The 72,089-nt window shown below is 39.8% G+C and overlaps 3 protein-coding genes across 12 annotated transcripts in view; all 3 read right to left on the bottom strand.

Annotated features, from left to right (window-relative positions):
* The window catches only part of nfatc2a (nuclear factor of activated T cells 2a), a 19,124-nt gene extending 14,357 nt beyond the window's left edge, over positions 1-4,767 (bottom strand). For 2 of the 9 annotated variants that reach the window (XM_044211401.1, XM_044211398.1), the window contains exons 1-3: positions 2,530-3,214; positions 1,177-2,098; positions 871-1,039 (exon numbers count right to left, since the gene is read on the bottom strand). In XM_044211401.1, coding sequence (XP_044067336.1) covers positions 871-1,039; positions 1,177-2,098; positions 2,530-2,662 — 1,224 coding nt within the window. In that variant the 5' untranslated portion in view covers positions 2,663-3,214. Of the gene's footprint in view, positions 1-870; positions 1,040-1,176; positions 2,099-2,529; positions 3,215-4,191 lie in introns of those variants that run through there. The other 7 variants (XM_044211396.1, XM_044211405.1, XM_044211397.1 and 4 more) reach the window with 7 other exon arrangements.
* A 7,963-nt stretch (positions 4,768-12,730) lies between these two features.
* LOC122883087 (probable phospholipid-transporting ATPase IIA) lies at positions 12,731-49,283 on the bottom strand. The gene is made up of 28 exons (XM_044211267.1): positions 49,111-49,283; positions 45,045-45,189; positions 42,436-42,549; positions 42,095-42,203; positions 40,622-40,680; positions 39,636-39,687; positions 38,451-38,545; positions 36,910-36,990; positions 35,785-35,860; positions 35,230-35,306; positions 34,841-35,001; positions 34,596-34,738; positions 33,639-33,751; positions 31,877-32,086; positions 28,084-28,245; positions 27,408-27,500; positions 27,193-27,276; positions 26,073-26,243; positions 25,270-25,368; positions 23,385-23,474; positions 22,971-23,115; positions 22,219-22,283; positions 20,601-20,756; positions 19,064-19,128; positions 18,707-18,815; positions 18,542-18,599; positions 16,335-16,538; positions 12,731-14,642 (listed from the first exon to the last, which is right to left on the bottom strand). The coding sequence occupies exons 1-28, from the start codon at positions 49,176-49,178 to the stop codon at positions 14,506-14,508; spliced, it is 3,141 nt and encodes a 1,046-aa protein (XP_044067202.1). The 5' UTR covers positions 49,179-49,283; the 3' UTR covers positions 12,731-14,505.
* A 1,981-nt stretch (positions 49,284-51,264) lies between these two features.
* sall4 (spalt-like transcription factor 4) lies at positions 51,265-58,954 on the bottom strand. 2 transcript variants are annotated; one of them, XM_044211528.1, is made up of 4 exons: positions 58,704-58,954; positions 53,776-56,238; positions 53,387-53,691; positions 51,265-53,262 (listed from the first exon to the last, which is right to left on the bottom strand). In XM_044211528.1, exons 1-4 carry the CDS (start codon positions 58,768-58,770, stop codon positions 52,828-52,830), a joined length of 3,270 nt encoding a protein of 1,089 aa, XP_044067463.1. In that variant the 5' UTR covers positions 58,771-58,954; the 3' UTR covers positions 51,265-52,827. The 2 variants fall into 2 exon arrangements, with proteins under 2 accessions (XP_044067463.1, XP_044067464.1); XM_044211529.1 differs by lacking the exon at positions 58,704-58,954 and adding an exon at positions 58,427-58,560.
* Positions 58,955-72,089: the final 13,135 nt, after the last annotated feature.

Below are 72,089 nucleotides of genomic sequence, written 5' to 3'. Positions count from 1 at the left end.
AGAAAATGGAAAAGAAGCAAGAGTAGCTTTATTTCCAACAAGTCCCTACTATCACCAACAAAAACAGCTTTGAAATGTTGCCACGGCAACACAAAGAAGGGGAAGTTGAACCTATTCTTGGACAATAAAGCAACATAACTGTGTCACAGCTATTTTGGACATGCTGTGTTTGAATTCTATGTTGTGACTGTAAGAGGAATATTAAAAAAACTACAACTATCTTAACCACAGGCACTATTCTTTTGTTTGTTTGGGATTTTTTTAAACACGTCTAGAGAGGCTGAGTATTTCAACACTTCATGTCAGCTTCCTAATACGAGACCCACACCATCAACAAACAAGTGTGTAAGAGGAAGTCAGGGACAACATGAACACATCTTTTTGTGTGGTTTAAACCGTGGGGGTAATGGCACACAACAGCAGACTATTTCAAGCTAGAAGGCAGAAGAAAAAAAGACATGCATTGATTGACCTGAGTTCAGCTGAGGGTTGCCATGAGGCTACTGGGTGGTTACAGTATGTCGTATGTCTGGGGTTAGCGCACGCTTTATGATTTGTTTCAGAAAGTGAGAAACAGTAAATGTGCTATGAGAGTAACCAGAGTAACTCACATAGAGTCATTTTCATACAGATGGCCGTGGGCAATAACACCACCACCACTGAGTGCATAATGAGTAGGAAATACCATTAGACGCAAGCCCTCTCATCAGGCCTGCCAGAGGCTCCCAAACTGGAAGGCTAATTTAATGGACAAACCTGCCAACATGCCTTCATATGGTCATTCAGCACTTTGAATTGCAGTCTCATAATTTGGGACTGATTTAAATGATATCAAGTACTTTGTTCATTTAATCCGGTTTTTGTCCATACCTGCACAACAGGATGTCCTCCTGTGGTGGCTTTGACTGCACCCCTGCTTCCCTCTGTCTCATAGTGAGCTCTGTGGTGTGGCTTGGGCTGCACCTCAATGTGGAGTTCATACTGGTCTGTGCGACGGGGGATCGGCCATTCCAACGGGGGGAGAGAAGCCACGGGGATGCTACAAAACATGAAAGATACAGAAAAGGATAGAAATCATGGAAATCATTAACGTTATGCTCCTTAGGAGATGTAAATGTATCTTGTGTGGTATGTGTTAGCCATAAGCAATAAGTCCTGGCCTTCCTGCTAATTTACCTGCAGATGCTTGAAACCAGCGGCTTGGACCAGATTGGGGGGATAACAAAGAAAGGCTCTGCAGCAGGCTTGGTTTTTAAGTCCTGGTCGCAGGACACCAAGTAGTTCCCTTCTACGTGGTTCTCTGGGTACAGAGTGTAAATCTGGTTGGACGTCTTGACTATTTTAGTGGGCACCAGGCCTGGCTGGCCACTGCCAAAACCATTCATGGCATCAGCAAGGCTGCTGTGTGTATAGTGGGCACCTATGTTGTGATCTTCATGGCCGCTGAGGGGGGAGGGACTGCGGGAGCGGTGCCCAGGGACTAAGCCTGGATTCCTGTACATGTCGTAGGTGCGTTTGCCCTGTGGGGAGGTGTTGCGGGAGCCAGGTCTTGGGGAGGGCGAGCGGGGTCTCAGGCAGCCGTCCTCAGCTAGGCTGGTGCGAGGAGAGGTGCCCGGGGAACCAGTGTGGATGTTCTGTAACCTGGGGCAGAGGTCTCCGGGGTTCTGGCCGCTGCTGGGGGACACACAAGGAGACGCCCAGGGGGAGTAATTCTCTGAGTGCCAGCTGGTGGAGGAGTTGCTGCTGGCGGGACTCAGGCACTGGGGCTCACGGTAGGCAAGGTTTTCATGGCCAGGCACAGTGAGGGTGGGTCTGGGGCTAATGTTCAGGAGGTGGTTCTGCAGGGAGTCCCGACCATGGTTGTAGTGCTCACGGGAGGGGGTGATTTCGATCCGCGGGCTCAGGGCCAGGCCTGCAGGTCGGGTACCGTCCAGGTAGTTTCTGGGCTCCTGGTTCTCATATCCCGAGAGAACCTCAGTGTTGTGTTCACTGTAGGAGGGACTGCAGGACTTGATGCCGTAAGGGGAGGCCTCCTCCAGAGGGAAAGCCTGCTCAGACTCAGGGCTGAGGACTTTGTGAGATGCAAGGTTGGGGTCATCTGCAGGGGAGGAAAGATGAAAAAATCATCACAAAACACACATTTGAAGAACATAAGCTATGTGTTGCCACATAGAGATATTTCCCATTATTCCAATAATAACAGCAATTTCTCTCAATTCATCCCAAAAGTGAATGTGCACCTCTTAAAATGACACCAATAACTTCACCTGTAGACATATCTTGTTTTTCAAAAAAGTTCATTTTTAATTTTTTTTTTAATAGAACACACTTCATGTTGACATTTTCTCTCCCATGTTTACTACTTATTGGAACCTTCATCAAGAAGCCTTTCAACTTTACTTCCTGTTTTTCTTTTTCATTCACGTGGACAAAGCTTGCAAGCCATATATTTATTTTGAGCCTACAAAATAACCCAGAGAGAGAGAGAGAGATGAGTCAACTCAAGTCGCCAAAAAGCATCGGACAAACCTTGATCTCCTCCAGAAAAATCGCTGCAAGGCGGTTCATATTCAAACAAGTACTCAAACTCCAAATCGTCATCAGGGCAGTTGACTCGACTGAGCTCTTCCTCCAAATCTTTCTCGTCGTAAAAAGAGGTCATCTGTCTAATTGTTTCCTAACGACTCCTCCGAGTTCAGGCGAAGCGACGGGGACGCGGCTGAGGTGTTGCGGCGCTGGTGTGGATTTGGGGAACCTGTTCAAGTGTCAAATGTTTCATCGGTGAGCTGCAAGATCTGAAACCAACAAGTTTCCTGTTTCAGCTCGCCGCCGTTATTTTTAAATGAAGGCGGGTCTATTTTCACACTGAATGCAGACTTTTCGACTTTATCTCTGTGTCTGATCACACCTCCTCTAGTCGTCGATACCTCAAAGATTAGAAAAAGAAAAAAAAAAGCAAAAGTGCCGCTTAGAAGTGATTAATTAACTGCCCCATTCAAACTGATTACTGCGAGTCTTTTGACAGACCATGCAGCCTGCTGCTGCCCCCGGGTGTTTGACATGTTGCACTGACACAGCATGGTGATGTGCTCAAACCCTGTTCAACAACTGACTTACAAGTATCCATTAAAACCGGGTTGTAACGGCATCAGTTCAGTTTCGTGTGTACATACAGGTGGATGATGGATGGATGGATAGATGAATAAGACAAACACATCAAAATGCACTACCGCATCGTGTTCCCCCAGTGGATTGGATTTCATGAAATCAATCAGCCAATGTATACCTGTATCTTTCACAGTTCATATAAAACGCACACGTTGGGACTCCTGAGGGAATCCCCAGATTTACGCAGCACAGATACAAGGGCTTCCTTCCAGTTGTAGCCCACACCCACTGGGCCAGTAGCCTATATGCTCAGTCAGCAAAACAAACAGACGCACATCATGTACCCCATGGCAAACTTTCCATTTTTTCTAATCTTTTTGGTGGTGTGGTGTGCAAATCTCAACGTAGACTATAATATTGATAATGGGTTAATATGGGCATGCAACCTAAATGAACCAGAACCAGTGGCAAACAAATGTACCACATCTGACAGGATATAACCACCAACAACCAGAAAGTTCTTGAGGAAAAATATCATTTGTAACCATATTTGAATCTTTGTATGAGCCTTATTGGGTCAAAATCTTAATTGTAGTCACACCCAGTATACAGTAGGCAGGTAGGCTCAGGTGATGCGGAAGTATAAAATTAGCTCTTTGTTCCCATACTACACACTGATGTCATCGAATGTAACTCTGAAGTTTGATAGCATGTCATAACTTATATTTACTTATTTTGCATTACTATCCAAAGTATCTCATATCGCCGATAAAAAAATTGGAGTATTTTACTATTAATTACTACAATTATATGCTGCTATATGGTATTGGCTCCCCCCCCCCACCATATCTAGCTGTTTCCCTGTGATGCCAAGGCACGCGCTGTGCGCTGATCAACTAAAGCGCAGCGGCGTGTCTCTTCCCAAACATCAACATCCCTAACTATCTCTGAAGTGTTGGACAGACAAGTGACACATGACATTACAGCTCACATCATTACAGACTTAATCACTCCAGGGCTAACACTACTCTATCAATTAAAAAATGGTTTGATTACCAGATAATCACAACACTTCAGCAGTACCTTGATCCATCGACCTCATGGTGTGGTACTGTGCCAGTCTCCAAGTCTCTCTAAACATCTGGAGAAAAAGCGTAAAAAGAAAGAAAAAGAAAAATTACTTTCCGCTTTTAATCATAGCAGACGAAACTCTCTTCAGTTAAAAATGTTAAAAAGGAGACGAAACAGAGAAAAATGCTCTCTGTACACGTTTAAAAACTTCAAGCTGCGACACAGCAGTAGCGCGCAAACTCCCTTTCTTGCAGCCGCATCAGCTACAGCAGTGGTTCTGGTATGAAGTCCCCCTTCCTAGAGCTCTATAAGGATTACTTGAGTATCAAGAGCGGCTTCCTTCCCCGCTCTGGGTGTTTATAATGGTCCAATGCTGTAAAATAACGGGATTCCCTCAGTGTTTCCTCCTGTTTGTGCGCCTTTGCCATGGAAACCTGGAGCCGGTCCATGTCGGAGACTCAGGGCTTTCCTGCAAAGCCCCACACTCAGGAATCCATGACGTCTCCGGCTCCTGCGCCAAGGCATTTCTGCGGCTTCTCTCAGACAGTAGCACACAAGAACTTCATTGTAGGGATGAAGAAATACTGTAGGACGCTGCAGGACAGAGAATGAGAGAAAAAATAAATAAAATTCTGAAGGTTGATTACAGGATACGCTAGGCAACATGAAATGTACTTAACAGTATACTAGACTGCTCTGTTTAGCAGTTCAATCTATCTTGCAATTTGTGAATGATTGTAGACCAGATGGCTCTAAAATGTTTGTTTAGAGTGAATTTAAGTGGCCATGGTTAGTTGACGTTTTGAACATGGAACATAGAGAATTCCATTGTTCCCAGTGAGGAAAGAAGCTACTATCCATTTCCATTTCCTAATGGAAATCTGCAGCATCTTCTGAGTGGAAAAAAAAAAAAAAGTCTGAACAAGACCACTACATAGACTGACCCCAATAGACAGAGGACATATTCTCCATTGCAATAAAAGTGTTACATAAGGTATCCATCCAAGGGAAAAAACACTTTTGATATTTTGGATTCATCTGTGCTAAAGCCTTCTTATGCAAGTGTGTAGTTTCCTGTTGGACACCAAAAATACAGACTCACTTTTTCATTTCCACACGAAACTTCATTATTTGCTTGTGTTGTGGAGGGAGGTCAACACACGTGAGTGAGGTCACTGAAACATAAAAACGTCCAGACTGGAACTTCTTTGAATAAATCACATGAGCATCTCTTGTATAACAGTGATGATGATATTTCTTGCAGTAGCCTATAGCATTTCATGGTGAACTGTCTCATACTAGTTTAAATACCACACTGACCTCATTCCGGTGTTGCCAAACAATCCATGAGTAAATCTTATATACATGTTGGAGTCATGTTTCAGTTTAAGTGCTGGCAAGTATATATATCAGGTCATCAAGAGTTGGTGGGGGGGGGGGTCGACTCTCCTCTGTTGAGGTTCCCTTTTAATTTCTAAATATGAGTTTAAAGTTCGAACACCTTAAATCATCCGGCAACATAAACAGGCTTGCAAACAATGACTATCAGCAACTGAACTTTATGTACTTCATCTGAGCAGGCAAGCAAAGGTTTATAGATCACTGCTTTTGGTAAACTGCCACTGTTTTACAATCATAAATAATAAACTGAGGTGTTTTCAGGTAGTGGAGAACACACAGCTGAAACTGATCCTGACTGCATTTGCTTAAGTCAAGAAACAGGTAGCTGAAACGGTTTCAAGAGAAGCAGTTTTAACATTCAAATTCACATATTGCCCAGTAGAGGAAGCTGTAGAATAAGCCATCTAGAAGAGCCAAGTTAAACTATACATTACTGTTTCTGTGCCATGAATTGATGCCTGCTCTGGTGGGTTTAATGCAGTGGTGTGCTCATAGTATAGATTCCAAAATATAGTTTAAAAACAGAAAATCCGGAAAAGTATGATTGGATTCAGCAAAACCATTTCCCCTTTTGAACTTATCCAAGTTGAGAACTTTCAAGATTTCCAGTATGTGGATAATGCTGTCAGATCATGTTTAAAGGACATTTTAATACAATCCTTAGACAAATCAAAATGAGTACAAATACGCTTATTCTCTTTATTGCAGAGAGTTAGACAGAGCCAGGTTAGCTGTTTCCCCCTGCTTGCAGTCTTTATGCTAAGCTAAGCTAACCTGCTGCTGGCTGTAGCTTTGTATTTACCATATAAATGAGAGTGGTATTGATCTTCTCATCTAACTCTCAGCATGAAAGCAAACAAGCATATCTCCTAAAATGTCTAACTTTTATATAAATTATATCATACACTTCACACATGCAGTCTATACTCAACATAGTACATGGAGGTGGGAAGCAGGGGTGCTGAGGGGCCTGCAGCGCCCCCCAAAATCAAGAATTCTAAAAACCATCAATTATAAGCTTGTAATGTTTTTTCCTTTCTGACTGGGATATAGGCAATATGTGTAGCACACAAGTATTTGTGGCGTGAAAGAGGCTTTACTTTGTTTTTTACATATGTAGTCCATTATTCTATTCCTTGCAATGGGGACTCGCAGCAGTTCGGAGCTTTTCTATCGCGCGATCGCATTGAGGTGTTATAGAGGGTTTAGAGTTTTTCAAGTGTTCCACTGAATCAAAGTAACCAAAAATGTCAGGGCACTGATCTCCCGGTCAGACAGAGCCCTGGAGAGAGTTCAATCCAGTCAGGTATAGCTACAGAGTACACAGTGTAACTTAAGTAGCCTACTGCTGCTATACGGTGACACTTTTAGGCTATTTGTACAATGTGATTTGGTTATTGCGCTTGATTATAAAATAGATCAGGTAAAGTAAATGTTGCTCTAAAATTTGGAGATTTGGCAGAGTATTCATTTTAAAATGTTTAAACATACTCCGTGTTCTTGGTTGTGGCTGCTATGACATACAGTATGTCAGTCAATTTTATTTATATAGCCTAATATCACAAAATTTGCCTCAAGGTGCTTTACAGTCTGTACAGCATACGACACCCTCTGTCCTTAGACCCTCGATTCGGATGAGGAAAAACTCCCCAAAAAAACATTTTAATGGGGAAAAAATGTTGGTGTTCAAGTTTGGTGTCTGTAAAACTTTCTAAATTTGTTAGAAATTGTTGTTAATAACTATTAGATATAAATGATCCTGGCCATTTTAATTAATACAAATAACATGAATGTTGCTCATTTAATATGACATCATTATATAGGGTGAGTTTCTCTCGGCACCCCCAACTTTGACTGATTTCCTGCGACCCTGACATAGTATAGGCCTATACGGCGGAACACACACCATTCAGCAATTTGATACAAATCCAGTGAACACCAGGACAAACCTAAAAAGAACATTTATTTTGTCTCAGCCTTGAGTGAAACATCTTTTTCATGTGCTAAGCCTTCTGCACAGCCTCAGTGACTGATCTTGTGCTTACATCAGTCATGTCAGACCCAAGGCCATTCATAGGAAAATGTGTGTACTTGAGAGAGGGGAGGGGGGTAATCAGAGGATCTGTTTTGGATTGAGACATGGATTAGTCTGAGGGAGGGAGCCTGTGCTAGACTGTTGGGTGAACAAGGTGACTGCGATGAGTCTGTAAACTGCAGTGGCCAGAGCCTTCGTTTTGGTGGTTACCATCCAGCAGCCTTGTCTACCAGATGTAAATTCCTCCACTGTTACGGAACTCTTATACAACTCAAATTATGAATGAGTAAATTAATACGGCACACGCTTAAGAAAGGAAAACCGCCTGTGTCCAGACGGCCGAGTTTGCACTTCCGTCTTTTTTTTTTTTCTTAGAGAGCCCACTTTTTCCAAGTTCATGCAGTATTTTCCATCACTGTAAAAACAGCTCAATGAAGTAGAGTTGTCTGGGTTAGAGCATTGCCCTGTTTGAGTTTTCCAAGTGTAACATGTGTGATTGAGCTTTTAAATCCAAGCAGTGGAACTTTGATATGGAAATGGTTCATTGTATCGTGTCTCATGGAAATCTTTCCAAGGAAATTTCAGGGGGCAAAGGGAAGAATGGACTGTTGCCTCTGCTTGGGTCTTTTGATCTGCTCTCTTATATGCCAGGTACATTGTACTTTGTATCTCCTTTGCATTAACTCTGCTTAAACTCTGTAAGTCTTGATGATATGTGGAGTAAAGCACTCATCCATTCATCCATTTTCTATACCACTCATCCCATTCAGAGTTGAGGGGGGCTGGAGCCAATCCCAGCATGCACTGGGTGAGCAGCAGGGGACACCCTGGACAGTTTGCCAGTCCACTTTAAAGGAAAAGTTCTACATTATGGCTTTCTTGCAGAGAGTGAGATGAGAAGACTGATACCACTCTCCTGTCTGTATGCTAAATATGACACTGCAGCCGGCTAACTTAATAAGCACATTTCCCTAAATGTCAAACTTTTCCTAAAAATAATAAACTGTGTCTGATATATTTTTTTCATTAAAAAGGTTCAATTAACAAGTAAAACATTCTTAAAAGCTTCTCCCTCATTAGAGATCCAGAATCTATGAATATGCAAATATTTTTCATTTTAAAAGTTTAACTGCTGAAGATGTCTCCTACTTCACTGAAGTCCTTTCTGAGTGTATGTGCGCTGGAGGTTTCAAGTTTCCACATCGCACTTGTTGCGGCTGCAGCTGCAGCAACACATCCTCATACCTAAACGACAGACTAGGTCGATTGTCAACGACTCCCAAAACGACAGATACGACCGCTCCCCAAAACGCATATATGACTGTTGAAAGTACCAGCGACAGGCGTACCGTTTAAGTACGTTACGTAAGTCACATGGTCGCAGTTTGGTTAGGTCTAGACAACAAAACTACTTAGGTTAGGTTTAGGAAAAGATCGTGGTTTGGGTTAAAATAAGTTACGTAAGTCACGTGACTTTACTCATGCGAAGTAAGTCAACTATGTAACGTTATTTAACTTAAAACTTCAAATAAGTCAACGTTGATTTGGTTTCACAGGGGACACGAACCCCGGTCTCCTGGATGAAAGTCCTGTCGGCCTATACGGCCGTTTTTCTGGTGAGGACGGGCTGTGCAAATAGGACCGTGATTGGCAAGATGATGATTCTAGCTGCTTCTAGTGTCAAACTCTGCACATACATCATTCTGCACAGTGAAGGTCAAACATCCAAGTGAATAAACAATAAGCAAAGATATTTTCGATTGGACTTTAATATTAGCACCAGAGTGGATAGGTTTTAAAATAGGCTGCTTTAAAAGAGTGTAGCACACAATCCAGGAATTTGGGGATTATCTTTTAATGATGAAGCAGCATAATAAAATTTAGGTTGTGTTTCATAATTATCAAGAGATGTTAGACAAGCAGTGCTTTCGCTGCTGAGACCGCTACTGACAGGATTTCAGTTTGGGTGCAGTGCTGGCATGTCATTGTGCAATAAGGAATCTTATTTCCTTCCTGCCACAACTTGAGATCCCTGGAAAACATTTTCCTTCTTTTTCCGAATTGAACGAATGAACGAATATGTTCCATCAACATGGAAACTACATACATCCACGCTGGATGAAACTGCTTCATTATGTAATAGGATTCTGATCGATACTTGAATGTTTGTAGAAAGAATTCAAATGTCTTAAGTCCAGTGGAAAAGCGGTGGACGAGCTCATGGATTTTTCCCTTTTGAGCACAGCATTATGAAATTCCTTGAAACAATATCAACCCCCCACAACCCCCCCGTCAACGCTATTTTTCTGTCTTGTCCAGGTTTCCAATTCCATCCTACAGTATTTCATAACTTTAACATCTCTCTGTAACAATATGAATGCAAAAAAAGTCAATATTTGGTCGTCAAAACAAAGTGGAACAAATGTATTCAGGACTCACTCCTCCCAATGCATCTTCATTCATAACAACAACTGACTGTTCAGCCTCAACAATCACACTTAATCACTCGTTGCACCAGTTAAAAAATGTATTTAATCCAGTCTTAAAGTGATTTGGGCGGGTTCATCCAGTTGTTTTGGGAGGCATTAACCAGTGTCATTAGAGATCACAGGGAGAGGCAGAGAAATACATCTGTAGCCCTTCTTTAACAGTCATGGGTGCTAAGACAAATCAAAGCATTCCAGGCCCACAGAGCTATAAATAGTGCCAGAGGAGGGTGTGTGTTCATGCTTTGCAATGTTTCTGTTAGGGGCCTGTCCATTGGCAAAATCCAATGTTTACACAGAGCAATAACAGTGTAGTAAACAATTTATCTGCACTAGCTTGTTCATTATTTTGTGTCATTCCAAATCATCCATCAAGGGTTTCTGTTATTTCAAAACAGCTCGCTGCATCTAAGCAGACAAGACAAGCCAGACGTGGCATATAATCCTAGGAGCATGCAAATGAGAGTCATTGCGAGTCAGTCCATTAGGCCTTTAACCAATCAGATGCGATAAAGAAGCACAACTGACCTCGGGCCCAAACTGTGCAGCAGCAGTTCAGCGTTCTCTCCAGGAAACTGGCGAAGGCCCAGTGACCTCGTTGATGTGGTCGCCTTGGCCTGAAAGTCGGATAATGATCCCACATGGTTCCATGCCATCATTTGTATTAACCTCTCCAGTCAGGACCCTGTGACAGTTTGTGGTATATTCTGTAGCACATTCATGGTAGTCTCTCTCTCTCTCTCTCTCTTGCACTGTTCCATTGGGAGCAGCGTGTAAGATATTTCCAAGCTGGAAACAAATTCCTGTCTTGAAGTGCCAAAGATAAAATGCAATGACCTTGTGATAATTAATCCGATGTTATATAACAGCTATAAGCTTACCTCTTTTTAAAGCCTGAAAACCCAAACCTTGTAAAATGCAAAGTAAATTTCAAAATTTACTTTGACTCTGATTGGATTGTGGATTTGGCAATGGACCAGCAGGGGCTCCATAGCTGACTTCAAGAGAGGAGTAAAGACCACAAATGTTAAGGCTAGCAGGCAGCTCTGTTGATTCTGGAGTGGAATTTCACTTTTCATGGGACTGATTAAGTTAAATGGTTTCTTTTAATGGTATAACTTACGCATTTGGCCACTGGAACAAGAAAAAAAAAGTTGGACATACACTGTAGTTTTAATTTGAACATGCAGTACTGAGGTGCCTGACTGCATGTTAAAAAAAGGAAAAGATTTTAAGACTGAGAATCGAGTCCAACTAAAACCATCTCTGGGCTGAAACCCCATGTAAGCTTCAACACTTTTATAACTTGTAACCTACATGGATAATTAACAAAGTTCCTTCTAAAAGCTTAAACTCAAACTGAGTGTGGACATTGATTTCAAAGAAAGTTGAAGGAATGTTTTCTTTGGAGTTATTACTTTCATGAATAGGGATTTAATAGAGTTTATTAATGTCTAATGATGTTAAATACTATTTTGTGTTATTCTACTTTGCTTTTTGATTCTTGGATATGTTTAATTTAGACTGTTAATTTAGATTAGATTAGAAAGTTTTAGATTGTGGATTACCTGAGACATGTAGGACATGAACATGAGTGAAGGGGAGTGAAAACACAACAGCATCTCCAGGCATGAGGGACTCCCTCCTCTGGTGAGAGAGTGCCAAACACCCGGCGTCCTCAATCTGCCTGTATGTCCTGTGTTACTCACACCTCATCAGAAACCCTCAGGTTTTAGTTTAATTCTGACTTAGTTTGATGCCACTAAGCCACGTTAGACCACATTAAGCTGAAGTGGTTCCGCTTTTATCATTCATGAAATGGTCATTAAGCCACATTAAGCTCCATTTTTAAATTTTGTGGCTGTGTTTCGCAATTTATATTCATAAAACCTCAAAATGAAGTCAAAGCCCTTTAGACCATTGCAAACTCTCATTATACCCATCACGTGGGTCTATTTTAAAATTTGTTTTCCTGAGTTATTTTTGCCCTTTTAAAAGGATGAGTCTGGTGACATTCTGTTTTTCAACAAATCCCATAAAAAGGCCAAAACTAACAATGTATTTATCCTACTGACAAGTATTGTCTCTGTATCCAAAGTATGATAAATCTTATTGCTTACCATTGTTGTCCACAAACTAATAAAAACACATCAGTGAGCCACACCGTTGCACTGGGTGACATGATCCTTCTTTACCATGAACACACACACTGTAGTTTATTTTGAATCAACCCCACATACACCACCCTGCTGAGATTAAGCACAAACCGTGTATTAATCCGCAGCTGAAAATAGTCCCCAACAAATGCACTATTTACTCCTGTTTGAGTAACATTTGTTAGAAACTACAGTGCCCAGCTGCTTCAGGAAATTACTGAACCTTTTTTAAAGATACAATATATTTGTAACCTGCTCTTAAAGATATACTTCTTTAACGAATGGGCTCGGCTCTGAGTGCTACAGATATGGTAGGAAAATCGGAAAGTATTAAGACACAGAATAGCACATTTGGTCTTTTCCTTAGATTGGTTGACAATAAATAAAATATATAATAACACCAGCCTTATCCCTTAAGCTGTTTGGACATGAAGCCCTTATAAATTATCACATGGAAGAAACAATGGCACAAGAAAAGAAAACATGAGATTTATTAATCATCATCACAACATTGACATCAACACAATTCTCCCTTTTTGTTCTGCTCATTTGAGTGCAATCAACACCATTAAATAAAACATGTTAATAAATAAAAAATACAGGTTATTTACAAGCAACCAAATCATCTTAGCATCATTTATGTTTTGCAATTCTATTACAACATAAAAATATAATAATAAGTTGTACAAAACAAAATTCTGTGCAAACAACTTGCTGAATTCAGAGGGGATTAAAATTTTAGTTTTTAACATATGGAAATGATATGATTACTTATGGCACCCTGGATGCTCTGTTTGACACATTCACAAGATTCATCAAGTCACATGAGAAAAGTGAGAAATGTTTCTTTTTTTACAACTTAATTGAAATAATATTTTGAACTGATTTGAAATAAGTGACAGTGTGGTCATGTTATTCTGTTAGTTGCTAATTATTTACAGTATATCCACCATCACACTACTAGTGAAATGAAATACGAGGAGTGTAGTATCATGTGTCATCAGTGTGCAGTAGTAATACTCTCTACTCACATTGTGTCTGACTGAGGAGAGGTGATTTGATCTTTTTTCTTTCACAGCTGAACTGTGGAGGTTAGTAGAAGTGAGGGGGCCTTGGATTAGACGACATGAAAGGGGCAGCTGGACGCCGGTCACCGTGGTATTTTCAGTTATGGCTTTAGGTCACTGTTACAGTGAGTCATCATGCAATGCTGAAGTGTGGCCAGTGCTGGCCTGCCAAGCAGCCACATGACAGGCTGCACATTCCCCTGCAGACATACAGACTGTCGGGTGCCCCGGCGGAAGGTTTCGGGCTGCAAATAACCAACACTCCTTTGTGGCTGTTTTGACCGCGTTCCACAAACACTAACAACTCAGGGTCCATACAAAGAGACAAAGACAGATTTAACATCAGACACCACAGGTCATGCTAAAATAAACAACCACACCACCTCCGCCGTGTCGGGCTGTAGCATCGCGGTGACGCATAAACAAATACACAAACTTGCAGACGGGTGTTTTATGCAAAGTCTAGCCAGTAAACTTTTTTTTTAACCATATAATTCTCAAACTCCATTTCACTGTTTAAGGAGAGTGTGAATCAAGTCCTGAGTGAGAATGCTACGTCAATTTCAGTGTCTAACCAAAAAAAAAAAAAAAACGGCTTTACTATTTTAGATGGAACTGGAAATGAGAGAAAATGTGTTTCCAGCCCAAATGACACATCTACAGAACTGAGTGAGAGACATCCAACTTTTCCAGTTACTTTCCTTGATGTGATTTTTGACATTATAAAACAAACTGGACCTGCATAATTTACTGAACTGATTTCGTGCCTTAATTTATTACATACAGGCTAAATAGCCGCGTGTTGTTACATTACATATTTACATTTCTGTTCAGGACATTTTCATGTTCATGTTCAGAATTCTGAACAAATAAATAGGTTAAACTAACTCAACCTACAATTCACTGCAGTTGTTTTCCACATAGAGAAATCATCAGTTAGTCTTTGCATCAAACACATATAGCAAGTAACACTGCTTTTTAACACAAACTCTCTCTCTCAGCAAACCTGTCCCTGACAAAATTATCCGTCTTTCACATTTCCAAGTCGACCTTTTCAGAACAAAGTAAAGGGTATGAATCCATGTTTGATTCTCTGGTCTAAGCGCAGGCGCTGCTGGATGAAGATGGAGACACCTTTCTGTTATCCCGCAGTAAATCAGGCAGGAGGCTCCTCTCAGTCTTTAAGAGGTCAGCTTGGAGTAGCTAGGCGGGGAGAAACGTCTGCGTAGGTACTTGAGGATGTAAAGGGGCAGACAGCTCACGAGCGTGATGACAGTCACCTTCCACAGGAATGATACTGTGGTGATGAAGTATACGTCTGGCATAGACGAAGAGTCAAAGGTCAGAATGAGGTTGCAGGATACAGACATACATTTCTAAGCATCATTAAGAGTTCTGAATCGAAAAAGTTATTTTTTCATGTAACAAATTTCTTGTTAAATAATCAAGTCATGTAAAATGTTGGTACTGGCTTTATCTCATTTGGTATAGACCAGTGTGACACTGTGGGCCACCCCTCGCACAAAATTGAGACAACTGCCCCCCGTTCGATTTCGGGAATAATTACACTAAGTTTTGCAGGAAGTATAATGTTGCCATGGTGACAGTGAGTTAGCTGCGGGCTACAACTTGAGCTCAGTTTTTTTACATTTGTGTTTACATTTTGGGAAATGGGCAAAATTAAAAGTATGCCGAATTAGCTATTAGCAGTTCCTGTTTGCAATGTATCCATGGATACACAGACAACTATCACTGGAAAGTATAGGTCACACCAAATCTAAAAATATGAGTAACATGTCTGCGTGTTCAGATTTTACTGAGTTATGACTCCTAGGAGTACGAATTTTGACACAAATTGCGGCAATCTGTGTGAGTGACAGCCACTGCTGCAGTTCTAACTGTTGACGGTCCAAACAACAATACAATAACTAACTTCCCGTCGTTTTTAGAATGCCGACATACACCGATCTCTTTCACCCCACACGGTATCGCTGCCTCGCATCTCCCTCCACACCCCCCTTTCAACTCTCCCGCGGCCCCCTGGGGAGGCGCGCCTCACAGTACAGACTTCCCATGTTAAAATGAGTAATAAGTCAAATATAATTTCTCTCAGGAGTTCTTGACAAAATCTTTTTGAGTTGGAACCATATCAGTCCTTGAATGCAGAGACAGAAAATGAACTTATGACAGTTTCAAACAAATTTCCCTGGAAAATGTCCAATTAAGTGTGTAAACTGCACATGCAACAGAAGAATAGCCTTTAAAATCTATTCTAGTCTGACTTCAAGAGGGAGGAAAAGTGTCCAGAAAGGGTACACTTGACCACATGCCAGTCATGACCCTCAGTGGTCGAGATTGTAGGCTGAAAATGGAACTCCACACCCCAAATAAAGCTGAAAATAAAGGCTTGGAAGGCTCTCGGTTAGAGTATTGTACATGTCACAAGTCTTAATATGGCACAACCAAAATTGGCTTATTTTTTTGCCAGCTCAAGTAAATAAATGTCCAACAGCCTGGCAACATGGAGACTGTAATAGAGTAATACTAACACTAACAACACACCCTTCTTCTGCTATAAAAGTTGTTTATGTTTCAAACTTCTTAATGGCTATGAATCTGTTTCTATCTTTACTGTGATAAACACATGAACCTTGGCAGTCCACAGGAAACAGGACTGTTGGCATTTCCTCTTTGATACTACGGTATGCCTGAGCCTCATCCACCAGGACAATTTGTCAATGCACTCACCTTTAGCCTTCCTCATATCCAGCATACCACAGCTTATTGTACACCAGAGGCATAATATGAATAAGCAGATCCCCCTTACTGCTGAACGCTGACGTACTATTTCAAGGTCGGCAAAAGCACAATAACATCAATCGGGCTGCAGTGAAATGAATGCAGACTGCATTTGTTTTCGTGTATCAATGAAATACACTGCTACAGGCTCAGAGTCACCTTCTGTGTGGGGGAAATATGAGTTTATGTATGCGTGTTTGTGTTCACTCACCTATGAACTCGTGCAGGAAGACGAGTGAGGCGACGTAACAGGCCAAGCTCAGGAGCTCGCCGACTATCATGAGCCAGTGCCACGTCTGAATGGTCAGGGCCACCATCAGCAGCTCAGTCAGGATAAGAGAGGTGAAGGAAATGGCAACGATATGGACGAACTCTGACTCGAAGAGCAGCATCGCCCCGTACATGATGATGCTCCCTGTGGAGTTAAAAGGGCACAAACTGAGAGTGAGACCAAGACATTAATCCGGCATTACAGTCAGTCTATAGTCTCAAAAAGAGTGATTGAAGAGTGACCAAAATACTATCCTGCAGGATCAGAACCATGGAGGCCTGAAATGATGAAAGGCAGTTTATCTACCTCCTTTCGGGGGGAAAGGAGGTAGATAAATGATTAAATGTGCAGCATGGGGGATGCAACATTTCTCATTACCAAATCTCCTCTTGCTTATATGATAATGTGGTGGGCATGTCCATGCATGTCCAGAGCAGAGACTGGTCCAGGGTGTGAGTGTATGTCTAACATCAGTGGTGAGCACAGACCAGAGCAAATAAGAGGACTGTGTTGCTAGCTAGCTTACCTGAAAACACTAGTAGCTAAACACACTGAGCAGTAAGCACCAGACGTTTCAGCTAGCTACTTATCTTGATCCTATCTTATCAGCTAACATTCATCAGCTAACTTTTATCATAGCTAACTTTGTTAGCGTTATCTTGCCAGCTTAAAAGCTTTAGCTGCTGGTACAAGAGTTTATACAGTGATGCTACAGCAGTATGCAGTACAGTACATGGATGATTAACATTATATGCACTAGCTGGTGTAAGTTGATGAAATTTAGCTGCAGCTAGGTAGGTAGCTGAAAAGGCTGGTGCTCAGTGTGTTAAGCTACCAGTGTTTTTAAGTAAATTATGTAGGCACACTGTCCATTCAATTGCACTCCCACGCCCTGGATCAATCACTGGACATAGATGGACACGGCCATCTCATCATATAAGCATGAGGGAAAATGGGAAATGTTGTGTGGGGGAAAAAAGGGAATAGATAAATCATTAATTGTGTGCCAAGACCCAAAGAAAGAAAGAAAAAAAAAGAAAAGTAAGAAGCTGAAAAATAAAAAGTAGCTAGTGAAAGATACACAGAGGAAGTAAAACAAATAAAGTTTACACTTATTGTAGCACATTAGAGGTTGGAGAGAAAGGACAAAAATTAAAATGTTTGTTTTTATCTATTCTTTACCAACAGCTTAGAGGTTAAGCAGAAAGAATAAAGCATATTTCTTTTTACCCTCCATTTCAATAACTAACAATACTATTTATTGATGTCTTCAATCATATTTTTGACCTCTCTGATAACCATTTACTGCCTTCTTTTGGTTTCGGGGCTTCATAAAGATTCACTTCTTTGATTTTAAATGAACAAGATCCCCACCCGGGATCCTTCTCCCCCTTAGATGAAATTTTTGCTTATTTGCACCCCACCTCCACCTGTCACAGAAACAATCTTGTACCTGAAATTATTTCATCACCTTGAACATACAAAGAGAAGGTACAGTAGAAGAAACAGTGAGTACAGTGGTATCAACATACAGAGCAGTGGTTTGGAAACCAGGCCCCATTACTTAGAAATATACAGTAGCTTAAGATCAGTAGTAAAATGGAACATTAATGTTTTGACAGAAATAGATAAAAGGTTTCAAGGCGTAGCTTATGATGCCCCTGTAAACACCTTTTCACTGCAAATGGCCCATGTCGGAAAGTTACCTCAGGCTTTTGAACAAACAAAGTCGGCACACAGAGATAAACTCCTCTAGAAATGAAGAAGAAAGTGCGTGGGCTGTTAAAGAGTAATGTGTCACGAAGCAGAGCAAGATAACTTCTTTTATTTTTGTTTGTCAGGATTTGATTTGTCTGTCTGCCTAAATTGGACATCTGATCTTCATATTGGTGTGTGATCTGATGCCTTGTACATCTGCGAGTGACTAGACAAAATGTGGCCTACAATACTGTTTGAATGCTCCAAAATAATGACTGCTGACTCTGTGTATTGTGTATGAAACACTATGTTTGCACTGTATGTTGACCTTACAAAACGTGTTTGTGTGTACTGTTGTTTGTAATTTAGGTTATTATATATAGTACATCTCTCCTTCGGCAGGAGTTATGGACTCTGATTATCAGTAGTTTGTTTAAACTATTCCTTACCTTGATAGATACTTATCAAGACCCATATTAGAAATGTCTTGAAAGATAGCGGTCGACCCTGTGGAAAGAAAACAGACATCATATTCACAATTTTTCATACGTGTTTCTGTATATCATATTTTGGCTGCACTGTAACAGTCAAGTTTGTGAACATTAATTGAATACCTTCAAGAGATCTTTGTACAATTCTGGGTATAACATTGCAACCTCTGACTTAACATCTTTGTCCAGCACCAGGGAGAAGACCGGGAACATGGTGTAGATGGTTGAGTAGCTGAAACAGAGAAATTCATGTGACCTCAGAGGGGGGAATATGCTCCCGATAAAATGGCATATGGAAAAGAAGTTTCACACATGTCATTGTTCGATTCAGCAGTGAAATGCATCAGTCCAGTAGTCAATACTTTCATATTTTCCCCTTCTTGCATTTCAACAGTGCTTTAACAAAGAGGAAATGCCAGGGAAACAAGGCAGCCAAATGCTCTCTTGATAAGTCATCGCCATTCAGAGTTTGCATCTCACCCAATAGTCAGGAATCCTTGGTAGAGTGGGACTGAAGCAAAGAAGAAAACAGAGGAGAAGACTGCCTAAGGAAACAGAAAAAGAAGAACAGAGAAAGTCAGTGACCCATCATTTATTCTTCTTTTCATATCAATACTCAAATGGAAGAACAGATGATAATGGGAGAAATCAGGAGCATCACTTTCTAGATGCTACAAACTGAAATAAAGTCCATTTAAATCACAGAAACAGGAGGAAATTAAAGATACAGCATTAATCTGGCATCAATCTGGTAACCACACTTTGACTAATCAATTCGCTACATCCCACACATAAAATGCAACACCGCAATAATCCTCATTCTACCGCAGCGCTACTGCTGGAGAAAAATCTAATTTCACAGACTAATTCTAGCATGTCTCTTCATCATATGGATGATACCAGTAATGAGCTGTACTGAGCTGTCAACTGGTCAGCCTACCATCCAGGCGGCCCCAAACCAGACAGGTCACAGCTGTGGCTGTGGTTGGTGTTAATGTGAGACATGTGGAGGAGGGCCTCCCTAAAACCCCAAAGTCCATGATGCAGTGAGTCATGGGCTGTCCCTCCATGGCGGGGGCTGAGGTTGGACTGGGACATGGGAACTGGACTGGGGATGGTGTTCAGTGTGTGTGTGTGGGGGGGGGGACTCAGAAGGGCACCACGAGCCCACTCCTCTGAGTCATCGTTCACCCCACCCTTCCATGACCACCCCTGAAACTTCTCCCTGCCTCACCCCAATCATTTCCTCCTCACATTTAGATTTTAGGTGTTGTGGCTAACATAACCCATATCTCCTTGCCCAAACTTTAACATACATTCTTTTTCAGACATTTTACATTATTTTATGATTGCTTTGGCAATTCAATGTGCAAAGAGCCTAACTGACTTGCTGAATTCTTTAAACTGCTGTCCTTACATACAATGAGCAAAACACTGAATCACATGCTCAGTCTTCAGAATACAGCCACCTCATATTAGCACAAGTTTCAGTGTTTATTACTAAAAATAACTGAATTAATACATGTGTTTGCATGTCAAATACATATTTTATATATTCATAATAGTATAGCATATTCAATAATTCATTCTAACTTAAAATCATTTCAGTTACTGACTTCTGCATAAATTGTACTTTTTTATTATTTATAATCATGAGGAAATCGACCACTGCACTCTGTTTTGATGAGTTACAGTTAGTTACAGTTTGATAGCAATATTTGCTATTTTAAAATCGATTAAAATTCCTGGATTAACATATAAACTGTTTGCTGCTCTGATAACCTTAGTATGTGATGTATTATCTCATTTGTTATAGATGTTTCTATTTTGTGTGCTATGCGGGCCTTTGAGGCAAAAATTAGTACAGACTTTTGTGGTCAAAGTTTTGCAAATTGAAACTGTTGTGAAAAATGAGCCAAAGCAACTGTAGATTACTTGTAATTCAAAGGTTTACAGTTGTGTCAATGCGGCTGATGAACACAAACCTAAATGACACCATGTTTTAGTTGTACTCTACCTGCATGGTACTGATGCACAGGCTCCTGTGGATGACAAACTGGCTGAGGGCTGCAGACCTTTTGTAGCTGTTCCGACCGTGGACCATGAGGAGACGGCCTAAATGTTTGAACTGAGTCACCGAGAAGTCGGCAGCCAACGAGGCCTGCTTTCCTTCCTGTCAAACACACAGCACAGAGGGCAGTGAGGACAAGCTACAAGAAGACTTTGCTGACCTGAAAAGCAGGCTTTTGGGTGCTTATTATGAACTGATCGTACGGTGACAGATATATAGCTTGGTTATTTGGAAACACAAAAATCAGACTGAAGGTGGACAAATGCTCCCTACAAACATGTCATCCTGCCGGCATCAGATCTTCAGATTTTAATAGAAAAAAGCATGAAAATAAAAAAAAACTTTGAATATGCCATATTAATCCAGAATGACCAATACGGCTGCAACAGATGAGACTTTTCATTATCAATTATTCTGCCGATTATTTTCTCAATTAGTCGGTTAATCGTTTGGTCTGTAAAATGTCAGAAAATAGTGAAAACTACCCATCACAATTTCTCAAAGCCCAAGTTGACATATTCAGATTTCTTGTTTTGTCCAACCAACGGTCCAAAACCCAAAGAAATTCAGTTTGCTGTCATAGTAGACCAAAGAAATCTTAAAATATTTTCATTTGAGAACCAGTGAATTTGTGAAATTTTTGCTTTTAAAAAATGACTTAAGTTGCCCTCCAGACACATTTTAAAGTATGTAAAAATACTCTGTTATTATTAATATTTAGTTTAACATGGTTATCCCACATAAAAAGTTAAAAAAAAAAATGGATGTGGGTGAGAGACATACATCCGTGGTGAGAGAGCGGTGCTAGAGTTAGAGAAAGCATTGGAGAGATTCAGCTGTACATGTTTGAGCCTCAGTCAGACCCAGATGAGGAGTCTGTTGTGCACCAAAATCGGTGACTAGCAGATGTATCAGAATGGTAAGTGTAGTTATCATCTTTTATTTGTTTATGTCGTTTGTTAGCTTGTAACTGGCAGTGGCTGACACAGCGTTAGTGGTTGTCAAACATACAATAATATCTGCCGCGGTCCGGTTTACATTCAAAAACTGCACACTACCATTTTTGCTGTCAAAACTTCCACTACGGGAACTTAGTGCAAACTCTTGCTCTCTGTACTGACAAGTCCGCTCTGCGCTGGAGGTTTCAGGTTTCTTATATATAGGCGTTGTATTGATCTTCTCCTCCTAACTAACTCTTAGAGAAAGAAAGGAAATAAGCGAATTTCCAAAAAAGTCGAAACATTTCTCCAAGTAGTATCATTGCTGACACATGTATGAGGTCCATGTCTGAGCAAACTAGTCAACTAGACAGGGAATTTACAGAGAGAACCATGAAAAGAACAAAAGGCGGGCTGATGAGAGACTCTTACTTTTACTTAAGCACAAAAGCATCCTGTCATCTTTGTTTCCTCTACTCAGACAATAGACCCTCATAAAGAGGAATCATCTGTGTGCATGTCTCTCTACATGTCTCTGAACGTGAGAGAGATCTTGACAGGAAACAAAGCGAAAATCTGTGAGATCGGCACGTCAATGTGAGGCGATGAGATGGAGAGAGTCTTACTTTTCCCTCTACTCCCACGCCACAGTCGGCTTCCTGGATCATGCTGACATCGTTTCCTCCATCCCCTAAGAGAAAACAAAAGCCATGGAGGTGTCAGGATTCACATCAGTGACTCACCAATACAAACTGTTAGTAGAGTAGTAGTTGTGTGTGTGTATTTCACGAGACACTCCCTTAATGTGACCTGATTAAGAGATCAGAACTACAACCAAACAAAGGAAAATGACATGTCTGTTTGGAATTTGCCAGATAAAGGGTGAGATAAAAAGGGTCTGGGTGATATGGCTGAACGTCACAGAAAACCCCAATATTAATAAAAAAAATGTTTTACAATAAACACAATAAAATCACATATAATATGTTCAGGTTGATGTTCAATTCAGTGAGCTGTGTTCCACTGTTTCCTGTTTCCTGGAATCACTGACATCAGTCACATCATTTTGTAACCAAATAACATCATGAGACAATTCTATTGAAAGGCAATAACAATAATATGAATTATCATCCAGTCCTAGTTGTCATCATCATCAAGTGATACATAGTATTTTAGCATTAATGCACATTTAAATCAGCTCTGCTTAACTGTGGAATTTTATCAGTGCTCATATTGGAAGCGCTGGTGAGATGACTAGAAATGGGGTTTGCGGCTGAAACAGACAGTGAAAAAATAGGAAACTAAGATCAAGAAAAAAGCTGTACAGACGGAATCCGCACATGAAAAAGCTGTTGGACAGTTGCTATTTTCAACTCACCTACAGCGCAGGTGAGTTTGCCTGTGCGTTCTTGCAGCAGCCGGACTATCTGAGCCTTCTGAGTGGGGGTACATCGGCAGCAAACCACAGCGGGACACTGACATGCAAGCTCCATGAACTCATACTCATAGTATTTCAGACAAACCTGCAAGAAACCCACCAGACGGACAGGTGAGCAACTTAGGCCACCGCATATAACTGATCTCAACTGTGGATCTTTAACACTTCAACTTAACTTACAGTTTAACTCCTACTGCGGTTTAGAAAGTGACTCTAACCACAGATACCACTTCCAGAGATGCTTCAGTGGTAGCGATATTATCATGCATCACACAAAAACATGTCAGAGTTTCATAAGGAGAGACAAGTCAGTGGGAGGAGGGTTAGACGCACACAGATGCACTCAGAGTTTACCTCAAGCGAGTCCCCCGATATCACCAACGCGCAGTCGTGTTTTCTCCTGAAAGCGTTGAGCTCCAGGTGGGCTTCCCCTCGTGTTGTCACCTATGGAAATGGCAACCACATTTATAAATGTACTCATATGCAAGCGCACAAAACACACTCACAAGAAACAATTATCACGGATGACAATCTGTCAGCCTTTGCATCCTGATTGTTATCAGACCAATAGATTTAAGAAGGGCAGCTCATTTCCCACCAGCTGCAATGATGTTAGAGCAACCAAATACCTGCCAAAAACATCCAACTAACTAAATGACTAACTGATAAGGCTGGATGATATGACTAAGAAAGATAAATATTAGATACATTTTCCCATATTACGGTAATTGGGGATGCACCGATCAGACTCCCCCCCCCCCGATAGCTAAAATCTGGATAACACTACTCACTGAATTGAACTCATTCGGATCATTCTTATGTATTATCAGAAACAGAATCAGAAATACTTTATTGATCCCCGAAGGGAAACTCTTTATGTAAGTTAACACGAGGCTGTAACTTTAACTGTAAGACATACCATCTTAACTATAAAAAGAACACTCATACACCGCCATCCCTTAAAGCATGTGATATTTAAATATATTGTTCTAGCCTTGTTATAATGGATCAACCTCAGTTACAGTTTTTAGCTCAACGAAGCAGAACAGAATTAATGTATAATGTAATAATGGTAATATCTGACTGTTACCCAATCCGCTTAACAAATCGGATCAGTGAATCCTTATTATCATTATTATTGGGAAATGTAGGCAAAATCACAAATAAAATGATCTAATTGATGATCAATACAATGAACTGTGGTCCATTTTTATACACTACATCAGAAAAATATTCTCATGGGTAAAACAAAACACTTTAACTACACATCCTGTTAGTTGTTAATTACAATTTGCCTGGAAACATTACTTAAAATAACAGAATTTTGTAAAACTATATCATGAAATAATCATATCAGGACATGATTCCACTGAAAGTCAATATGATGATTGAATGAATTATAAATCTACAAAGTGAGGAATGCACCAATCAAGTGAGAAATATGTATATCAAGCAATTCTATTAAAATCTTGGTAAACACTTTAACACACTGCGCACAATTGTGTCAGGTTCAAATATAGACTTAAAAATTCTCCAAAAATGCAGCACGGACAAGGCATGGTGTTAATCCGTCAACAAGAGTTATGCTCTGGAATGAATATCCTTCAACCGCTGACTATTCATACGTCAATCCAGATCAGGCCATTGGTGGCCACCAGGAAACTAATCCAGATGTATGTGTTGCAGGCCCAGTCAGCACTCCCCCGTCCACTGGGACAGAGGTTTTCAAGTCGTGCCAACCATTGTTATTCTCTTCCAGTAACCGCAGTTGTACGCAAGTTGTAACCTTCCTATATGGCAGGCGTTCCTTCTGCTCTGGCGCGGCTCCAGAGGGGAAGGCAGAAGGGGACTGTTAAAGCGGCAAGAGAGCCCGAAACCTGCAAAACAAATTAGGAAGTGAGCCCTCTGCATGTTCCCTCTGGGAGTGGTTCAGCTGGTTTCTCCTCTCTGTTTGAGCGAAGGCCTGTTTGTTCTCTTTGACAGTGGCTTGGATGCTTTCACTGGTGTGGGTGATTTATTCAGCTGTGGATGCTGGCTTGGGCTGCATGCGTAGTTGTGTGGGGCTGTATGACCACTAGCTAATGGGCCTTGGTCACACAGAGGATGGATGCCCGTGGGTCGAGGGAGTCAGGAAACTGTCAGCACTGCATTGAACTGGGATGAACCCTGTGGTACTAAAATCAACTATTGCCCACTTCATATGCATATAAAAAGGAAAAGGTCCTTGTCCTGCACTTACTGGTCTGAAGATATGGATGTCCTGGTTGCGGGTGATCAGATGGGCATTCTTAGCGGTGCATGTGGCCGTTTCAAGCTTGTCTCCTGTCAGCATCCAAACCTACACAGAGAAACCAGAGAGTAACATGTAGCGAAGATCATTTCTGGATTCATAAGATGCACTGATGTTTGAAGAGAAATTCCACTCAAACTTGTGACTACATGAAACAGAATGTTTCCATAATGTCTCTGTTAAAATCAACAAAAGCTAAATTCCAGGGATCAAAGACTCTAATCAGTGACAACCTTTAAGTGCTCTGTCTGGGAGCCACAGTTAGTGAACTTATCTTATGACCAAACATGGTTTACATTATTGTAGTATTTGTCAAAACCGTAGCAGATAAAACTAAACCTATCTGCACGACCAGATACCACTGGAGTGGGAAAATTAGGTTTTTCTTCGGATTTTGGGTGAACCGACTCTTTAAATTAAAAAGAACAAATGGGACTATCAGCCCAACTTTTACCACAGTGACTAATCAGCTTTCTGGTTCCGTTGCACAAAACCAAATGCTCATTTCCATTAAAATGTGGTCAAATATTTTATATCAACCATCTGAAGTGTGCCAACCAACAACCACTAAAAACTTTCCTTATAATTCATTCAAATTCCCTATAGCCTTGGTTTTTATACTTAAAGGAGGCACTTGGATGAGGCTTGTTCATGTAGGTAGATATGAAAAACTTATGTACTTGTCTTGTTTCTATGTTTTGTTTTCTGAGTTTGTTGCTACTGTAAGCTATGAGGCCATCTGCCCCCCAGACCTTGATGCCTGCATTGCGGAGGATCTCCAGGGTGGGCCTGACATCGGTCTGGAGCTGGTCCTCCACCCCAGTCAGACACAGCAGCTCCATCTCCATCTCCAGACTCTCAATCACTGTAGCCACCTTCAGTGAGCGGTCATGGACGCTGAGCTTGGCCTGGACGTACCGTGCCTGGGGAGCAGGAGAGGGATGGGAATATTTTGAGTGGGAGGAGATTAAATTTGTATAAATAAGGTTGAATCATTACAAGACCAAAGAAGGAAAACAGCCAGGAATAGAAGGAGAAGATATTAATATGGCCACCAGCTGTGAAAGTCATGACCAACAGAGAGAAAAATATTTTAAATAACTGCCACAGGGATGCCTCCCACAGTGTGCTTACATGCGCAGAATCTGTGCAACCTACACAGAGATTAAACTCTGTGCAGCATGAACAGCACAAAACTTCCATATAGGATATCAGAGTTTCAGTTTAAACACAAACTACCAGGTATTTGCTCGCAAGCAGCCCTTAAAGCTACTATATTTTAGAAAGCTGGAAATATAGAACAGACATGATCAATTGGTTAACGCCTATCTTCAGCGCTCCAGCTCCAGGGCAATTTGCAAGTGAGATAAAGCAAAAACAATCTCAGTGTGACTCATACAGGAACACAAACTCTGTGTGTGACTCAGTTGGTGACTCACTGCTGCCCACCAGCTCTGCTCACACAATTATACACTTTAGTAATGGGCCTGGGGCTGAAGACTGCAGGGAAGAAAACCCTGCCCTGCTCAAACAATGAGTGGGGCCTGGGTGTGTGCATGGGAAGGTGGGGTGTATGGACTGGGCCCTCTAATTACCCAACAATGCACTTTGACATTTAGAATACTGAACATGTCTGCATAAAATATCATTCTGCATTTGTGTGTTTGTCAGTGTGAGTGTAATTTGAGATATCTAACACACTGTTGATATTTCTGCGGTTTACCAACTATAACAGCTTTATTAAACATAAGCCAGGCAAACTAAATGTGTAAGCTGTGTGTAAGTATTGTCTTGTTCTTAGATGAATCAGAGACCCAGTCTCTCAGCTAAGCCTCAGATCACTGTGGGCTAATCTCATGAGACAGCGCTTACCTCAAAATCTTGATACTGCTCTTCTGTCAGGGACTTCTTGGAGACCACAAGGACCCTCAGGCCTTCCCTCGCCATGTTCCCACACTAGAAAACAGAGTCGGCAACATCTGATTCAGCGGGTTACAAAGTCTATTAGTCTGTGAGTTATTTATTACAGGAATAAAATCACTGTTGTTACATCTTCATCATGTCTTGTGAAAAAGAAGGAATTTTACCTCCTCTTCCAGCCAGTCATTATACTGGACGATGCCTGCCATTACCACATCAGCACCCTTCATGTAGAAAGTGATTTCTCCTGTAGATTCATCCTAGAAAACAATTATTCCCAGTATATTCAGTGGGGGACATAAATAGGATATAAAAACATTGTACATTAAATACCCCAGTATGTTTCACTCAGAAGGGATTTCCAGTCCATGTGAGCCAAGGTGCGCGTGCACTATTTTATGATTTTGTGTTGCCTAGAAATGCATAACTTATTTTGGTATTCACAAGGGGTTTCAAAAAGCGTTTGAAAATATTATCACGAGGAAGTCAAGTTTCAGAATCCCAGGCTTCCTGAGTTATAGCCCAGCCAACAAAAATACAGTTAGTCATCAGACTTAGTCAGAGGTTATTAAAGGTGAGGTTTTTCTCAGATAATATGCTTTAATAGTAATCTGTTTTTCTTTTGTTTGTCTTGTTAAAGCCAGTGTCAAGTCCCAATCGCCCCCTAGCAACAAGCACTGACCTACAGTGTGATAGAAAGTAATATCTAAGCAATTGGGCAAACTAGGAAATCAATTCAGTTTCATTGAAGCACGTGAAAAAGCAAAATGCACAACAGCTACTGCAATTTAACTGACTGAAGAGAACATTAATCACAAGTAATACAATTATTTTGGCACTCACTCGCACTATGATGCCCATCCTTTTGCTCTCATAGGTGAAGGGGAATATCTGCAGGATGGTGAAGTTCAGTATTTGGCCAGTAGGGGTCCGCAGCTGCATGGAGGACTGGTCTCTTCCCACAAGTGTCAGACCAACGCTCTCAGTCCACTGCACCAGCGACACCTATCAACACCACATTGTAAAGGCTTTAGTGGGTGGTCATTCAAATATATAACAGAATATAGGTGAATATAATAGCTATTTGTAAGCTAACATGTTTTTACCAAAAAATAAAACATAATTATTGTTCAGGTACACACAAGAAGAAACAAAAGTAACCACTGCTTAGGGTTTTTATTATTCTCATGGTAAAGCCATTATGTCAATATGATGTTCCATTACTTGAATCACAAAGAAAAGAGTGAAGGGCACTTTGGACTGAGTAGGATGTCAGAGAGCACAGTGACCATTCAGCCTTAAATCAATAGTGCAAGCATTTTCAGCACTCAAGACTATTGATGGATAAACTCGGGAGATGTCCATTTCTGAACTGAAAATTTTTTTTTTTTTGCTCAATCCTTTCTGAAGGACACAACAGACGACATGCATTAATACAATGTCAACTTGTGCGTTTGTGGGTCTCTGTGGGGAGAAAAAGAGGGGGGGATGATATTGCCCAATAACTCCCAGACCAGAGGCCAGATCACATACCCAATTCATCATTCATCTTCTGACAGGGCTAATTGCAGAGCGGCCAAATGGACACAGATGAGAGAAAACAACATCGCCACGTTCCAACTCTAACTTTAAAAACCACAGATTTTGTGGTTCCAAAATTACTTATTTTGGAAATACATGACCATGTAGTCTGACAATGCCCGGCCAGGAGCACTTTAACGTCAGAAAAGCTCTGACTACTGTAATGTTTGTCATCCAGGTTGGGTCATATAAAGATTGTGCTTAGTCACAGTCTAGAAATAGTCACTGTGGAGGCATTCTTGGATCTGGTGTTGGCCACAACAGCACCACCTTGTAATAGCAGCATCTGGTATGGCTGCAGACTTCTAACTGGACTGAATAATGCTGTATCCAATTGGCTTGACTCAGAATTACCACATGGCTGACATTATAAGCTGAAAAGCAAAGTGATTCAGATATCAACTCTCCTTGGTGAATCACACATAATATAAGTCACCCTTTTGATTATTATTACTTATGTCTACAATGATTCTGACATTAATATATGAGCAAAAAAATCATTTGCATGTAGATATCATTAAAACGTGACAAGTATGTAGCAAAATGTCAGTTTTGACTGCACTGGTAAAACCATGCATTCAACAGTCACTGACATTGTGTCCATAGTGCTCACAGCCAAAACCAGATCTATATTAAGACTTCCTGAAAGCTGTAGGAAAGCAAACTGAATCTTGCTCTAGATTGTATCAAACTGATACAATGCACCTTTCAGGGCTCAACAACTCAAAGAAAAAAGTAAAAAATGTTATCAAGTGTGGCCTAAAAGAATAAAACGGCTCAATTTCCTTCCCACAATATAAACCACAGATCTTTAATCACTACAGATGTACTGGGCTCTATTAAATTTGCTATCAAAGAGGAAATTCAAAAGGGGATAAATGCAATGGGCTGGGGAGCACATTAAGGAAATCCTTATTTACACCGCAGGAAATGGATCAAGTCGAATTCCGCAGCCCTCTTCCTGATGTTCAAAGAATTTATACTGATCAAGGTCATTTGCTTGTGAATGTTTCCCTTCAAGTAAGAAAGCAGTGAAGACACAGATAATGGAGTTTACTGACAAACTCTCCATCTTGAGATCGGAAGTCTGTTCTCAAGTCAGGCCTTCCGTGTTTGTCCTTGAGAAAATTATGTTAAAGTAGATTAAGTGTACATTTCCCAACCATAGGCTGTATATAAAAAGATGGACGACATGGCAGCTCCCCAAAAGTGAAGCCAAAACATCTCACTCGCCCCCTGGTGGCTGGCTGCAGTATATGTCACAAACCCCGCCCCCCCATGTTAGCAGATGGGACGTGAGCCAAACTAAAAACTCAAAGTACACGTAAAATAAATTTTTCCTAAAGATGGTTTCTGTCATTTTAAGTAGTTCTTATCATGTTCAAGTGTTCGTTTTTCTGATAAGTTTGGTTCTAATTAGTTATTTAATGCTATAAATAGAGGGTTACATGATTGACAGGTAAGGCCGGCTTGTGACTGAGTTGGCCAGGTGTATGGACGGGATCTCTATACCGCGGCTCCAACCCCAATCACGCTGGCTCCGAATGACATCACCAGCGCAAAATGGCATCACCAGCACAAAATGGCAGCTCCCGTATCCGGGATATTTTGGCTTAATTTTTGTACAGTGGGAGGAAGTGGAGACGTGTCGTCCATCTTTGTATACAGTCTATGTCAACAGGTCAAGTTGAAGTATATCAACATATAGGTATTTTAATATATTAACTGTTTAAATTGTCAGATTTTTTTCCCCCTTTTTTGTTTTGTGAAGTACTTTGAGCTGTATTTCTTGTATGAAGGGTTCTACCGATATATAAAAGTTTATTATTAGTACTGTTCAAGTAGCATATGACCTGCACAAACATATTTTTGAAACATCTAGAACAATAAATGATTCTCTGAAATTAGAGGTTATATGATAATTAGATGTTAGATGATAAAAATGTTAAGATCCCGTTCCAGATATGTCTTAACACACACAAAAATACTCTGCTATGAATAGTAATTTGTGTCTGGTTGGTATGGGTATAAACAGTTCAATTACCTTGATAAAATCTCTTAAAATGACATCTACATGTTCCCCCTCATTGAAAAATCCAGAATCTATGAATATGCAAATATTAATATTAACATAATATATTATAAATAAACATCACACAATCTCTCTGGGTGGAGTCTGCATGTCCTCCCCGTGTTACCGTGGGTTCTCTCCGGGTTCTCCGGCTTCCTCCCACCGTCCAAAGACATGCATGTGTAGGTTAATTGATAACTCTAAATTGCCCGTATTGAATGAATGTGAGAGTGAATGGTTGTCTGTCCTTGTCTGTGTCTGTGTTAGCCCTGCGACGAGTTGGCCACTGTCCAGGGTGTACCCTGCCTAAGGCCCAAAGTCACTGGGATAGGCTCCAGTCACCCGCGACCCCTAACGGGACCAAGCGGTAGAAAATGGATGGATGGATGGATGGATATTATAAATAGTATATTAAGCAAAGAATATAAATGGAGAAGTCCATTCTCAGTTGATGTGACCTGTAGGCTCCAAGTTTCCACATCACATTTGTGTAAGTTGCATATTGGACCACGACTGGCTTCTAAACTAGTTGTGATCACAAATCACAACTCGTTACACAACTAGTCATGCTCTTATGTACATGTTTTAAATTCAGATTTAAGGTGAGTTTAGAGAAACTTTCTCTCTCAGATGAATGTGCAACCTTCTAGTGTCACATATATCATTCTGCACAGCGAAGCTCAAATATCCAAGTGAAATAACAATAAGCAAAGCATATTTTGGACTGGAGGGGGAGCATTAAATCACCTTCTTCTTTATGATACATTTGAGGATTAAAAAGTTAATAGAATTTTGTTTGAATTCAAACCAAGATAATTGGTACTATTACATTTTCATCTCAGCACATGTTCTGTGGGTTTTGAAGAACAGAATTTTCTCAGTCTACTAAGGAGCATTTAATCCTTCTGTTGATAAAAATAATAATATGAATGTCACTAAAACTGGAGAAACATGTATATGTTTCTGTGTGGCTGGCCATCATACCTCATCTGGGCTGGAAGCCTGGTAGACTCTGCATGTGTCTTCATAATGCTGCTCCGCCTCGGCCTGGTCTGTCACACCGTTGGCCTCGTATACGGGTGTCACGTTGTGCACCAGGGCGATGGCCTTCACAGCCTCATGAACTCTACTACTGATGGTCTTGCGGACCTTAGTAGCTGCTGGAGCCCTGGAGGCTGGAAGGTCATGGGTGGGCTGAAGAGAATTACAGAAGGTACTGTGATCAAAAGAAGGGCATATAGTTATAACACCATTTTCTAATGGGAGTCTTTCATTGTGGTCAAGGTTTTTCTAAGAGAGGGCAGCTATTACAGTCAATAGAAATAATAAGATGTTTGAGTGACTGAAATTTTGTGTCGTTTAATTGAAAAATAAATAAGCTGTTTGAACACTTGAACTCTTATATACACACACAATACACATGGACACATTCAAAAAGCTAATTAGGGGTTCAAGCCCCAAAGGGGCTGAAACCCTATTGTGTTTGTCGCGGTTCAAATTGCCGTGAGCTGGAATGAGCTAGAAACATGAAACTTGGCCAAATAACTGGAAATAATGTGCATGTGCTTCCACAGAAATATGAGCCCAATCAGCTACATGTTGGCGCTGTAATTTTGAACAGGCCACGCCCCTCACACCGTAAGTCTGAATGAAAAGACTTGAAATTCCTCTCACAAGTCCAGCTCAATGTGCTTTACAAAAAAGCCTCTTGGGCCACTAAAGTCCGCCTAACTAGATTTTCCGCCATTTTGAATTTTTTGAAAAACCCATTTTTGACATCTCCTCCTAAACCGTACGTCTGATTGCTACCAAATGTTCAGTGGATCATCATTGGACGAAGCTTATCAAAACTTGTATAAAGCTTGTTGATATCTTATTTAGTTTTCAAGATATTGACCAATGAACTTCAAAAGGGGCGTTGCTCAGCACATAATTAGACCAAAGTCAGCAACAGGTGGGCCAATCATCACAAAACTTACAGGATATGTCCACATAAGAACCTGAAACATGTCGTGAAAGTTTCCTTCAAATTGACCGCTAGGGAGCGCAATAAGGGCAAGAAATGTGCATGGCATAACACGAATCAGACTATGAATTAGAAATTGTTTGTTTTCTTCATTCTTTTTGTGAAAATGCAAAAAAGGGAGATTTCACTGCTTTTGTCACGCCTAGGCCACAAAAACGTTAAACTTCTAACGGTCTGTGTTGGCTTGAATCCCAAAATTGCTGCTTGTGGCTATATTTTGAAAATAGAGATTACTGACTGGAGATGTGTAGTTTTTAGTCTGAGAAACTAGCTGCTTCATTAACTCCAGTTTCAATCATTGCTGTGATAGTGGTCTGTAAACATAACCAGATGTGTAAAGTAAATATGAACAATTTGCTTTTGCATCGCAGCCTTGCTATTTTTAGAAGGCTGTGCGTTCCAGGGGTTAATGGTAGCGTCATTAAAATAAGTCCGGTCAGTGCTTTGCTTGTGGGCTAATCCTGTTTCCTGCTTCACTAACCTCTGGTGTCAAGGGGGACAAAGAGTGTCATCTGAGGTCAGGAAGCATTCAACCAAACAATAATCACAAACTGATATGTTTCTTAAAACAATGCTCATGTCTGTTTGTTTTACCCTATCCCGGGATTCTGGAATCTCAATATTTTCTTTTGTGTTTGTTTTCTAAATGTTGTGAGAGAATTTTCAGTAATTTCTTAATAGACACGGAGCAGTGCATGGACTCATGCATGTGTTTTTTACCTGTGTGTAGGCGCTGAACACATGGCTCTGTACTTCATCCATTGAGTCCATCCCATATGCCACAGTTCCAAGATGGAGCCGCCTGAACACCATTTCATTTTGAGTAAGAGTCCCTGATAAAGATTACATTACAGGCATTCAAATAGTGAAATTCCTCCAAAATAATAAACAGAAATTCATTTCAAGATTAATTTCAGCATCATGTGCTACATGTGACACTTTTGCATAATGATTGACAGCACAAAATATGAAATGGTGTTTTAGATTTTGGTTGCTAAATGAGTATCATTTTGGAAACTAACTCTTCTAGCATCAATATCTGTAAAAGTATTTCTACACCTTTCATGGGTTGGGGTTTACAAACAATCAGTTACTTAAAACAGAGTTTGCATGTTACACATGGTGATTGGGAAAAAAAATGGTAAGAAAGCCAGAAGCCTTCCCTTCAACACTACACACAACCTCTGTATCCTTACACTCACTTTAAAAGCATTTTCCGCCATTATCAAAAAGACCTCAGGGGCCTAGCACGTACATTAGTCTGACCTGCAGACACCAGCAGCCTTATCACGCTCTGGATGGGGAAATGGCTGATCATTTTATTGGGCATGAGGGCTATAAATCTGATGTGTAACACCTCGTGCCTGAGGAAGTGCACTGGTGGAGGTGTTGTGCTCTAAAAGTGTGTATGGATGAGAGGCTTTGGGCTTTTTTATGATTTAAGGTTCCAATAAGTAGCAGGTCTCCAGGAGCAGAAACCCCACCACAGAGCAAAACCCCCCAGGGAAGGAAACGACTTAACTCTGTCCTACTGGATAGTTCCTTGGCAAATCCCCAGCACTATAACCTCTTATTTTAGTACTCCACACGTTGGCCTCGGTGATTTTTTTGGACACACAACCAAGGGTATTTTAATATAAAGTATGCTGTTTTCACAGTCATTTTCTGCAGTCTAACCTGTTTTGTCAGTCAGCAGGTAGGAGATGCGTCCAAGCTGTTCAGGTATGGTGCTAGCCCTCACCATCGTCCCCGGGATCTTGGAGTCTTTCTTAATCATCCAACTGAAAACCATCTTTCCCATATCCAGATTGACACGCAAACTGCATCAAATAAAAATAGTAAATGAGTGCTTTTTAACTCCTTACATGTAAATACAATGCAACACTGCAGATGACTTTGAAGTAGAGAATCTTAAGTCGCACCTAATGGGTACAATGTGAGAGAAGAGTAGTAGGAAGCGAAAGATCTGGAGGTACCAACGGCCAGCGAAGTGCTGAAGGGCCACCATGACCAGTGACAACACCACTAGGGCCCCAAACAGGATCTTAGTCAAACAGTTCACCTCCAAGTCAAACAAACCCACCTACCATGAGCAACAGAGGCAAACATTATGAGTCAAATGAACATAAACAGAAATGGTCTGTGTATGTACAATATGTAGGTCTAAGTAAATTAACAAAGCAATTAAAAGTTAAACAAATTACACAATTAATCCATTATGGACAAATTCAATCAAAATCCTCCAAATAAATACATCTTCAAACTAAGTAATCAAATGTTGGTCTTCAGGCTCTGGTTCCCACTACTGTACCTTGTGCCTTGGGTTGGAGGTGTTCATGACACTGCGCAGCTCCCTGCCTGTGTAAATCACAACCCCCACCACTGTGCCTGGAGTGAGGGAGAGAAAAAGACCTAAAAAAAACTGCCTCAGGTCAATATAATAAAAAGGAACAACATAAAATATAGTATGTCAAGAAGATGTTTCCCAGACTTATAATCTTGACATGAATAGACTTGATAGACTGAAGAATGTCATTTGGAATATAGGATGCAGATTTCACATTGCTTGATGGATAACATATGTTAGCGTGGTTTAAAGGGGATGAAGTCTCCTGTGGAAGAAGCACACTTTCTTTATCATTATAGTTAGCTGCCTGTGAGCTATTTATAAATTAGCAAAATGTCTGACTGCCTCATTATTTTTTCTGTGTGTGTGTGTTTGGTTAGACAAGTCATCAGATCAACAGTTGTTAAGGAAGCAACGCTTCAGCGCAGCTCTGTGCACTAAGAGCAAAGGCTGGTCCTGGTTACTTCCTGTGTATTAGCTGCCTCATCGGCAGAGCTGCACCACCAGTCAGATTTTTACCAGAGGCAACAACAGTGCTGGCCCAAAGGGTGTTCTCAATGCTCAGACTTTCGTTGACTGGAGGGTCCCCATCTTCCTGTAACAGTTGAGATGACAAATATGCAAAATGATGAGGGAAGACAGAAACCGGTCAAATAATTGCTATCTTTGTTAAATAGAGGTTTTGTAAACAGAAAGCAGTTTCCAATGACACTAAAGCCCTTTTCAGACATGGAATACTTAACATTGCTGGCTTCATCTATCTGTTAAAGTGATGGCTTTCGTCACTCAGACATACAGTAGGTGTCTTTAACGTTAATGTTCCTTTCGGCTTTATTCAGACATGACAGAACATTTATGCAATGAGCCACAATGCTCTCACCACATCGCGCTATATTTTGCACCTGGTGCGCGGGAGGGAGGGAGAGAGACGCTCACTCCGCTTCTAAGAAATCTAATAATATATTTCGAATCCATTTCATCATTTAACGTCATTTGAGAGTGAATTCTGCTGCCTGTTTTATAATATCCAAAGCACTGAATGACAGGACGTTAAGTTGGGACTCTTGTTTTATTCCTATTAGCTCACATGCTGTATGTAAAGTGTTTTGCTGGATATTCATTTATTCATCCATAAAGTTGAAATGAAAATATAGGGAGAGACTCTTGCACAAATTATTACTGTGGAAGTAAGAGGGGTTTTTTTTATCCTCTTTTACCCCCGTCGCACCGGGAGAGGAAAAATTGTTTTATAGGCTGATCTGATATGAGAAGAATTTCATAGTTTATTAAATTAATAACTTTTATTTATCTTTATGCATAAGAGTTGAAGATTGAGATAATACATTTATTACAGTGATGTTAGAAGGCGGTATGCATTTCTCTCTCTCTCTGTGCATGGTTTACCTTGTGCTGCTGTGGTCCTTATCCGACAGCAATCAATTTAGACTTTTGCCATGTTAAAAGTGATACAGAAATGTTACTAGGTCCAACCTAGCAAGATTGCCTTCATGGCTGTTAAGTAAAAGTGACTCAGACGCTTATTCAGACATGACACGGACATGTTAAATTGCCATCAGATTAACATAAAGGGTGCATGTCTGAAAGGGTCTTAGGGTTCAATAGAATAGTAATATAAGCGCTCACCCTGGTGAAAGTTCCAATAAAGTTATGGATATCAATGTTTGGTTCTTCTGCGTACACATATGATCTGATCTGTAGAAGGTCCTGTGAGAAATCAAAATCGTGGTTTAGGATCACTGACACAGGAAAACATGACATGAATAATCATAAACAATTATGATAAACAAAGAACACAAGAACAAGCAAAGCTTTGCTTAACTTGCTAATCAGACATTATGTAACTATCTCAGATAATAGATCACTTATTTGGACATCGGATTAATTTATGTTATCATTTAGAGTTTATGCAGCAGCAGTGTTTGCTCTATTGGTTTTGCATTTCACACTGCTACAATGAGTAGACAAACTGCTACAATGAGTAGACAAACTGCTATGACACATTCAAAAAATAAATATTCCAAGACAAATTTTTACTATCTGGTGGATCCTGAGGCACAGGATGTTTTTTGAGAGAAAACAATATGTCACCAGGGGGCTCAGAGAGCAGGAGATGACAGAAGCAGCACAGGTAGGAAAAGTAGCAGTTCAGGGTAAAAGTTATACCCAGGGCTGCAACTAGCAATTATTTTTTTATAATCAATGAATCTGCTGATTATTATCTCGATTAATCAATTAATCATTTGGTCAATAAAATGTCACAATTTCCCAGAGGCCAAATTAACATCTTCAGTGTCTTGTTTTGTCCGACCAATGGTCCAAAACCAAAAGATATTCAATTTATTATCATAGAAGATTAAGAAAACCTGCAATATTCACATTTGAGAAGTCAGAATCTGTGATTGATTTTTTTGGCACTTTCACTTAAAAACAGACTTTAACAAGTAATCGATTATCAAAAAAGTTGCCAATTTATTTTCTGTCAATGGACTAATTGATTAATCGGTTAATCGTTTCAGCTCTAGACCAATATGTCTTGCCAAGAGCAGCCAATATTAGCCTTTTACTTCATATCAAATAACAGCAAGGACGGAGGTTTCTTCCTGACACCAGCTACAGCTTGTAAAATCTAGAATTAAATGTCACAGTTCTTATCACATTTTATTTATTAATTTATTGGTCAGGATTATTAGAAATTAATTCTTAATTTTAAGGTCCACACTGCTCAACCCTCACCAAAATGTCAATAGAGTAGATTACAGCCAGATGTAGGTTGAAAATAAATAAATAAATAAATAAAATAACACTATTTTTATTTGTATAATATTGGATTTAATTGTATCATACTGAAAATTGTTACAATTTATTGACTTACTAACAATTTGAAATCTAAAAAATATCAGCATGAATATTTGCCTTTAAAAACCCTCATTGAAATGTACAGGCCTGAGGTGAACCACTGACCTTTGGCCTGCACTCTAGTTAATTGATTACTCTGTCCTAATGAAAGACTTGCCTCTCTGAGACCATAGTCAGCATTTGCAATTACTCATATATTCATCAGTTCTTCACAAAATATGAGGCACAGCAATGGCATAAACGCAGTGTTCAACATACAATTTTCTCCTGCATCCCAACTACCTCTCCATCTTTATTCTAGGACTCACGGCAGCAGTTGGCAGTCTCTGTGTGCAGGCCACTGGGAGGCGTAGTTTCCAGTCCGTCTCTCCATCCAGCTGGTCAGTCCGCAGGAAACAGGAGCCTGGGAAGGAGAGGACAAGAGCTGCCACTGATGCCATATGGAAACACATTCACCTCTAGGGGGCAACAATAGATAGGCTTTTAGTTAAAGGGGGGGGCATCACAATCTCTATTCTTGATGATGGCACTGATTGTACAAATCTTCACATTTATATTTCAATAGATACTAAAGGCTGCTGTCAACTGTTGCTGGTTTCTGATTTTATTTGTTCTAATACACATCCATTTCCATCAAAAAGGGCAATAAAACAATTCAGCATGGAGTCACAAATGATTAGCAGCAACTTCGGCGAATGGGACTAAGCTGCATAGTGGGATAGAAGTGGAGTCATCCATCAAAGCCCATCCCCCCCCTGGCCTGCATGCGTCATCCTGCCCAAAACTTCCATTCCTGGCCTAGGTTCTTCATAATTGACCTAATGGCCTCCACATGGAAGAGAGATAACTAAGCACTATTTCCAGTAAAACAAAGCTGATGTTTTTCTTCCCCCAACAGGAAGACACAACAACAACATGCATCTCATCCAGCTTCTCTTACAGAGTCACATTCGGGTTTCAAGAAGCTGAAAATAAAACATCTCCTTGTGATGAGATTTGTGATGTGCTGTGCCTTAGAGGTTATTATTTTGAATGGACTTGTGAGTATTTTGTATATGTGCAAATAAACAATGCAATTCGCTAAGTTTGTGTTATCACTGACAAATCTTGTCCTCATCCATATTTGATTATTCAGATGAGGCATCCTCCTCTCATGTCTCCTGTTTTCTCTGCGCATTTGATTTTTGTGTGTCCTTCGATTTTCCTTTTCATTATCTTCTCATTTGAAAGACAAAATTAGTCATAGACAAAGATGAAAAGAGAACAATGTTTTGTCTACAGTGCTCATCTCAGCGTAGGAACTATCCACCACAACACACTTTGAGTGATAGTTTAGCACTGGACCCAATTACAATTTAGACATTGTAGGACTTCCTGTCTTGGCTCAGGGTTAATCCCTGCACCTCAGCGCCTTTTTAAACAAGTAATTTCCCTAGCCAGCCAGGCAGCCAGTCTGTTGTGGAGATCTGGATGAATGACCAGCAGATGTTTACCATTTCTTTCAGAGGTCCTTAAAAAGATCATGTCAGCAGGAACACGCTGGTTCTACAAAGAAAGGCAGAAAGAAAACATGACTTCAACATCACTTCCTGATCCTGCACTTTCCCCCCCTCCCTCCTCTGCTCTTTAACTGTAGAAAAGTAAGACGTTTAGCTTTTCATGTGCCACATTACCAACAGCCAGTCAGTCAAAATAATAAGCCCTCCAGCAAATCATCCTGTCATGGCCTGAACTGGACCCTGACCAGGTTTTACACTCTGCCTGACCTGGTCCCTCCACTACACTAGACTAATTCTCCATTCAATTCATCTGGACAGCTTCCCAAAAACTGAACTGTGCCTGGATTATTGCTAAGGGGTCAATAGTCTAATAAAGATGTATTATGTATTCAAATGCAGGTTAATTTAAACATTCCAAAGCTTTCTTTTTGTTAGCTACTGGTTTCACCTCTGCTAAGGAGTTCACATGTCTGCATTGTAACCCACATAACTCTAAATCACTCAGTCATATTAGTGAAATGTGTAGGACAACACGTGGGACCTTTCTTTCAGCTGCGTTGAAATGAGTTGGAAACTGAAGACCGGACTCACTTCTCATATTTCATGTACAAAGACCTCAGAGAATCCACTCTGCCCACGAGAAGAAACTAACTTAGATATTTTAAACAACTACAAAATATAAATGGGACTTCAAGATGAAAAAAAATATATGAATAAATACTACATAATTGAATTTGTGTTTAAGATCTAATTAAAGGCACTTTAGGCTCACGTCTGTTGTGTATGCATTGAGTTTGACAGGCTGATGCTCAGCATTGATCACGAGATTACAAAATCTTTACTAACTCCTTTCACCTCAGCCACCAGTGGAGCAAAGAAGATTAACAACCCCCTCATTTTTCGCTGTCATATAAATGGTAACTTGACAGTCCTAAAAAGCAAAACTATTCACAGGTGTGGAAGAAACTATCTTAACAAACCTTTTCCACGATTATAAGATCTCCAACTTGAATACCGCTGCTTTTAACCTTCACTGTGCCTGAAACACAGAACAGAATTTTACTTTTTGTATATCATTTGATGGGTTGCATATGCTAAAAATATATGAAATTCAAATTCACCAATCATGTAGTTAACAATTTCAATAAATATGGACTTAATGGAGTTTTGACCATTTATGCAACTGATCCTTCAAAGATCATGTCTAAAAACACACTGAGTTCTCCTGTGTTTTTTTAAATCAAATATGACTTAAAAACACTAATGTATTCTTGTCCCGCATGCCTCACCAGTCACCCCAGTGAATTTGGGAAAGCAATTTTCCTTGCAGATTTGAAAGAATGCAGGGGGAGTTGAGCCTTTTCTCTCATTTCATTTGGAATGAACAGGCAAAATTGTTTGGAAGAGATCACTGACCCTTGACCTCTGTCATGACCTCTGGGCTTTGCATATGTAAGACATTAAAGCACATTAATATTGCTATGCATTAGGTTTCAAGAGACTTCACATTAGTGCTCTACTCCACTAAAAAGATTTTGCGTTAGATTACTTCACAGAAGAACACAATTCAGGACACAGCAGGTTCATGTAACACCTTCCAGAAACAAAATGTGGCAAAATATCTTACCTCAAATGAAAGATGGAGCTTTTTTAATATAGATTAATATGATGAAGTGTTTTTATGTCAAAATCTCATGCGCATTTGTTCATGTTCACATTTGTTGATCGACAGAAAATTAGTCCGCAGCTATTTTCATAATCGATTAATCGCTTTAGTCATTTTTCAAGCAAAAAAAAAAAAAAAAAAAAAAAAAACATTCACTGGTACTAGCTTCTCAACTGTGAAGATTTGTTGTTTTTCTTTGACATAAATGGCAGTAATTTGAATATCTTTGCTTTTTGGACTGCTGGTCGAATAAAAAAGCAATTTGAATACATCTCATTGAGCAGTAGGAAATTATAATAGGCATTTTTCACTATTTTGTGATATTTTATAGACAAAATTATTAATTGATTAATCGAGAAAATAAAACATTTTCATGTGACTTAACAAAACTTAGACAAAACAACTTCAACCAGTTTCTTTCTATGCTAGAAAACAACACACCAAGTTCTGACATAAAGTTTCTATAAACCACAAGATATGCACGGGGGCTGCTATCATCGAGCCAACCAGTCATTGTGTTTATGGGTAAAACAAGCTGCCACATCAAAGGGGCAAAGTGATGGAAACCACAAGAGGTCTCCTGCTTTTTATTGCTGGTAGCACTTTATACCAAGGCCTCTTGTGTACACTTTTACATCTCTGCTTTGAATTACCCACCATTTCCCCCAGCCCCAATAAGTTTTAATAGGACCAGTTAATAGACACTGATGCTGAGAAATAAGCAACATGGCTCAGATATCAACACAGACAAAACATAACCAATGTTGTCCAGGCTTCTGATCCTTACCTCTTGTTGAAAGCTTGCTGTAAATCTGAGAGTTCACTTCTTTGTCTCGAAGATAGCATCTTATTTCTTCAACTGCCTCTCTCATGATGGTAATAATCAAAACAAGACCCTAGAGAGTGAAATGTCAAAATTTCGAAAGTAATTTCCCCCAAAGTAGAGAACAACAAAACAAACTCTATATACTGTATGTGAGTGCTGTAGCAACTATGTTTGTGGGATATACCTGAATATTTCCATCACAAAATATCAAGATGCACTGAACACAAAATAAGTATGAAAACTGCAATTGATTGACCATCATAATAAACAATTATGGGGAACAAAGCTTTGCGAACACATACCAAAGGGACCCAGTAGGTGTAGAGCGCACCTAAGCGTAGCTCCTTGATAAATTGAGAGCAGGCCAAAAGCAAAAAGTACAAGTTGAGGAAGTACTTGAACTGATTGAACAACACCTGTAAACATAAAAAAAGAAGCACAGAGTGAAATATTTTCTGTGTGGCAAGTTATTGTGCACGACTGTATCTGACATTTACTGCTAGACTTTATTATTTTAAGGCCATGACTGATGTATCTGACACCATTGGTCTCCATGTGCCTTGTTTAAACACTGTTTTGGTGACCTCTATGTGAAAAGTCATCCAAGCATATAATACATATCATTACATACACATAAAGTGAGAAAATGACAAATGACTTCAGGTATACATAAAACATTTGTTTCAGCACAATTTCAATATTTTGTGTGTGACAAGTTTAACAATGTTTTCTGTTAAAGGTCCAGTGTGTAACATTTAGGAGGAGCTATTGGCAGAAATGGAATATAATATTCATAAGTATGATTTCATTGCTGTATAATCCCCTGAAAATAAGAATGGTTGTGTTTTCATTACCTTAGAATGAGCCAGTTTTTTCTACATAGGGAGCGGGTCCCCTTCCACGGAGGTCGCCATGTTGCACCGCCATGTTTCTACAGTAGCCCAGACAAACCAATCCCTGGCTCCAGATAGGGCCGTTCGCATTTTTCGCGAGTTTCGTCGCCACCGTAGTTTCTCCTACACGGTTTGACGATGCGCGCGGTCAAATGGTTGCAAACTGCACCGCTAGATGCCACTAAATCCTACACACTGGACCTTTAAAATAAAACTGCCGTTTTAGGGAATATAATGGATGAAATCCTCTTTCACTATATATATAATTCTCTATCACAATATAGATATATAGCATAATTAGAGCTGAAATAATTAGTCAGTTAATCAATTAGTTGATGGACAGAAATGTAAACTATTTTGAGAATCCATTAGTTGTTTTTAGGAAAAAGAATAGCAAACATTCATGCGTTGCCACATTGGCCTTGTACACCCAGACATTTTAGAAGGGATAACTGAATATAAACAGTGTGGCAAAATCTCTGACCAATGTATACAATCTCATGGTACAAATTGACATACCACCCACCCCTACTAAAAAGTAAAACATTTTCAACCGTATATAGCCCAGGTATAACCTAGCAAACTTTTCACCAACCTAAGAGATATGAAACAATATCCAAACATATGGTAGCTTTTCTTCCACTAGTGTCATCCTTAAAATTAACACTCATGCAACAACTTTCATTATCACCAGTGTGCAAGATTACTACCAATGGAAAACTTGTGTCTTCACATTGCTACTGTATGTCATTTCCAAAATCATTGCCACATGGAGAGTAGAAAACATGAAAACATACACAGAAACATCAAGACTACAATATGTTCTAGTGAGAGGAACTTCTTGACATGAACCAAAGTATATAAATAACAATTTGCAATGCAAAAAGGCTTTGCTCTTGTCTCCTGCTTGCCAAACAAATTTGAGCTACTTTCAATGCCTGACTACATATACAGAAAAAGTCATAAGATCTTAAGACAACTGTATGTCTGGAAAACAAATACATATGTAAATCAGGTGGGTGGAAATGCGAGGGTCTAAAAAACACACAGCATAACTGCCGTCCATGTAAGAAATCTCCAACCTATGTCACATCTGACACAACCATATTCTTCTAAGAATGTGAATGTGATCATAAAGACCTGGTGCTATGAGTCCATGTAGCTGTTTGTCCAAATGTGGCTGAAACTAGCCTATCTATCATGCTTCTCTTGTCACCATTTAAAGATCTTAATTTTAACATGAAACATTCCACTATTTTTGAATGACTAATGATCTTCTGATGCTGCCGATATGTGAACTGAAGACAGTAATCAATATTTTAAACAAAGGCTCAGCAGCATATCAGACCAGTACATGACGGACATAAAATGCCCTCTAAAACACACAAGACTACAGTATTCTTAGATTAAACAAAATAAATGTAAGCCAAAAAACACAAATAATATTCACATTTGAGGCATGTTTCTGATCTAGAGCTGAGACAATTAGTCGATTTATTGATTAGTCGATCGACAGAAAGTTAATCGATTAATTATTTAAGTCCCTTTTCAAACCACAATGCCAAACATATGCTGGTACCATCCTCTTCGATGTGAGTGTTTTCTGCTTTTCTCTGTTTTATATTATTGTAAACTGAATATCTTTGAACTGTTGAACGGAGAAAAAGAGTGATTTACAGACACCAACTAGAGCTCTGGGAAGTTCCAATGGGCATTGTTATTTTCTGACAATTTATAGACTAAAATTAGTAATAGATTAAACTGGAAAATAACTGTCAGATTAATCAATGAATATAAATAAATAACAATAATAATAATAGCTGCACATTACTATCAACCAACAGTGAAGAGTACCAGATGACAGCCAAGACGACCAGAGTCCTAAGACTATGATTGTCTTAATGGGAAAATGTGTCCAACAAGTGACAGTGAATCAGGGCCAGGCTGAGAGAGGTGGGTGGTGGTTTTGGGGGCTAAAGGGAGGGGGTGTGGAGGGGTGACCTTTGACTGACACTAACCGCAGGCAGGAAGGTGAAGAAGTTGTACTTCTGGTTGTTAATGACATTCCTGGGGTACCTCTGCTCCCTCTTTTCTGGGTGGCCGAGCCACACGGTGCGGGGACGGAAGTCACCCATGCCACAGCATCTCGACCACGGGCAGCACCTGAGAGGAAGAGGCCAGGAAGGATAAGGAATTTCACATTTAATCTCACCATTTGGTTCAATAGCAGACGTGCTGAGAAATAGACAGTTACATAAAAAAATGAACAAAATATTTAGTTAGATTTAGTTGATTCATTTAGGCTATTTCACTTTAAAATGAAGATTCTGTAGTTTGACTCATAAACCTGTGTTGTATTGTGTGATGCTGTTGAGATAACAGCACCACTTTTAATGATTTTCTTGTCACATCCCTTAGTTAATGTATTGCTTACTGCAGCAACAAACCCACAGAACAGACAAGGCTGAGCTAAAGGTTCATGACCATGGAGTCTGGAGAGAGTATGCCTCACAAAATAAATATTAACTTCATCTGGAATGGGTGGCCACTCCCTTCGCTCTACCCCAAGGGTCCAGACTAACTTTTTCCACTAGCAGCACTGGTGCTCCCTACACAAAATTTATGAGCACCACTTAAATCGACATGCAGCACAACACATTCATATTTTTTTTCCATCTTAACTGTATTACTGATAAATTCTTTGGTATTAAATACAGAAATAACAATGTGCTGTGCTCAGCCACACTGACAAGCAGTAAATACAATACATGGCGTTTCTTTCTTTGCAATAGCCCATCTAATATTGCCCCCCGCCGATACACCACCAACCCACGCCACAGTTTCTGTAAACAAGATTACTGAACAATATTTATAACAATAACTTTAGCAAAACAGATGTAAAATAGAACAAGGGGAACGTGTTGCTCTGAGGAGAGGGCTGGCTAGAAGGAGCACATATTGGCACAATGGCACTGGCATCCCGGCTCTGGCTAATACATCTGTCCACTGCAGATGCACTATTAACAACCTGGATGAGGAACTAGTATAAATTAGGGTAAAGTATATATATATTTCTTAAATAAATATATAATGTTAATATAATAGTATAATGTTAGTATAATGTTAACATTTTAATTATATAAAGTTACTATATTCATTATAATTTTGTATAATAGTATACTACATAGCCTACCACTAGTATAATATTAACTCTAGTAGGACAATACAGCAGTTTAAGAAATACACAGCCAACATTTATAATTTTTGTAGGTTTTGTTCCTTCATTAAATCCTTGCGTAAATGGTTCATATTGTTGGTTAGTCTCTAATTTGTTAATGCTAATTACTGACTTGTCAATTATTATAACCATTCATGCATAACAATGAGTTCAACATTTGAAAGTTTACTGTAGCACATCAACCTTTTTTTAATGTCCCGCCCCATCCAGGCTGTGACTGGTTGGTTCACAAAAAGTGACACTGACGAGCGCATCAACTTTATGAAAAGTTGCAAAAGTGACGATATAGCTAAATAGCCAGCCTGCCAAACCCAAACCTTGCTTATATATCCCTATTGTCTTCTGTCTTACCGCTTCAGCTGCAAAACCTTGACTAACAGCTGAACTGGTATTGAGGATCTTGAGGAGGAGGATGTGGCCTGTGCATAATCAAACTGGGCAAGCAGTCCATAGAGTGACAGGCCCACCGGGATTTCCCCCGGTGCTCCCGATGGCCAGTCCGACAATGGGAGGATCTGAATGAACTTTTCCTTAGAAAAATGAATCGATAGTTCGTTTCATTGTCACCAAAGGGCCAAGCGAGAGCAGGAAGGCGAGTCCTCACAATGTGACTGTGTAAACAGATTTATGTCCCCACAACGTTAGTAATACACGCTCACACTCTCTCCCTCACACACACACACACACACTCACCAATTACCGCTCCCTCCTGTTGTTTCACATGATATACGATAATGATTTAAAAAATAAATAAAATAAAACGGGAAGCATATTTGCAAGTCGTACTGGTGCTTCTAGTTATAACATTTAGGAGCACTGTCTCCAAAGATGGTCGCAAAATGTGACTAAATGGTCGCAGTCTGGAGCCCTGTACCCAAACAAAACATTCCATATCAATCAACTAAGAGCCCAGTGACCTGGTGATTAATAATTGAACGACTTCATAAGTTATAAAACACTGATTATAAACAAAATATAGGCATGACAAATATACAGCCTCTATTAGCTGCAGACAAAATGGTTTCCATTCAGAGAAAGGGTATTAAGGAAACAATACTTTTATGACAGATGACTCATCACAATATTTAATGTTCAAAAGCTTTTCTACTGCAGATCATTTTTTAAGAGTATACTGTGTGATAACCCAGCAGCAGAAGGTTCCTCTGCCTACTTATACGCTACAGCTGGGGTTCATGTATAGCTCATATTCAGGGAGAAACCAAACATATGCTTATATCAGGCCCACTGAGAGAAAATAACAAAAACAAGAATGAGCTCTGTCGTTGTAAAGCAACTCCTGGTTTCTGTAATCTTGAGTAAAATAATCCTCATGTTGCTCTTTTCCTACTATGACAAGGCAAATTGTCTGCTGTGAAAAATGCCCTTTATTTTTGATTTTGTGTAGAGTATAAAATACCAGCCCAACATAGTGAGGGATCAACCTGCTAACCATTGTTTTGTTTCTATAAAATATCAAAAAGAATAATGAAAAATGCACACTCAAATTTCCCAGAACCCAAGTTTGCATTTTCAAATGTCTCCTTTTGTCCAAACAACAGATCGAAAGCTGCAAATCCTCAATTTTAAGAAGCCAGAGGCAGTACATTTTTGTCCTTTATGCTTAAATAAATGATCATTACCAATTAAGTTCCTGTCAATCAATGAATCAACTTTTCAACTTTACTGTAGATCTTAATGCTTTACAGCTAAAATAGACCAAAGTATGTTTACTTATTGATATATGGGATACTTCATTGCAATCTTTAGTTGGTTTTGTAGTACACTCAGTTGCCAGTTTATTTATTAGGTACAACTAGGTAAAATCAATTCAGTCAAATACAACAGTCCTGCAATAAATCCTGAAGGTTATAATGTTCATTTTTTTGTTGAAACTGCTTAAGAGAGGTGTTGATTCAACTTTATGATCATTTTGGAGGATGTCATTTGTGGTGCTGTTCAACTATATTGCATTATACAGAGAGGTGTTCCTATAATTTAGCCTCCCCTCACTGATATTAAACTGAATATTATAATCTTTATGAAGATAGAATTTATTGCTGTGCATTTGTATTAGACTGCATTAGCTTTAGCTAGGTGTACCTAATAAACTGGCAACTGAGTGTATAACTGCCATGTCAGAGGGTGGACAGGTGAATTGGATGCATCAGGCTTGACTACAAATTATACTGCAAACTGCAGAAAATACTGTACATTGAGCACCTAGCTACAATATTTCTGCATTCTGACAATTTTCAGAGTCTTTGTTCAGTGTGTTTATTACAGGAGGTGACATCACCATGATAGCAGCCCGATCAGACTATTGGCTGCATTTCAGCACTGTGTCTGCCCTGTACGTGTTTCTTCATCACCATTAATGAGGCCTGCCCCTTCATGTGCTGCTGAAAATAAACATACAACGCATTCATTCAGCCAGCATGTGAATTTAGGATACAGTTCTCTTAAGTCAGGGCCTACATGTCTGCTCTTTGACAGACGGAGCTCCAGTCAACCGAGCAAATATTGACATGGGCGTCAAATGCACTTGCTCCAACTGCACCCCGGAACAAGGATGTCTCCTGAAGCTCTAGCTAGCTTAATAAAAGCTACAATGAAATGCCACATAATTATTATTAGCATGTATGTATCTGTTAGCCGTTGTTTTCCCCCTAACTGCTATTTTTTTTCCCTAAAAACCGCCACCGCTTAGCTAGTTATTGAGACAATGTCGACGCGCTCCTGTAAACAATTTAAGGGCTAACGTTAACTGACATCAGCAGAAGCCGATGAGCGAAATACGTTAACAAATGGCTTCATATTAATATGTTTGTGCTGTATAACGCCCTTACCCATTTCTGTGTTTACTGTCTTGTCTTTTCGGCCGTCTCACGGGCTGTAGGGGGATATTGTCGGTCATTCCTGCAGCTCCTGGTAGCGGCTAGAAGCTGTAGGCAGTCCGCCTGGTTGTACTAGCGGTTCTGGGCGGAGGCTTCCCTGATGTCACTCACACAGGACGGCTCTACAGTCAGCAGGTTAGCGCTGCTGGGACAGATAGCCTACCAAGCAGACTTATCTGAGCATGAGCCACTGACCCATTTAAAAAACATTATTACCCATTATTATAATTTTTTGATTTTCGATTTTTTTTTGCTGTCAATGTTTGTTACAGGACTGAATAACTCTTTATTTGTATACTGCTTGGGGGATGATCAGAATCAGCTTTATTGGCCAATTACTGTATGTGCCAACACACAATTTGACTCTAAATGTACTTACACACAGAACAATTTACAGGGAGATAGAAATAGACATACGAGCAAAAACAGGACAACAAAGCTGAGCAAAGATAGGTAAACATAAACAAAGAGCTATTATAAGTAGGTGAAAAAATAGATACATATATAAATATATATAAAAATCAACAATGACCAACAACATACAATGTTTATATACAAGTAGTGCAAAGAAAGAAATATTGAAGTGGGTGGTAATGTACAGTATATGCATGTATACATGTCTATATACAGTATATACAGCATGCAGGATTTATATTTGACAGTGATAGTTGATATGTACAGTTAAAGCACAGCAAATGTAAATATATAATTTATAATTTGTATGTAAGTGGATGTTTTAGTGTTACATTATAATTATAAGTAGGAAGATGCATTTCGTGTCAGATACTCTCTTTGTCACTATATGATATTAACATCAAGTTATAGTCAGTTATGGTTTACCTCTGTATTATTTCTGGTGATAGGTGACATCAGAAGCAACAGGGGAGGATGTGTTTATCTAAATACCTGTCTACCTGTCTCTGTATAATGCTGTTTTGGGGAAACTACTGAGCAGCGGTGGAAAGTAACTAATTACATTTACTAAAGTACTGCACTTACGAGCTGCTACTTTACAGTTCTACCCTACAACGTTTCAGAGGGAATTTGTTTATTGTACTTCCACTGCATTTATTAACAGCTATAGCTACTCGTCACTGATTTTACATTACAAATTATCAACATTTGGAATATGACACATTATAAGAGGTTAAATACAGATGTTTTCAGCTATTGTAGCTGAATAGATCTGCTCAGATTGGACCTGTTCAAAAATATGCTGGGATTAGATGTCCTAATGAAAATGACTTATCTTCTCATAGTCAAGAATTTAATCAGAATTCATAGATATGGCTCTTTGGAACAGCTTAACAGATTACACAAGCGTCTAATAACGGGTGTAAAAAAATTATTAAAGGAAAAGAGGAGATATGAGTGAATTTATACTTCTGTTGCTAAAATGTACTATTTGTATAATGCATGCCACAACTTTGACTTCAGTCTGTAATGTAGAAGAGGAACAGTAGTCTTTGTTAAAATTCGGGGCAGCCACCCACAATAAAAATAAAATACATTACCATTTAGTGTTTCTATCCTGTGCCATGATTCAATTTTATGCATGAAACCTTGGTAGTTAATATCATTTGAAATTTTTTGCGAATGTTTGAAGTGTGTTGTGTCATCTATTGTATTGCAGTGCATGTGTTCTGCATTCCTGCTAGTAGTTTGAATGCCCTAGAATGACAATAAGGCAGAGTACTGTATCATGTCACAATTGTAAAGGAAAAGGCCATGGCATAGTTGACCTGAAATGGATTGTGGACAAATGATTGAAGAGCACCTTTCAGTTGTGGATGCAAATGTTTTTTCGTCGCAGATGCAAAATTGCAAGGGATTAAGGGCTACTGGCGGGTCATGAGAATAGAAAGTAATACTTTACTTGAGTCATCTGAAGGTGAATTGATGTAAATAAGGGATATTGCGTGCATTCAAACTTGCCTGTGCTGGCATCGAGGTAGGGTACATTTCAGTGGTTAGAGCAACACTATCAAATAAATTTCCAGCTTGCTTAATGCGGTCGGAGACAGTTTTTGTCCGTGGGTATCTGCTGAAATAAGTTTCAATGTCTTGTCTGTGTTATAATAACAGGGAGAAAAAAAAAAAAAAAAGTTGAAAAAGTCACCCTGATTTTATTTTTCAAAAATCAGAAAACATTAGGCAAAGGAAACATTTGAAAAACAAAACACACATTTACATTGTAAACAGGCCAAATTGGCTCAACATCACTTGAATTGTAGAGACAAGTTGAAAGCAGTTTTGACATGGTTTGCTAAAGAAAGGCACAACTTGGCAAATGCATATCAATTAGGAATGTACAGCAGGGGGCTACAAAGTACTCTGACCATTCTGAGTTGTGTAAAGTGTCCAGTGATACATTCATTACTGTTCAACTCAGCAGGTTGAGAATGAAAAATCTTATCGCATACTCAAGAATGTATCGGAAAAATGTACAGAGTATTGCGTTGAGTAGGGAGCGTGGAGGCCAACTGAAATCTAAACGAGGTAGAACTTACCCCCTAAACTCAAGCATTTGGTGAATTATAAATAAATAGATGCTACAAGTTGATAAGATAACCTAGAGAAAAGTTGTGTCTGACAATTAATCTAAATGGTTGTTTCAAACAAAAATCTGACAGGAAGGAAAAGTTAACAAAATCGTTGATTTGCCCTTTCCCTGTTCAGCCATCACAATAAAAGCAGTGAAATGTAACTATAAAATGTAAATGTAACTACAACCTGAAATAAAGTGCAGGCGTGAGAACATTAAGCATACAATAGCCTTCAGACCTCAGCCAACTATTTTTGAAACTGCAGATTTACAAGTGGAGTATGTTGGGGGAGGGGGTTGACTTTTGTAAACCGATGAAAATATGAAATACCTGTAATGCTACACGGTACAACATACTAATTCATCAGTCCAAGAGAGCCTTCATGACAACCTTATGGTGCAGTGAAAGACAACAGCAACATGTACAATTCAGGTTAGGCACTTGGCAAAAGGTTTGGAGTCATTAACTACTGTATCTTAGCACCGATGCAACAAAAGATGAAAGCTTATTTTATAATTTACATTATCCGTAACTGAAGACTGAACTGTTGCATGTTGACTGAATAGACAAGACACTGGAATAATCTGTGATCAAAAGCCCCTTCAAAATGAGACATGCTAATGATATTTACCACTACAAAAATGTACAATGTCATAAAACCTATGGCACACAATAGGAGGGAAAGTAGTCATTACAGATACATACGGTTAACTACACCATTATTTCTGAATACCGAGACATGGTGTCCTTAAAAGTCATGGCCTGCAACTTTCCCCTATTAAAGTCAAAATCCTTCAAATGTATCAGGGAGACAGTCTGAATTAAAGCAGTTTCAAGTTATACATTCAAACTTCTGGATAGACAGCAAAACAAAAACAAAAGTCACAGGAAAAAAAATACCCGCATATGTATTTATATAAAATACAACTACAGTAGTTATATCAAGTTCAAACTAAAAATAACACTTGAGAATCGTTCAGATCAGGAGGGAAGAGAGCTGCAATGAAGTTACTGGAAAAATTCAAACATCTAAGCAGAATGCTACAAAGTTTTCTCTGAATATTGATTGTACCTCATTCAAAAAAAGGAGACATTCAAAAACTGTGTTTGGGTGATAAATTGACTAATTAACTGCAATTTTACCCTCCTCCATGAAATGTGGAAACTGCGATTTTGGCACACTGTCGGAGCTGTTTTTCTCAATTTCGGCCATTGAGGCAGGCAAGCCGGAGTGGGATCCATCCATCTTCATGAGGCCTCCAGTGGATCCAATCAGAGGTCCACCGGCAGGGCTCCCAGGGAGTGGGATGCCACCACCCTGGATGACAGAAATTTCATTGGTCTTCATGGTCAGGCCACCACTGAAGGCAGCAGCATACTGGTTCCACAGAGACGTGTCAAAGTTCATTTGTGGAGCACCCAGTTCTTTGGGGGCCTGCATAATTTCTGGCAACATCTTAGCCTCTGAGCTAATTGCCATCAGCGCCATGGGATTATCCAGAGACAGACGCTGGCCACGCCGTGACGAGTTGTTCCACATGTGAGTGCCGATATGCACCTAAAGACAAGGCACACAGTTAATTACAATCTGTCAATCCCATCAAAACGCTTGATATTACACTATTCCCATGTACACACTTAAAATGGCCTATTCGACCCTTTGTCAGGCAAGGATGACTGACCTTTAGATTTCCCTTGGTGGTGAAAGCCCTGCCACAGATGTTGCAGGCAAAAGGCTTCTCCCCTGTATGAGTACGCTCATGGATCTGCAAGGCGCTGGCAGATGAGAAGTTCTTGCCACAGGCATTACACACGTGCTGTTTGGTTGATCGTCGCGGTGCGGTGGAGATGGTGGAGGGCATGGCTGTTCCCTGAGGCATATGGGAGCTGAACAAACCATGGGGGCCCAAAGAATTCTCTGGAGGAATCTTCATCTCCAGACTTGCCAGACTTGATGGTATCCTTATGAAAGGCATGTTACTAGGAACTGTTGGTACAAGGAGGTGGAAAATTAGATTTAAGCATCCAACATGACAGCCTCTAAAATGTTTTTCTCAACTAATAGACTCACCATAGTCTCCATTTGTGAATTGAATGCCAGGTTCTTCTTTGATCGCTTTGGGGATGAAGCTGCTGGATGCTGTAAGGTCAAGGGCTCCACTTGACTCAGTGCCACCTTGAGCACCACCATCAGATTCTGGTTTTGACACACTGCAGGCAAATTCATCAACAGCAGATTCAGGAGACTTGCAACTACTCATATTGTTGTTTACTGGGGAAGATGAGTGAAACGACATGGCAGAGTCAGAAACGGCAGGACTACGGCCATTATGATATTCCTGCTCTCTAGGAGCTGATGGGGATTCTTTGGGTGTCCCCTCGCTTTCCGAAGCGGTGCTACTCTGTCGTTTCAGTGCAAGAGCAGAGGTGAGATTCTTCAAAACATCCAGGCTGGAAAATATGGCAGGGGCAGCATGCTGCTGTGGTTGTTCCTCAGGCGCAGATGGGAGGGAATCTGAGGTGTCGTTTGGCTTGTGGGAGTGCAGCTCTGGCTCGTGGTCCTCCATGCTTGCTTCAAAACCATTGGCATCCATAGGTGTCTCCTCTGGTAGGGATGGCTCCATTGCTTCTGCTGCTTCAAACTGGTTTTCTGGCATTGGGGTGTTGGGGATCTGCCCACCCATGTGCATACGAATGTGCTGCTGCAGAACCACAGCGTTTGTGAACTTCTTCTGGCAGATGGGACATGAGTGCTGCATTTTAAGAGGCGTGTTAGCCCTGTGCACTCCATAGTGGGCTTTGAGGTTGCCCTTGGTGGAGAATGCGCGGCCACAGATTTTGCACTTGTAAGGCCTCTCGCCGGTGTGTGTACGGTAATGCATTTTGAGGGAGCTCTGGCAACTGAGCACCCTATGGCAGATTACACACTCGTTGGGGTCACTGGTTCTCTTTTCCAGGCCATCCACCATCTGCTGAAGTTTTGCAGTTCCAGAGCTTTGTTCTCCTGGGAGGGCACTACCATTCATATGATGCAGCGCTCCAAGCAGTTCTTTAGCATCCTTCTGAGCCGGCTCCAGTCCTGTCTCATGGCCAAACACATTTGAGGAAACGGATGGGGAGCCATCACTTGTTGATGGCGAGGGTCTCTGGGAAAACGGGTCCCCTGCAAAGCTGTCAAATGTTGTCTTCAAACCTGGTATGGATGATGGGTGGAACCCAGCAGCAGGATGGCCTATCAGAGGCTTCATTTCAGTCAAATTTGACTCATCCATGGGCACAGACATGCCAAAGGGAATGCCACTGCTGGTGGGAATATTGTCAAGGTGCTCTGGCACAGGATGTGGGTTCATGCTGATAGTAGGATACTTGTCTTTATGCCTCTGGAAATGCACTTTGAGGTTTCCTTTTGTTGTGAAGCGGTTTCCGCAAATGTTACACTTGAAGGGCCTCTCGCCGGTGTGAGAGCGCAAGTGAATCTGGAGAGCACTGTCATTGCCAAAGGTCTTTCCGCAGTACTTACACTTGTGCTTGTATAATGAATCACCGTTCTTCGATTCTGGTGGGAGGTTCAGCATCTTCGTCTTCACTTTTTTCGAGGACTCAATCCCTGCTTGGATTCCATTGAAGGTGCTAGGGAAACCCATGACACCTGGTGACTGTGGCAGTAGTGCTGGTAAACGGCTAGCCAGATCTGGAATGCCCTTCAAAATGTCTGTTTTAGATGTCATTGAACCCGGTCCTCCAGGTAGAGAGGTAGGGATGTCAGTTGGGAGAGGTAGTTTACTTTGCTTCATTGTCTCCATAGAAAGGCTCTGACTGCCGGTCCTTTTTCCTATCAGAGCTGCTGCGGCAGACAGCTGTTGAGAGAGATGTGCACCAAGGGCTTTCAGTGGGTCCATTACTGCCCCTACTGATGACTGGAGACCCTGTGGAGTCATCATAGCTACTTGGATTCGAATCTGTTCTGTGAGCTGGATTTGCTGTAGTTGCTGTTGCTGGAGGCACACTAACTGTTCCAAGATCATCGGGATGGCCTGCACAGCTTCCTGTGATGAGGTCAGAGATTTATTAATTGAAGAATGTTGGGAGACAGCCACTTTAGTGTCTGCCATGGTTTCAAGAGTGACATTTGAATCTTGCCGTTTGGATAAGGGCTGATGGAAAGTCATCTCAGGGCTAGCAGCCATGTCTGCCTGATCCTGTTGTTCCGAGTCCTCTGCATTCATGCTGGAGTCTTCCTCTGTTCTTTCCAGGTGGTCTGTATTGACATTTGATAGGGAATGACTGCTGGACTGGCTATCATCATGGTCACTCGTAAGGCCTTCGGGGGAGCCTTGTGAATATTCCTCAGGCACTTCATTGCCATCTTTCATGATGACCACTTGCTGACTTTTAGTGCAGTTTTTCTCGTGCTCAAGAAATTCTTCTTCATCAAAGAATTCAGCACAGCACTTGTTGCAGACCCTGGTCTCGTCCATTCTGAACCTCTTCACTTCATTTCCAGTCCCCTCAGCTTGATCATCACGAAGAATACCTAAAACAAGAGGATACAGGATTTGAATTAATGATCTTCATACAATAAGGACAATAACTGACCAATAAAAAAAAAATAAATGTTATCAAAAAATTAAACAAAAAAAAAGTATAAAAATAAATCATTTGCAAGAGTAGAAAACAATTTTAATCACTGATGTGTCAAGGTAAGACAAATTGTGGTAACAGATACAACAAGACACTGCACAACAGCCTTGCAATATATTTTAACTCTTTGGTGCTTATGTTACATTTCTGTTGTGAAAAGGTGTTGATTTGATCCCATGGTATTTAAGGCTTTTTACTTTGCTGTGTTCACTGGATACTCTTGTAAGCTGCTCCTCTTATTTTGTCCACTCCTTGTAGGTCACGGCACTGGGTTGTTTGAATTTAGCTATTGTCCAGCAGAGGGCAATCATCTACTTTTGACATATTCCAGAACAATGTCCAGAAAGACAAAGAGCCATGGGCATTAAATGACATGAAATGAAATAGGCCACCAAGCACTTGCTAAAAATCAGATCTGCTTCCAGTCCCACATGTGGGGCAAAACTTGTGACCAATACCAAATCAAGGTTCCACAATAAGCAATGAAAATAAACTTAGACTGAATTTGATGTCCCAGTGGGAATGAAACAGTAGACAAGAAAATACAAGACTATGTTTACTATGCAAAGATGGGCTGAAAGAAAAAAAAAAAAAAGGGGTAATCTATTGTTGATCAAGCATTTTCACAGCCTGTGAAAGCCTGATAAGTGCTCCTGTGTGCATTTTAATTTGTCTGCTAACCAAGAGACCATTTCACAACTGGGTGTATTGTTAAATGCTAATGTCTCAGAGAGAGGGGGTAGACCACCTGTTTGCATTTGCCCAAGGAAACTGTTGGACTTGTAAATGGCTCACCAGGAGGTATTGAAGTGGTGTCAAAAAAAAAGAAGGTTGCAAACTGCATTCCATTCTGCTCTATGAGGAAACAGTAAACACGACTCAGCCACCCACGTTTGCGCACTATACAGTACTGCCGCTCTTATCTTAATACAATTAACTTTGATACGAACGCACAAGGTTTAACTGAGGAATATTTAGCTATGTACCTTTTCCTACTCTTCACAACTTGTCGATTATGAAGTAAAATAAGGAGGTAACGCTCCAGTTTACCACTTGACGGCGCATGACCTGTATGTGATCACCTTTAGTGGGGTACATGACACGAGGTCAGACTAAACATTGCTTTCACGGGCATTGTGTGGTACACTAAAATGTGTGTTTTTAAAATCAAACAACACTCGTTTTTAAGAGGCATACGAGTCAGAAGGCGCCGCAGCTCTCCAAACACAGTGTTAACAAAAGTTTCCTAATTATAAAAAGGTGAGGTCTACGGCAGCGCTGGAGCTTGCATATGGGAACACCAAAACGCACCCCCACTCACACACTCGTCTCCACAAATCGGCCACTGCTCCATCCCCCACCTCTCCACATAAGTACGAAAGGAAACAGTCATGCATTAAACTGGAGGATTTATTGCCTTTACTGCCTACTCCAGAGTCACATTTCATACAGTTTTGGGGCACCTTAGTTTAAAACCTCAAATTTGGCGCACACTTGCAAACAAATTCCACCTTTAAAATAGAAAAAATAATTAAAAAAAGTTACATTAGATTCAGCAAAATTCAAGGCAAAGTAGAAATTTGGATCACTAAATGTACAACACAATGGCAACTGTAACAATAACCATCTAAATTCAGTCAAAGAGCTTTGAAAGTAGCCCACGAACTCATATTTGCCATCATTAAAAAAAAAAAAAAAAAAAAAGAGAGATGTGTCATGATGAATGAGACCAGTGAGTAATATCTGAATGAAATAAAGGAAGAAAAAAAGAAATAGACATAAGATACCCTGGCACTAATTCTTTACCACACAGCTTCCTGGGTCTACAATGTAGCAAACGATCAACAGGTAGCAACACACGCCTCAAATAAGCCCGAAAAAGTTCAAAGGGATTCCCCGTCTTCACTTCTCCCCACGAAATAACTAGCCGAAACATCTACAAGTCATCGATTTAGGATGAAAACAGTCACTCAGTTAAACATAAAAACCATATAAAAAAGTTATAAATAGAAGGATGCGACTCGGTCACTTTGTCGTTTGACCTGTTTTATGAGAAAGAAAGAAAAAAAGTAAAAGCTTACAGTGTTGCAGTTTAAAAAAAAAAAGGACCCTCGCGGAACACCTGTATTGTGTTGAAAATCATTTCTGAATGTGTCGCTTCCCGGGACCGCGGCTAAGTTTTACTCCTGGTCAATTCAAACGGACAGCAACAGGTCAAAGTGCGAGAGGAACAATGTATTCGAAGGCAGCCCCCCAAACTTTTGACATTAAATGTCGATAATTCGCAACATGGCATGGCGGAGCTACGTGTTAAGTTTTTGGGTAAGGTATGGTCTCATATCTTGTGTGTAAACTTACCATTTCCTAACGAACCAGGCTCGTCGGAGTTGATGTGCTGCGGTTTGGCTTGCTTGCGCCTCGACATGGTGCAACCATCAGGAGCAAAGAGTTGCAAACAATTTTCCTCTCCTTCTTCAATAAATTCTTCGGCTTGGAAAATTGGCCCCTCAAGTAGAAACGCGCATGTCAACGTAATTATTATTATCAATAATGCATTGCGATTTATCACAGTCCTCTGACAGCTGATTGGCTCCAGTCCAAGTGCTCACACATTATTCAAATGTGCTCCCTATTGATGAGCGGAGCGGAGTGGCAGGAGGGGGCGGGAGGAGCCATGCTAGTGGATGGACTGCAGGATGGAGGCAGGGTTAATAACACCCAACTCATCGCTCTTTTCCTTGTTCGTGAAAAAAAATAAAAAATAAAAAAAGACTAAAACACACACACACACACACAAAGAAATATATATATACATGTATTGTCACGGACAGATCAAACAGTCAGACAACACTGACTTAAAGTGGTCTCGTCTAGTTTACAGCCTGTGGCACTTTTAACTGTAAAATGTATTATATATATATATATATATATATATTAACTATATGCCCGGATGCTTAGTAACCTTAAGTACTTTGTGGTAGTTATTTTATTTGCTTGTATGTGTGTAGTCTTTTTCTGCAGGGACTCATTGTGTACGCATGCTGCCCAAATCTTTCCAGGAAACTCATCATATTTTATATATTTATCTTCCTACAGCATCACTGTAATTTATGATGTTCCTGTAGGCAAATGTGGTGCATCCGTGGTAACGAAAAGTCAGTTTATGGTAATCAAATCATACTTGTGTGTGTATATATAGCCTATATGCACATGCAGTGTATAGTATAATTATTATGTTCTCATACTATCAAGGGATCAGTGTTTATTAGTAGTAAGGGTATAAAAGTTCTATCTAAACTCTTCCAAATACAGTCAAAGTTAGACCAGTTTTGGCTCAGGAATGTACAGTAATGGAGGGTACACACATCATAACTATGTTTACACATCTTGTTTAAGGCCGACATAAGTATTTATTACAAAAGACATTTCAGCCATCACAGAAAATAATACAAAACATGAAACGAATATGACATAATGTATATTTTAAGGGATAATAAAACAAAACATGCCTGCTTTTTTTGTTCATGGTGGTTGTTATTGTGACGGGAAGTTGTTGTTTCCCCCACATTTAAATGTTCAACTGTGCCTAGTTACTTAGGCATTTAGTATTATAAACAGAGGTCACTGACCTACTTTGAATGTTCAGGCTCATGCAAACAACAATAAGCCTAATTACACTGGTGGTTTTTGGCAAAATATTTGCAATAACTTTGGTCCATCCATGCTATAGACTTTAGTTCTGTTCATTCTTCTAGATGATACCTCTAACTATTGTGAGAGATTATCCATTTGCAATGATGCGTTATTTATTAATGAGGCTGAATTTGTCACTTAGTTTTCCCTGTGTTTCCTACATGTCAGTGTGCTGAGCCCTAATGCCCCAAAATGTTCTGTTAGGTCAGAAAGAGTGACACGTATCACCCCAATCATCACATGTTTTGGGGCTGGTGTAACAAGGTGTTACATATGGAATGAAGAAGATGCTGGAATAATGCTGTTGGTTCTGTTTCACATTAACATTCGCCTTGTGGGCACAGTAGTGCCAAAAACATTCCAGGAAATTCACTACACATCACTGAAGATAATTTACACAAGGGGAAACCTTTATCGGTGCAGTGGTCACCTCCTGCATGTTTATAGTGAACTCTATAATTAAAAACGTGGTTTAGACGGTTGTAATAGAACAGCTGAATGGATTATCAGCTAATCAATAACCAAACATTACATCTTCTGATAACACTAAAATTTCACAATGATTTCTCTTAAAATCTGTGAGGGTACAGATCCTGACATGTTCAGTGATAACACAGGATGTACGTTGATTTGGCTTTACAAAACCCATTGTGATTCTGGTGAATGTTCCAGTAAATCTCTTTCTGAGATATTTTACCAAGAATCCAAACCACAACTCTAATCTTATGGGGGTTAGCGCATGAAGATATGAAGTATGCTTGTACAGGACATATAACTCTGCCCTATTAGCACCTTTCTCATTCTCACATTATATGCTGACAGGATTTAATTTTTGTGACATACCAACCATGCTGTGTACAAATGATGCTGTACAAGCACTGAGGGGTCACTTGAGATTATTGAAGTGTGGGAAAATCTATTTTGGATACAAATTTATTATACATGAGATGCTGAAGAAAAGAGAAAAAAAAATCCTCACGAGACACTGCGATATAACAAGAATGATATGATATGTAAAACCCCTCCTGGCTTTCAGAGTGTAAACAGCGTGAAAGAAACATCACACATTTGTGCACAAAGAGTCAAAGGAGTGTAAAGGCTATAAGGGGATTAAACTGTCCACAGAAAGATCTCCTTTCACAATAATGCAGGAACAATTAGTCTTTTAGGCAAGGCAACTTTATTTATATAGCACAATTCATACAGGAGGCAGTTTCAAAGTGTCTTACAGACATTTAAACTAAAAGGAATTGGAAACAAACTTTAAAAGATTGAATAAAAGAAATTGTGGATATTTATACATATTTGGAGGCAATTCTGATGTCAAAAATGATAAAAGCAAAATAAAAGCAACAATTATTGGATTTGTTGATGGACGTAAGATTAACAATTAAGACATCAGTTTTGCCTTGCCTTGCCTGGTAACTTGTTTTGTTTTGACACTTGACATTTTGACAATAAATTGACTACATACATGAAAAAGCAATTCATACATTAGCTGAGAATGAAAATTGTCATTAGTTGCAAAGTTCATTTGAGCTATAGACAAGCGTCTAAACTGAAATAAACTATTGTGTGCAAAGTTTAAGTAACCCTACATCATACATGATATTGGCCTTTTTACCATTCTATTCAGTCTAAAATGCCTCAATGTGTGTTATATAATGCCACAGCTGATAACTGCAAGACAAAGACAAGCCAATATATTCAGATAAACAAATGCCCTTTAAGGGGCTGGTTGAAGGTGAAAAAGAGGGGAGTGCTGTCTAGACAGTTTATTGCCCCAATAAGAAACTATGCTTGAATACGTTGTTTCTTCTACGTTCAATCTAAACAACTCAAACTGCGTGCAGTCGTAAAACTGCAATTGTGGGAACCAGAGGGATATCAGCTACATGATCTAACCTTTTTGAAAATTAAATAATAAGACAGTAAATCTCAGATAACAATACAACATAGCTGCTATATATAAGATAAGTTCATTGAAAATGAAAATCAGCTTTCACCTTGACACACAATAAATGGAGACAATGATTTTGGGGGGGAAAAAAGAATTCCATCTTGCTGCTCCGTATTTATTCTGTAAAAAGCAAAACACCATATAGACAGATAGCTTTTTGGCTTTTCCCCTGTCTTTTGTTGAAGTGTTGGCTGTTTGTCAGCTGCTGAGGTCCATTGTGATCATTCTGTGCTTGTCAATGTCATTTTTGAGAAAAGAGACAACTGTCGAAGTGGTATGTTGCAGTGAACGCAGATATCATAACATATACTGTGTCCTTGACCAGGTCATGTATCTGACAAAGAGTGAATCAACACTGGTCACAGATGAAAGACCTCAGCCTCGGCCTATTCAGTGAATATTTTCTATATCCTGACCTTTTTCTTGAGTTTACACAAGAGAACGCTGCGAAATGGAGACACGTCAAGTTTCTCAGATGCATCATTTGTCGAGCTTTACGACGGCCTTGCATTGGACAGACAATAACAGCCTGACACTTGCTGAGGAATTGTGAATTGAACATGTGTTTTTTAGGACTCAGTAAAAGATGAAAGGCACAGACCAACTTGGGAAGGATGAGCTATTTCACATCAGTGTGACAATCAGTACTGTTGTTAAAACAAGCCCAATTTTTGAGAACACAGTCAAATAATTAGATTTGATCTTGAAGTTTGCTAAATCCTGAGCTAAACTAAAATAACTTAAAGTCCCCCTCCACTCAGAAATGTGTTTTGCTTATTGTTACTTCATTTGGATGTTTGCCCTTCACTGTGCAGAATGAAGTATTTCTAGTTTGACACTAGTTGGCTGTTTTTTACAATGATCGAGTGAAGAAGGAATTCTGTTGCCTTAAATCTGAGTTTAAGTTGTGTATGTACGGACATGATTTTGTGATGTCACAACTATCTTGACAGCAAATCATGGTCCAATATGTAACTTACACAAGTGTCATATGGAAACCTAATCCTTGCGTCACAAATACACTGAAAATTGACTTTTCAGTGAAATAGACATCTTGTGTCCATCAGTTCAACTTTTAAAATATAACGTATAATATAATTTGCATACTCTAGACTAGATTTTTCTTTATATGTCTTCAAACATTTTTTGGGGGGGGGTGGGGGGCACAAATACTTATACACAAATAGTTTATGATCAACTATGGGCGCAAAATGTACCAGGAAACATTAACTTCACATAACCTTTCAACATTCATGATGACATTTCAGTGTAATCCGGAGCTCCTTGCATTGAATCACACGCTTGAGAAGTGTTAGATTGCAAATAATTAACTGCCTACTGGAGAAACACAATGACAAAACAACATTTACTACAGTATGTAGGCACCTGAAAACAGCCAGGTGGTATATTTCTCACCATTTCAGATGTGCTCCCTTCAACAGTGGGACACCACAAATAGTCTTTTAATGGTTGACCAGTTTTTCTTGCTCACTGACATCGGGATTTCTTTTGAGTGTATTTCCTATATCCTGTTTTATTATTTTATCCTCTGTTGGTTTTTTTCAGGTGCCCCTTAAAACATTTCCTCCCTTGTAGTCATAAATAACGTCATTAAACTCACACAAAGGACAAAGGGAAAAGTTTTTTTTCTTCATGCAAGACTTGATTCCCATGGAAAGGGTAAGTAATGCTGAAGATAGCCAAGCACAAATGAAAACAGTCTAGGTGACCTTTTGTTGTTGCTTAGACTACCTTGATCCTATGTTTTTTTTCCATTCATATTAGTCATTTCACAACATAAGCTTTGCTCGTAGGCAATCAATGCCCCTTTTTCTGACAGCACTGTTAAGACTATACAGAAATTTTCCCTGCCACCCTTTGTTCTCAGTGATTGTACAATCATCTAAACATGGCGTTATCTAGCAAATACAAGTATAGAGGCTCACTGCAATTACTACAGTGTCAGACTGTTTTCATTATTGATCAGCAAGCACCCTTTCAAATGTCCTCCTTTTCATGAACACATGTATTTAGTTCTTTTGTTTGGTAACATCAGCCTAGAATAGAGACTGAGGGCATTGAGTTGAAAGGTATTGGATGTTTGTCTGCTGTACCAATATTGTTTCCCCCCCCATTGAATGTTGCTCTTTTGAAAAGCATTACTCATATGAGTCATACAGCATGCCACATATACCTACCTACTGGGCAACTGGTCACATAGATGTAGACATGTAGACACTGCATTCAAGCCCTCCTCCACTCAAAAATGTGTTTTGCTTATTGTAACTTCACTTGGATGTTTGACCTTCACTGTGCAGAATGATGTATGTGCAATGAGTCTGATACTTGAAGGGTTTTTTTTTTACATTCATCTTTTGAAGGGGCAAGGTTTGTCTGTGGTCACCTTAAATCTGAATTTGACACGTTTGTACAACATGATTTTCCAATGAGGGAGAAGGAGTAGATGTAATTTTAAGAATTTTTAATGGGGTAATTTCACTTTATTATATAAAAAAACCCACATCAGAGGCATTTTTTTACTTGTAATAGTATTTGTATATGTCTTAAAACATGCCTTGAGGGGGTCTTTGAATATAAACTGTGACTGCAACATAATCTTACAAATTACAAAATCAAATTTAACACATCTATTTGCATGTTAAGAGGTCAGCCGGAAATGGTTGTAACACTTGGGTGAAACAGGAAGTATAAACGACTCAGTCTTTAAACTAGATCTGTGCCTTTGGAGATAACAAGATGACTACTTATTTGTCTCACACCGTTGACTGAGAGGTTGGGAGTTGGGGCTGGAGGAAATTATGTGCCACAGCATTCCACAAACAACCTCTGCTCTGGTAATGAATTCTTAAAATGTAGTTTTGGGTAATCATTCTTGTCAAGATTATTGTAACCGCTTTTTCTATGCAAAAAAAAAAAAAAGCCAGTGTGGTTTTTTTTAGGTCTTGGTTTATAGTGATGGCAACAGTCTAAAATTCTGCTCAACCCTATCTGTGTGAGTGTGTGTGTGTCTCTGGTGCGGGAGCTGGCGGGTGAGGGGAAAGATCAGTGGCCCACACATGGCTGTAATTTAATGGAGAATTGCCCAGTGGTTCCTGTGCAGAGGTAAACACACCAATAGTCAGGCTTTTGTTATTGCATGACTATGACAACCGCCTCCATCAATAAACAATAGAGTGTTGGGGGGACAAGGACTCACTGTATGAAGAGAACCCCACTGTGTCCACTTCTCACTCTCTCTTCTAATCAGCCACACAGTGAAGAAGCGTATGATGAGTCTGTGCAATAACGAGCCTGGAGAGCTGAAGTCACACGTTAGAGCGAATGTAAATCACAACAACAGATTTAGCACTCAGGGATGATTTAAGATCCCACAACTCTTATATTTAACTGCTACGAATGTACACATTTCTATACGTTTATCAAGAGGAATTGTAGTTTTGGGAACGAAGAGGTCAAACTTGAAGAATTTGAGACACAATAAACAAAGAGATAGGGAGAGCTTGGCAGTCCCCATCAAGCTGTGAGTCAACAGGGGGCCAATCCTTCAAATCTGAGATGCAATCTGGGCCAGGGTCATAAACATTTACAGGGTGGGAAGTGCTGAGCAGAGGGCCTGCAGGATATCAACCCTCTCTCACTTGTAATTAGCTTATGAGAATGCACTAATTATACAATAGCACACTGCCAACTCTTGTTTTGGTGATGTCCAAGAGTAACTTTTAGTTGAATGTTGATCTTTGGGAAATCAGAGTTTCACCTAACAGCAGAGGAATAAAAGAATCTGATTCATGGGCATGTATGGTCTTCAGAAAACATGAACTTTAAACTTCAGATAGACAGACTAAATTATATCTATCAAACAACTTCAGTAACATCTAAAGTGTCAAATAAATCAACTTTGTTGTTTTTTGATTGTTTTTTAAACCAAATGTAACCAAGTTGGTTTATGGTGCAGGAGGACACATGTTATGCTCATTCACACTGATGGATTCAGTTTTGTGGAAAGTGCAGCCAGATGGCAAAGTGACCAGAGCAAAGTATGGGGCAGATGAAAAATTGATGACTGTAACACGCCCATGTTAACATGATCTCATGCTGACACACCCACCAACAACATACACACACACACACACACACACACACACACACACACACACACACACACACACACACACACAGCTTATGTCAGAAAGTGTCGCCAGAATATTGATTGATCATATTGAGGTCATATTTATTTATTTATACAAACACACACAAAATGTCTGTGAATGAAGAGTAGAACATTTTAAATAATGCACATCAAAGTATTGCCATGTTCCATGTCCTAAATACAATGTCGGACACTTTGAAATTTTTGTTTTTCTGATTAAACTTGTGACAAAAAAAGTCTTTTGTCACAGAAATATGTGGCAACAGATATTGTAGACAAGGTACAAGTAGAATATTGATTTGAATATTTTTAATGCCGTTTTTAAAGGTTTAATTTAGCATAAGCAAAAAACTCTCAAAGTGCCCTTGGGTGTTGAAGGGTAAAAACTTCCCTGAATACAAAAGAAACACGTTGCTTAAAGCATTACACGGCGAATGTGGTCATTCTTCTGGGGCTCAAACACTATAAGACACCTGGTGGGTTTTCAGACTCTTCAATGTAGGTTTACAGCGGCCATTGACAAAGACAGGCACAGACCTCAGAGGTATATCGACTGCCTTCTGTGACCACTGAAAGAAACTCTTAATCCCCACAGCTTCTGCCTACTGTATTCAACAATATTCACTCCCTTCACATTTCCTTTAAGATGAGTAAAATATGATGTTCTTGTTACTTTGTGCTCTTGAAAACATAGTAGTTGCATCTGCTTCTGGATCCCATAATGACTGATAAGGTAAACATTTAGATTTTTGGGGGAAAAAAATGAAAAAGACATGTTTGAGTTTGTCAATAAAGTTCAATGAATCAGAGCTCATTCTGCCATGAGCACAGGGACATGGATAAGAGTGTATTATGGTTGTTATAGCAACCACAGAAATGGCTTCTATGCTGAACAATAGTCAGATGGGCCTTGGGGAGGCCCAGTGGCAACCCCCTCCACACCCACATCTGCTGCCCCCACATTCAGACTTATGGGATGTTCTGCCGATTATTTTCTGTCCTGCTTCCCCCTTTCAAAACTGACAGGCTGAGAGAATGAGAATCAAATTAGGAATTCTGCTTACATCTGTCCAGGAACTGTGATGCAGTAAGCTCTGGTAGCACCGTTTTGATTGGAAGCAAGAAAGAATAAACATATGAGGGCCTGCTGAAATTAATCAACTCATTGGGGTTAAAAAAGTGTGTGAGGTTTATAATGGTAAACAAGAAGAGCCAGAAACATCCAGCTGGATAGGCCGTAGACAATAACAGTGCAGAGCAACCAGGAAGGTATGCAGAACATGTATGTTTAGGACTTTCTTGTGCCTTTTTTTTGAAAAATAACAGGACATAAACACAACAAGTGAATACAACAGAGTTAGATACAACAGAACATACAAACAAGACAATTAAAACATAACTAAAATATATACAACAATGCATATATATTCATATAGCTATGAATATAAATGCATTGGGATGATGGTGTGGTGCGAGAGTAAAATTTGTACATGAGTGTATTTGTGAGTATTTTGCTGTGTCAGAAATGCCACAACATCTTAGATAATTACAGGACGTTGATGACTGCTCTGGTTTTCTATTAGAACAGTAATAATTCAACAGATGTGAAGACCACAGTAACCTCTCTCTCCTCTCTGACAAGAAATAAATGAGCATGAATAAAAGTTTGTGTGAGTGTGTGAGCGTGTGTGTGTGTGTGTGTGTGTGTGTGTGTGTGTGTGGGGGGTACTTTATGGGAGGAGCAACTGTAAATCACAACCTAGACAAAAAGGAGAAAACCCTATAGTGCTTTTGTCCTCTGATTCCTCGTGGACAGCAGCCACGGTAGAATTGGATTGAAGCCACCTGCCTGTCTGCAAAGCCACTGTCCACACTGAATAAAAGAGAGACTACCACTGCTTTCCTACATGATGGAGGAAGGATTTAAGTTTTTAGTGACAATGAGTTTGCAAACAATACATTCAAATTGTGTCATTTTTACAGTATTTCCGCCCAACTTGACTTCACAAACAATGCCATTGAAAATCTCAAAATTTGTTGATAGTATAATAATAATATAATATGGAAAGGTCTCATGTTACATGATTGTCACCGAGAAACATGTTATCAATTAGCTAAAAAGGGAACTCAGAATTCATGGAAGTCAAGTCAGTTTTATTTGTATATCCCAAAATCACAAATTACGAAATTGCCTCAAAGGGCTTTGCAATCTGTACAGCATGTGACACCCTCTATCTTTAGACCCTCGATTCAGATAAGGAAAAACTTTTAAAGAAGTCTTTGTTATGAAGTGTCCAAACTTTTGAATTCCTGAAGAAAGAAAAAGGGGGAAAAGAAAGACTTCTGTCCGAGGAGGGTATCCAAACCCCCACATCCATATTGATTAAACAAATTTGCCACAAATCATTTTACAAATGCCCAGTGGGGGGCTATAGAGGTTGGTGGAAATACCCCATTCATCCTCTGTCCTCCCCCGGAGGGCTGAAGCCTCGACTCTTGGCTCGTTTAAGCGTGCTGACAGCCTCTGATCCTCCAGCCATCTGCAGGGTGGGCTGGCCAGCGCTGAGGGGTCTTTGTGTTCTAACCTTTAGGAGATTTAACAGTGAAACAGGAAAAAACAAAATCTTAGGGTTAAGGATCCCCCTCATAATTCTGGTTCTAGCTCATTTGCAAGACACTGTGAAGTCAAAATGGCCTGGGGCAAAGCACTCATAAACTTTCTGATAGGAACCACACTGATGAGCATCTTTATGATAAATAGTTTGTTTAGAGGTTAGAGGATCTTTAATGAATTTTCACAATAAAAATATCACTTTCTCTGCAGCACATAGCAGATTCCTGGTGTGCTCTTTCAGTGACTCATACAAATTTGGCTCCACCTTCCCCACCACGCTACTCTTTGTGAATGAAAATGGGTGGAGACAGCTGCGTGGAGTCTATGTACATGTGGTGGGTGAGTATTTTTGAATGCAGGCCCGTGTGCATGTGTGTGTACATGTGCTGAGCCTTGCCTGCAAGGGAGAGTAAACAGGTAGTTTGTACGTATGTTAGCAAATGTACACACCACAACATGAATTACTAAATGAGTTATGATTTTAAAAATTAAAGTTCATTTGTATAATTTCTCTGTTTGTATAAATTTCAGTTTCGAGTTTTTTTCTTTTAGCCCAGATTGCTTTAGATAACTTTGATGTTTTAGTTTGCTTTCCAGCTTGTATCTTATTCAGCTCAAGTATTCAGCAGTAGTCATTTTAAATACTGCATCAGAATGTAAAATTACCTTCTGTGGGCTGATACTGATAGAAACAATCTCAATATCTAAGTCATCAATATCTAAGACAGCTAATCAAAACTGAAGCTGTATGTTTTGCATGCTGCCTGTTAATGATGGAATTTAACCAATTTCCAAATGAGAGAATACAATTAAAAAACTTTACAAAATCAGTGCTTGCCCCCTGCAGCGTTGAGATCTGAACAGCTCAATAACTGATGAAAATACTCAAAACCGATGTTTTATCAACATATATTCTCCAGGTTCTAATACTGTTAAAGTAAACTGCAGCAGTCTCCACTGCGGCTGTTTTGGCTCTGTGTAATGGGGCCGTCCCTCCCCTTCTCATAACCTCAAACACATGGTCAGCTCCTATTATTTTAACTGCTTCCAGTGACTTCAGATCTCGCTCGACCTCTGCGTGCAATCAGGAGAAGGAATGGCCACATTAAAAGAACCAGGCCAGCGACAGCTTAGATTACCACAGTTATGAAGGGTTAGATACTACTTTGAAATCTACAAATGTTCATAAATGATCAGTGTCTCTGGGAATAATTTTGGAAGGTTATAAATATCCGAACACACTAAATTTTTTATATTTTAGGTGAATTCTTTACATACATGTGCATGATGAATCTGGTGCCGCAATGACTTTAAAACTCCTGTGTATCTTTTTTCCACTCATGTGGAATACATGGCTGGAAATGATCTTGCTCCTGTTCATACAGAGGTCAAAAGACGTATGATGAGTAGGCTCAGAGGGAGCAGCTGATTTGGTGTCTGAGAACAACAAACAGGTAATGCTTACAACAGCTGTGTGATTATTCACGTGTGTGTAAGAAGGCAGCTACTTCCTGCTGAGTGGGGTTTTCACCAGTACGACTACACTAGTACGACTACTACTATATGCAAGTATATAGTAGCATTTTTATCTTTCACAAAGTCAGATGCACAAACAAACGTGCACTGGATCATATGCATATCAAACGTCATATCAAACATTTACTGGGATCTTGAATCTATTCCTGTATCGCTCTGCTTATAGACTGGCCCTAAATGCTTCCCCAGAAACCTAACCCAACAAAACAGCCCATCGCTCATAAAGACGCCACATGAGTGATGTGAGCAGAGCGAGTTATAGTGATCCTGGGACACACAACTCTTCCCCTTTCTCAAACACACAAATTCCACTGATTTGCGCTCATCTGTGATCTCAGGCAACTGTCACATCAGTTTCAGGGTAGCATTCATAAAATCTTTTCATACACTGGTTTTACATTACCTGTAAAAATGGCAGGGTCTGAAAATAGAAGAGCAGCAGCCTTATTCAACAACAGGCCGTTCATTTCATTCTACTGTCTCATTGCCATTGTTGACAAGCAGCTGCTTTTGAGTTGCAAAGACATAAAATCAATATATTTTTTCTTGTTTGCTGCTGCTGTTAGCGGAGATGGAGGACTGAGTCAATAGTAAGCTGCTGATAATGGTGACACAAAGACAAATGTTTTTTGAGGATAGCTAGCTAATCCAAACCATTGTGCACAATGTCGTGCAATTATATCAAACTGTAAAATCTACGTTATGAGCATGAATATGTTTGTGTGTGAATATGAAAAAGCAGAGATTGAAAGATGGAAAGTATGGAGGTTAATAGGTTTTAATGAAAAAGCTCCCTTGCTTAAAAAGTTAAGATGAAGCTGATGAAGCTGATATTATTTATGAAAAAGAGATCATTTCTTTTGGCTATGACAACTCTTCAGATGTCAGCAGGCTGGCACTCAGCAACACACCCCTCTGTATATCCAACTCTTTCTCAACCCACGTAGTCGGAAGTTACAGAGGCTTCGTCCTCCACACAATGAGATAAATATACTACTCCGCTCTTGCCTGCAGATTTTTCTCATAAAAAAACCCTTTGATAGTTTAGCCATCTGGCCGGAGCCAAAAAAGTCCTCATAAAAGAGGCCCAAATAAGGTCAGGGGTCACTCCCTCCCTAGGTCAGGGGCCCTGGAAGGTTGTTATAGTGGACTTTACTAAAGTTGTCAGCTCAGATCCCCTTGACAAATTAAAGCACATTCTTCTCTTTTTAACAAGTATTCCATTACAGTAAGACTTCTCAAAAGGAAATGTTTATACTTAGTTTCTTAGTGGGGAGGGCAGGGGAAAGACGAGAGGTAGGTTGCACAGATATGGAATATGAACTCACCTTGATGAGAGATAAATTCATTATAATCAAAAAGACTTGTTTTTACAAAACTATCTCAATCTTACAATCAGCCGGTGAGCTACAGCTTGTAGTTTTTCATCAATATTTGATTATCAAAACCTTTCATGTAGAAGATTAGACTTTTTTCTCTTCAGTCCAAAACCATTATCCATATCTGGAAGAGTAAACAGCCTTTACTCAACACATAGTACATTAAAGGTGCAATGACAGCCTGTCATTAACCCTGACCTGCCTGTGTCTCCGTCCAAACGTCCAGAGGATGAAAGTCTTGGGTTGGACTTATCGCACAGACACATTCAGTTGACTGCTGCCTGTGTGTCAGCGCGTAGAATCTGCCCGCTAACATGATACAGACACTGTGAAGTTTAGTATGAGATACAGACTACAGAGATTTCAAACTAATGTTATCTGTTTCAAATGT

This window comes from Siniperca chuatsi, linkage group LG10 (genome assembly GCF_020085105.1).
Source record: "Siniperca chuatsi isolate FFG_IHB_CAS linkage group LG10, ASM2008510v1, whole genome shotgun sequence".
Classification (NCBI taxonomy): domain Eukaryota; kingdom Metazoa; phylum Chordata; class Actinopteri; order Centrarchiformes; family Sinipercidae; genus Siniperca; species Siniperca chuatsi.
The sequence above is the reverse complement of the archived record's forward strand: the minus strand, read 5'-3'. Positions and strand labels throughout refer to the sequence as shown.

What these genes read in the sequence shown, in the direction of transcription:
- LOC122883087 (XM_044211267.1), bottom strand. Translation starts at nt 49,178, where the DNA reads ATGACCGACAATATCCCCCTACAGCCCGTGAGACGGCCGAAAAGACAA. An exon ending in ATCTTATAATCGTGGAAAAG is followed by an intron (nt 39,688 to 40,621) that starts GTTTGTTAAGAT and finishes CTTTCTTTGTAG; the next exon opens with AACCAGCGTGTTCCTGCTGA. An exon ending in CAAACTCACCTGCGCTGTAG is followed by an intron (nt 22,284 to 22,970) that starts GTGAGTTGAAAA and finishes GTTTTCTCTTAG; the next exon opens with GGGATGGAGGAAACGATGTC.
- sall4 (XM_044211528.1), bottom strand. Translation starts at nt 58,770, where the DNA reads ATGTCGAGGCGCAAGCAAGCCAAACCGCAGCACATCAACTCCGACGAG. An exon ending in GCCTGGTTCGTTAGGAAATG is followed by an intron (nt 56,239 to 58,703) that starts GTAAGTTTACAC and finishes CTCTTGTTTTAG; the next exon opens with GTATTCTTCGTGATGATCAA. An exon ending in ATTCACAAATGGAGACTATG is followed by an intron (nt 53,692 to 53,775) that starts GTGAGTCTATTA and finishes TTGTACCAACAG; the next exon opens with TTCCTAGTAACATGCCTTTC.